The sequence below is a fragment of the Lipophrys pholis genome, assembly GCF_963383615.2.
Source record: "Lipophrys pholis genome assembly, chromosome: 8".
Classification (NCBI taxonomy): Eukaryota; Metazoa; Chordata; class Actinopteri; order Blenniiformes; family Blenniidae; genus Lipophrys; species Lipophrys pholis.
Window position 1 is genome coordinate 8,228,863 of NC_137630.1, and position 60,948 is coordinate 8,289,810.

The 60,948-nt window shown below is 43.3% G+C and overlaps 1 protein-coding gene across 1 annotated transcript; it reads right to left on the reverse strand.

Annotated features, from left to right (window-relative positions):
- Positions 1–27,501: 27,501 nt before the first annotated feature.
- On the reverse strand, positions 27,502–60,445 carry LOC308113470 (plexin-A1-like). The gene is made up of 2 exons (XM_080469788.1): positions 59,055–60,445; positions 27,502–29,409 (listed from the first exon to the last, which is right to left on the reverse strand). Exons 1-2 carry the CDS (start codon positions 60,234–60,236, stop codon positions 29,137–29,139), a joined length of 1,455 nt encoding a protein of 484 aa, XP_080325914.1. The 5' UTR covers positions 60,237–60,445; the 3' UTR covers positions 27,502–29,136.
- Between the last annotated feature and the right edge of the window lie 503 nt (positions 60,446–60,948).

The window sequence follows — 60,948 nt, forward strand, 5'->3', positions numbered from 1 at the left end:
TAATCCGATAAGCTGTCATCACTTCACTCTGCAGCGATGGCTTCAGAAATGGAGAGAGGGAGGAAGCGGAGAGATAAAAAGACAGAGCTCCATCCCTCATTCTCTCTCCCGAGCCCAGACAAATCTGGATTTAGCACCGTTATTGTGTCTGCCGAGTTGTGGGTAATTAAATGCAGCTGATAATTTGATCTTTTTGTCTTCTGTCGTTTTGTTCCTTTCTCACAGCCACTGTGGGAGATTACACTGTGTAGTGTGTGTGTGTGTGTGCGTGTGCGTGTGTGTGTGATCAGACTCGTGATGCCTTAAAAGGCCCTGTGCTCCTGCTAGACGTCTTCCAATTAAAAGGTTAAACAAAGGAATGTGCCCAATGGCCGCTTCACCCCGGAGGGTAAGCAAAAACAAAATGACCCAACACACACACACACACACACACACACACACACACACACACACACACACACACACACACACACACACACACACACACACACACACACACACAAATCACAAAAAACTGATAACTGAATCGTCTGTTTTGCCCTTTCTGTGTTTGTTTGGGTGAGTTTATTGCTGCTTATTCAGAGTTTTACAACATTGCTATAGATGTATGGCGGGGCGGAGGCTGTTATTTACTGCTGTGGAGCTAATGCTTTAAAGCCAAATAATTTATCAGGCAAATAACTTCTCAGTCTCTCCCTGTTTCTTTTACACACTGCTATGGCAACGGTCCTCCTAATAAACAAGCGTCTGAGGAGCGGACAGCAGCAGCCTGGGTAGAAAGGGACGAGCGAAGGGAGAGAGCAGACTGGGACGCAGACAGGAAACAATCAATCAACCCCCCCCCCACCCACCACCACCACCCAACCATCTCGCCCTCCCTCTCTTTCTTTATTAAACTTCCTCTGTGTTGACCTGTGACCTCTCCGTTCCCAGCTCTGTGCGAGCTCCAAAACTGAAGCTTTTTGCTTTCTGCACCCCGTCTGCAGGCATTTGGCCCGAGGCTGACTGACGATTTAAAAACATTTGACAGCTTTCTCCTTTTCTTTTGGTCTTCATTTGAGGTAAGCAAGTTGCAAAGGCCGACCTGGGAGCCACATGGAAGATTGTTGGGTTAAATCCAAATAACAATCAAAGGGTAGGAAATAAATATAAGCATCCTGGTCTCCCACTGCAGGTTCTCATGTGATAAACACCATATCTGGTATTCTTGTGCTGCATTTGGATTGATAATGTTAAAGTAGAAGTTGATGTTTGTGAACCATTTTGTTTGTCTTCAATGAGACTTTATGCACAAAACAAAAATTTTAATCCATTTTCAAATGAACTAATCTCACCACAAACAAACAACTCTCCATATGCACACGCGTCATTTTGCTACTATATGAACTCGGGCTGCATGATCGAACGCAAATATATCGTCATCACAGGATGAGTATGTTTCGAAATCAAGTAAAAATGACTAAATGTAACATGACAAAAACGCATTTGTTTATCATAAGCAGCCCAATCTGTTTAAAATTGGATCCAAAAAGAGAAAGAGCACTGTTATTTGGCAGGATAATAATTCAGAATTTGTAAAAATACTGGAAGTTATGTGATCGTGAGTTAAAATAACATGGTTTGTCCTAATACTAACCCCATACTCGCAAACATTGTCTTGCACAAAAACAGAAGAAATATAAACCTTTAGCTTTTATTGCATCATGAAGTTCATGACTTCAGAGTAGGACCTCCATATTAATATAGACACAAGAGATATAATCCTCTGTACCTCTTGGAGGCCTCCACAGGACAATGGCTTTCTTAGTTTGGAGCGAAACTATACAAGATGTTAGAAAAAAATAAAGTTTTAATATTCCCAATAAAATACTGACCTAAGCGTAACTGACTGTTATTGTCTTATAAATAACCTTATAAAGACTAAACATCACTACAAAACAACAAAAAAAAAGGAACGAGCTGCAGCTTAAAGTTAGCAATACTTTGAAAACCCTGGCAGGAAATATTATCAGCTCGCTGTGATGCTCTGAACTTTCACACTCACTCACACAAGGAACCACCACGCAGCTACCTGGACTCGTTTGTAATTGTCTTTCCATGTGTTGTATGTTGTTACATGTTGACCTTTCGGCACCTGTCCTGTGGGGATCCACTGACCCCTGACATAACCCAGCAGAGAAAGTATTTCTTACTGGCACCTTGTTGTGTTGACTTGCCTGAAGAGGACCATGTGTACTCCACATACACGTGTTTATGCCAATATATCTTTAGCATTATTTGGAAAGCATATATATATTTCAATGCATACCTCATTGTTTTGCTCGTTTAGTGTTTGGATAGTAGTTGCCATACTGCTGAGTATAAAGGTGACAGAGGAGCGATGGAACAATGGAGTTAACTGAACTATCACAAAGAACTCCACAGCTCCCGACTCTCCACTTCACTTTCTTCATGGATTATGGATTTCATGACCAACAAACTCAAGAATGACAAGGTGGGGAACTTGAATGAATCTGATACCATAATCATAAACACAGGAACCAACCAGGCTGCCTGATCAGTCCAAACCTCTTGCCCAAACAATCGAGTTCGCAGATGACACTAAAGTCAGCAGGAGATCTAGTACAGGCAGGAGGTCCAGCATCTGGCAAGGTGATGTGCAGACAATGACCTGGTCCTCAACACCACCAAGCCCAAAGAGGTCATCATAGACTCCAGGAGGACTGAGAGAGTCACACATCCCCCATCTTTCTCAGAGGTGAGGGGATAGAGACAGATTCCTTGGATCCCAAATCACCAAGCATCAACGTATTAAACAGGGCCCTGTAGAGGATGTCCTTCCTGACAAAGCTGAAGCGGGCTGGTCCAGCTCCACAGCTGTTTGAAAACATCTACCGGAGTACTTTAGGGACCATCGTCTGCCAGGGCTGCACAGTGTGCTCCAGCAGCTGCACAGCCAAGGACAAAAAGCATCTGTCCTGGATGGTGAAGGCTACACAGAGGATATTGGGAGCTGAGCTCCAGGACTTGGACTCTGTGTATGCCAAGCATATACAGAGGGGAGTGAAGTCCATCCGCAACACCCAGGACATCCGGTTGGACTCCGAGCTTTCAGGGAAGATGCACTGAACTTGGACTAACAGCCTGAGCAACAACATTTTTCCACTCATAGTCCACATTTCCAATTATCTAATTGGCTTCAACGTTGGACACAAGCATTCTAATACAACTCTCTTTGTGAACAGTGTGGTGTGGAGATACACTTTTAGCAACACTCGGAAACCAAAGGAATGGCTCCTTGAGTGAGGTGTTCACATAAATAGCAGAAGAGCAACGAATAGTGAAAAATCTGTGAGCGTTGGACATGAGATGAACCTGAGGGCTCATGCAGACAAGTTAGTCCATAAAGTAGCCACGCCGACAGTGTTTCCTCCGTCTCCATGCATTTCCACCCTCACTAATCCCTCCCTCCACATTCTCTTATCGGCCTGGCAGAGAGAGAGAGAGAGAGAGAGAGAGAGAGAGAGAGAGAGAGAGAGAGAGAGAGAGAGAGAGAGAGAGAGAGAGAGAGAGAGAGAGAGAGAGAGAGAGAGAGAGGGAGAGAGAGAGAGAGAGAGAGAGAGAGCGAGAGAGAGAGAGAGAGGAGGACAGACAAAGAAAGAGCAGGATAGAGAGAGAGCGGGAAAGAGTATGGGAGACTCTTGGCTGGTGTGTAGGCTGTTTGGACAGATAGAGGGGGGCGTGGAGAGCCCTCTTATCGCTAATCTCTCCCTTTTCTCTCGACGCTCTCAGCTTCCCTCTCCTACCTCATTGTGTCGGTTTGCACCTCTCAGCTCCGTCTTCCAGAGACATGCCATGGTTTGTTCACTGAAAACTACAAAACTTGTTATCAAAGTAATAGATGATGCTAATATTGCATCATTCAATCTTAAACAAGAACATCATCGAAACATTACCAACGACCATCTAGAACAGTTGAAGAAACTGAAATTCAGCCTGTTAAAGTTATGCAATACTATCAAATGCTTCCCAAACGGGCTTTGGAGTTGCCAAGGGGGTCCTTTCAGTGCACCAATGGACTCCGAGAGGAAGATGTTAAACAATGAGAAAAATTATTTGCTTAAATGACCACAAACTGTCCAAATATTGATCCCCAAGTGTAATCGCTGATGGAACCCCTCAAAGAGAATCACAAGGCTCACAATGATATGCCCGTATGGAAAATACCAGCTTGCATGCCCTATGTCACGCTCTTGTCATCTTTTATCTTTGAAATAACAGGATCTCTTCTTGTTTTATTTCCATATCATCCAGTGGCACTGCTGTAGCTCCGAGTTCAGTGCCGAGGCCGTTTGGTTTCTTTCAATGGGATGAAGTCATATGTCGCGGTGGTTGCATGCGGGCAGCTGTAAGGTCGCCTGACGTCGTCAGAAGTCTCAGTGGCTTCATGGTTCCATTTACCGCTGGCGTGACGGGCTCATGGATTAAATGTCATGACACAGGGGTCACGGTGAAAAATGTCAGCACTCACTTGTTGTATCAATCAGGAAAGCCTCTCAAAGAAACATTTACTTGAGGCATCAGAAAAACTGAAACTCATCAATTGTGGTACTGTTTTCTAATGAGTTTGACCAGTTCTCACCTTCTAATCTCAAACGAAAGTGGAATTTCTGGACGACTCCCTGTAAAGCGACCATGCGGACACTGAAAATATGTTGGCTCAATTCAAGAGATACAGACTTTATGAATTGAACTGCTGTTCTTTTTACTGTTTTTTGAGGACTTGTATTGACCTGACATTGTTTTTTTTTTAGATTTGTAGTTACGTGTTAAGAAATATTCAAATAACGTAACCATTGTGTGTCTTTGTGAAACTGGTAAATACATCCCCAAAGGACCAAGGACCTTGTTTTCAAGCTGTTTTATCAAACTTGAAGAAGATTGAAGAACTCTCATAGGACTTTTCATGAGTGACTCATGTCAGAAACATGAGATGATCCAAACTGAAGTTCACATTTTCACATAAAACATAGAAAAATCCACCATTGCAGAAAGTCTAGCAATTCATGCAATGTCCTGAACCAATGTTTTTCTCATCTAAGCTCTATGATTGCACAAAATTGAAGATGTGAGCATCAGTCAGTGCAAACATGACTAACATTATACTGCCATGCATCCAATAATGGGAATGAGGGTTTGACATTTAATCCACCAGACGGTGCTGCTCTAAGTCAACATGTTGGCCAAATATCAAGATGAGGAGTAGAGGAAGAAGAAGGAAGTCAGAGATACCTATGGCAGAAGGAGTTGGTCATTATCACTTGGTCTGTATCCAGAAGCTTCCAGGAGCCGGCTACAAAATGAATCCAGAGGGCAGACAGAATGCCTAGTGCTTTTCTGTGTCTGTCTTGAAGCATGAGTGAGCCGAGAAAGTTCATTTTACCGGTCCAAATTATGGTCATTACTGCTGTCAGGCTGTGTTTAGCCACGTAGCTGGTACTATGGTGGATATAAAAACACAAGAGATAACAGACAGCGTTCTGCAATCCTGTAAACTATGTCCTTCAAACATCCAACACTCACGCTGAATATCCAACAGACTAAAGAAAGTAACCTGATGGTTAAGTGGGATCATTGGCTGATACATTCCTTCTCGAGAAAAAGTCAAGCTAAGCTTGCTAGCTCTCGTATTTAGCACATCTGGCTAGCAAGCGATTGGAGGCTCAAAAAGCAACAAACTGCAGAGGAATCCAGTTCCTAATCAAAAATGTATACAGTGTTTTGGGGAATCCGTGAACTACTGGCAATCAGTCTTTAGGAGAATTCATGTTTTTGTTGCTGTATCAACGGGGCTTAACAAGCTCTTGTGCGTGTCATCATTACATTAGTGCTACTTGTGCAGCTGCAATGCAGTTGTATTTAATCTGTCTTTTCCTGCTACGCTTTAAAAAAAAAAAAAAAAAAAAAAAGGAAGTGTATTATAGAGGTAATGCCTATTAATATTTCAGCGAGGTCACATTTTGCCCCCCGCGCTATATATTAGCATCATTCTATCTGACGGGAGAGAAAGTACGCACTGTTTTAGTACTTAATATGTAACCGGTGACCTGAGTTATGGCGTGGGCAGAATCGAAGTGGTCAGACGACACAACAAGTGCCAACAGCCATCGCTTTATCACTCCTTGATCCGTCTATCTCTCTCCCCCATCCATCCATCCCATTATTCCAGCCCTCATCTCTCTACTATAATCTCCCATTCAGTCCTCCCCGGTGCATTGTAATCTGCTGTAATCTCACGGATTAACCTCGCCGCTTTGGCTCTTCGGCTCGTGGTTCTGGTTCTGTGCCGCGACTTTAGCTGCGACCGCTTATTTTCTGCCCTTTCATTGCAGTACGCCGTGGAACAGAGAAGGACAGAAAGAGGAGGCAGGTATCAGAAGAGTGAGCGCTGCAGAGAGACGATCAAACACAACGGCATCAAACACAGGAAGAGAAACTGTGTTGCGTTTGAGGCAGATATTACGGGAAAAAAAAGAGCACTAACATCCCAGGTTGTAAATGTTATTTTTTTGTGTGCCTATGTTGTGTCTGAATATGAAATCCGACACCTTTAACAAACTGATTCGAGAGGGGTTTTTTTTCTTTTTATCTTGTTTTGGCGTGTGGTGTTAACAAAGGAAAAGAAGAGGGGAAAATCAGAGGCTCACTTTTAAACACACACACACACACACGTCACAGCGCAGATTAACCGCCTGACGATTTCAAAGTGGCGGCGGCGGGGACTAATTCGCTCGGCTCGGCAGGTGACCGCGACCACGAGACCGAATCCCGCACGCACACACCCACATGAGCGCACATCACAGAGCGACAACGCCGTGTGGATTAAGTCCCCTCTCTCATTTTGGAGATGGAATGTTAATAACGTGTGTGTGTGTGAGCATGCGGCGAACACCTGAGATGCCACATGAAAGCATGACTGACGCACCCAGGCACCAAAGTTGCTTGGAGGAGAAGGAGAAGGAGAAGGAGAAGGAGAAGGAGAAGGAGAAGAAGAAGAAGAAGAAGAAGAAGAAGAAGAAGAAGAAGAAGAAGAAGAAGAAGAAGAAGAAGAAGAAATTGATTTCGTGATTCTCAGCAGGTATAATTGTTTATCGTACATATAATTGTTTATTTACCAGACATAGAAAGAGTCATGATAATACCTCAACAAAGAAAACAGTTGCGGCTTTAATGCAGATATTTCTATGAATCTGACGTGACAATCAGACATTTATTAATTCATTCATAACCAACTGAAGCACACACACTGAAATATTTCCTGTTGCTCAACATCTTTCCAAACTCTATACTGAATAGGAAATAGAACAATTTAAATTGTCATTATTTGGACAAGCAGTGGCTCCGAGCACCGGCAAACGGAAAGTGCAACAAAAGGCTTCAATCATGTCTTTGCGAAGCTTTTCTGTATTTCTTTAATTTCTTAGTAAAGCACTGTGAATTGTACTGTGTTTGAAGGGTGCTCTATAAATAACTTTCCCTCGCCTTGCTTGAAAACGTTGTTGTGTAAATGGGATGTTTTCAAAAGCATGTTTGGATTTGTCAGCACCTAAAAATAAGCTTTGAGTCCAGAAAATGGGTAGGGAATTAATATGAAAAATGGAGGGCTAAAAAAACAAACAACCATTTTGAAGCCTTTTATCGAGATTCTTGGAAATAACTATAGAATTGTGTTCGGTTAAATACTTTATTTAGGTTTGATAACAGAAAAACAGAATAGAATATATATAAATATAACCTTTGAAGTTCATCCCAGCCTCCCAAATGATGTTCTGAAAAACAATAATTTAATCACTAAACTATTCTGTATATTTCGGGTGATGATTTATTTTTTTTCATTTCGGGAGATTCAAACACATTTTCACAAATCTACTTTTCTAAGCTGTCTTAAATGCCTCGGTGCGCAGAGCACAGCTCGATCACGGTTGAAGCGTCTTTCAGCCATCTTTCTTTATGGTGTTGGCCCAGTATCTGGTGTGTTTCACACACGGTTCTCCATAGACACACATGACGATGTAGAAAATGTTCAGACGTTATCACTGCTGTCACTATACAATCAAAACCACTGACTGCAAGTTTCAGTGACGTTTTTGCCTGCCGCAATAGATTCCAAGATATTAAAGGACCTCCCTCACATGGTCGTAGTTTTACTGATCTCTGCTGGTGTGTTTTTCTTGTTTGAAAATGCGGCCTCGACCTCGTTCAGGAAAATGACTCCAAACACATGAATTAGTACATGATAGTAATATGGTGCATTACCATCCACCGGGGACGTGCTAACTGCATTAGCTGTGCTGTTAGCGTCTAATTCCCTTTATCATGAGCTCATCTCCGTTCTCCTCCGTCCTCCTCCTTTCTCGATTCTGCTTTTTTCCCCCGTCTCATCATTGGTTCAAGCGACTCATCTGCCTCTTCCCTTTTTACCCCTCGTCTTTTTTTCTATCTCCTCGCCGTCATTTTCTTCTATTGTCCCTCCATATGACTCGGTAACACCAGGCAGCCTGCCAAGTCACTGTACACTTCAATTAGAGGAGAGGAGAGGAGAGTCTCTCTCTCTCGCTCTCTCACACACACACACACACACACACACACACACACACACACACACACACACACACACACACACAATGGTAACGGCTGCCTGTCTTTCAGTGGAGAGCTTTGAACGCTTCCCAAGGAAAAGGCTGCACGCAGCGAGTGTGTTCTATGTGTGTGTGTGTGTGTGTGTGTGTGTGTGTGTGTGTGTGTGTGTGTGTGTGTGTGTGTGTGTGTGTGTGTGTGTGTGTGTGTGTGTGTGTGTGTGTGTGTGTGTGTGTGTGACTTTGATATCAGTCTTAGTAATCTAAGACATTCTCTCCACCGCATCTCAACACAATAAAAGGAAGCGTGCACACCGATACATTCGCACACACACACACACACAAACACACATACACATACACCAGCTGGCCAACTACACCAGGTTCTTTGTCCTCTTCTCTCTCTCCATGCCTGGATCTGTTCATCTTCACGTTCAAGAAATCCACTTCACTTCACAAAGATCTGTGAATTTTAGCCTTTTTACATGGAAAACAATACAAATGGTGGAAGACAAACTTGGACCCCGTTCACAAGCTGTTTCAAATGAAAATGCATCATTTTAGTGTTTGCACGTCAACGTTTTGAAAACGATGTCTGTAAACACTAAAACAGAAACGATGTAATTGTCATGTCGGGCCACTGGTGGGTGCTGTTGTTTGCTTTTGTAATGGAACCACAAACTTGCACGCACGGAACAATACACTATAATAACAATGGTGAGTACACGGACATTATCTTATGAAAAGAAGAAGAAGCTCAATGTTATTCCAGGCGACTCCCAAACACAAGTCCCAGGAGAATATGGGCTGGGAGTCATGATATTCTGGAGGCCACCATTGTTGTTATTGGCCATCCACTCATGCATGTGAAGAAGAACTACGTACTACGACCGTGGTGAGCATGCGCAGTAGCAGCGTTTCAGAAAAGTAGTTTTTTTCACCTGTTCACATGGAGACAGAGTCAGAATGTTTTCAAAAAATGTTTTCAGTGGCTCCAGGAACCGTTGTGTCAACGAACCCACAAACATTTTCCAGTTTCACGTGAAAACAATGTCATGTGTTAGAACAAAGTCCATAAAAAGATGAAAAATGTGCAGAAATGGTTTCCTAAATTTAGACAAAGGGTCAAGACTTCTGTTGCCATCAAGACAAGACATATATTCACAAAGGAACGGAAAATCAGATATTAAACCAGAGAAAAACGGGAGCAATTCTCAACCACATTCATCAAAACGGCTTTGAACTCATCGATGGATATAATTGTCTTTGGCTTTATATCTCTTTGATGACCAAGAACAGAAGATCAAAAGGTTGCTAGAATTTTGCAGTTTACCAATGCACCAACACATCAGTTGTTCATACAAGCAGCAATGTTAATTACAAAGCCTTTACAATGGCAAGCTGCATTATTAAGCACTCTCATGGAGAAAGAATCTATTGGGCGAGTTAAAATTAACTGTATATTTGCAGAGTTTTTGTGGGGGGGGGGGGACTTTGTCCGAGAAATTCTCAACTGTTTTAAACCCGGTCGTTTGAAAGTAAAAGATAGAAGAAAAATCTGTGGGGACTGTAAAAAGTGTCAGATGTCTGATATCTGGTTTGTTCTTGGGTATGCAAGAGAGAGAGTGCGAGGGGGTGAGGGCCGGGGTGGGGTGGGGTGGAGAGTCTGCTCGAAGCTAAGGGTCATTGTCCTTGATTGCAGAGGCCACTCCAGACATTAGATGTTCTCGGTGCAATCACAATGCTCCCAAGTGTCCAAATCAGAAATCAGGAAGCTTCTGGAGTGCAGGCAATCAATATCATAAACATCATCAAGGACAATGCTCCCACTCCCTGATAAGACACCCAGTCTCTCCATCTCAACCTCCTTATTCTCCATTTCGTTACGTCTCCTTGACCTCGGCCAGCTCTCGGGATCAGTGTCGCTCTCCATCCGTCTTGCGACGCACTGGAGTCGCCGTCGAGTTGCTGCGGAGCAGCCAAGGTTGGGACGATGATTGGGTGAAAAAAAAAAACACATTAACGACTTGCTAACAATTTCACCTCGGAATATAAGAGGTACCTTTCGTCAAGAGCTGGTTTGTCCTCGTGGGGTTGTCAGACGTCGGCACAAAGGTACCGGTGTCATTGGATCCTAGGTACCTTCACAAGTATGAAATCTGCATCGTTCTTGCTCAGATGATATTTAAATTGTTAAGAAATGCAACTAGAATTCTAAATTACCAGCAGATTTTCCTTTTCCCCAAGTCAGATGTCTGTAAACACATTAAACTGTAATGATCCACTTACACAGTTACACAATGGTGGTTACAGAGTTTCCATGTTGATAGTTCAACCAGTATTGGCAGCTGCTTGGGGTTCAGTCTTCAGTCTAGGATTGGGATTAGACCTTGCATTTAGTGATCAGACGCCTTCCCTACAATCTGCTCCCCAGGTTCCAGGGTTCATATGAAGATCACCACTTCTACTTAAATCTATTTTAAGAGTTCATCCTGGAATTTGTGAGCAATGCAAAGTCTTTTAGAACTAAACTATTTTTCAAGGTTTAGATTGAAGATCTAAGTTCATTTTTTTAGTCCTTTACATATGGATCAGGAGAGAAAATATGTGCTCAGAAGCTGTACTATAATAGAGTCAGTTTTCTACACATCATCTGTTGGTGGAATATTACATGTTACAAAAGTGTAGACTTAATCCAATTGTCCGAAGTGTTTTTTTTTTATAATTTTATTTTTTACAACTTTTAGTAGGCGACTGTGAATTTCTTCTCACAGTGTAACTTTGATGCTAATGCTACTTTGTTAGCAGTGAGGTACCGCTCACTTCTTTATCTCTGTTTAATAGTTCAGGTTTCTGTGTTGTGCTAATGTCAGCTACTCTTACTGAAACAATTTTTTAAAGACTTTTTGAGGTCATCTTCTGATGCTTGGCCACCAAAAGCTGCCAGTCAGGTCATCTTTCAGGAAAACTGAAGGTTCCGTATGAATAAAGTAAATGAAAACACAAATATACACAGTGCAGATGGTGTCACCATACAGATGTATGGCAATAGAGTTGTTCTAGAAAATACTGTTGCATCCCCCCAGTTGCCTTCGGGAGACTCTGGCTTTCTCATTTTCTTTAATTTGATTCCATCTCCAGTGTTCACCTCACGGATGAATGGCTGAACATTTGATAAAGCGCACAATACTTGTAACTTATCAAGAAAAAGGAAGGAAAAAAAACCCAAACATGGTGCTTCACGGTGTCGGACACACATATTTTCCCTCCACAAGACGTCAGAGAATACACATCATTGTCCTGACAGACCCCATTGAGTGTGAAGTATGCCATGTGTGACTGATAAGACAACAGAAGGACCGTGTGTTTGTATTAGTGTGTGTGTGTGTGTGTGTGTGTGTGTGTGTGTGTGTGTGTGTGTGTGTGTGTGTGTGTGTGTGTGTGTGTGTGTGTGTGTGTGTGTGTGTGTGTGTGTGTGTGTGTGTGTGTATTGATGGATAGACAGATGGAGCAGTCTAGAGGAACAGTTGAAGAAGGCTTTATACTGCAGCTGCCCCTTTCTCCTCCTCTCTACAGCGAATACACACACTCAAGGGACACATACAGAACAATTCTCTACTGGCACCCATTCGTGTGTGTGTGTGTGTGTGTGTGTGTGTGTGTGTGTGTGTGTGTGTGTGTGTGTGTGTGTGTGTGTGTGTGTGTGTGTGTGTGTGTGTGTGTGTGTGTGTGTGTGTGTGTGTGTGTGTGTGTGTGTGTGAGTGTGTGTAGTTGGCTGTTTGTGTGGCAGCTGCCCTGGCATCAGGTGGGCAGCTTCCCCAGTCTGCATGAAGAAAGCTCAGCTGCTGTAGCATGTAAACGCACATTACTTCCTACACTAAACATGACGTCTCCTGTGCGCACGGGGGAGTGTGAGGGTCCCTGTAATCTAAGGATCAGTATCTTTCCCTCCCACACACACACACACACACACACAAACACACACACCCACGCGTGCATACAAACAAATGCAAAATTGACCCTTGACAATCCCGCCTCACACACGCAGTCTGTATCCTTTCCTGCGTGTTGCCCTCTAATCAGCGGCACACCGACACAGGCTGCGTCTTCCCTCCGAGATGTAAAGCAGATTAACACAACAGACGCACACAAACACACACACGAACTGCGCCACTTCTAAACATGCATAAGCCCGACACCTGACAGCGTCTTCCCCTTGACGCTATCCAAACAAAACACTCCGTCTCCCGTGTGTCGAGCTGAACCCACACGGAGGACAAACCGCCCGTCAACACAGCCGCCCCCGACATGCCAGTTGTTCTCCAGATGCACGCCAGACTCCGAGACACATGTCCGCCCATCACCTCCTGTATCTGTGCAGACACATGTTGTGATGCGAGGAGGTTAGCCAGCTTGAATCAGGCCACTGGCACCTGACACCGGTCATCAGCGCAGCAGCTGTCTGCCTCCGTCGCTTGGCTGTTGCTGAGCATCCACATATGTGTGTGTGTGTGTGTGTGTGTCTGTGTGTGTCTGTGTGTCTATCTGGACCAGTGGCCGCCCATGCCCCAGTGGCGGGGCATCGATGGGGCCTCAGCGATGGATATGTGACTTGTAGGGTCTGAATTTCTGGTGTCGACTGATTCAAAACTGTTTCTTTCCTGTTGAACGTTTTTCCTTTTCTTAACACTGGTATTGACACTTGAAATCTGTGTCACCAAAAGCACAGTCGCCAGGCGATGGCGTGCAGTTCTCGTGTGTTTACTTGTAGCTCTGACTTACCAGATTTCGATCTATTACATACACTTAACAAGCACCAAAACAGAATGAACAGAGAGTGTGATTTTTGTGGGATTTAATCTGGGTTTGGCAGAGCAGCAATATCGGCGTGTGAGTACAGGATGCACAGGATGTGTTGCGGAGATCGCCAACGTTCGCCCGACTGTTCAAACCCTTTCACCGAAGACGAGCTCAAAACCTGCTGAACGTTTCCAATGAGCGATCGGATATGATGCGAGCAGCACGTTCAGCAGAGCAGCAAAGGTAACAAGGCCTGCGTTTACATGGCTGTAGGCATTCCAAACCCTATCACAATAAATCTTGGTTGAATGCACAAGAAAAGTCCTCTGCTTCTACTTTTTACAATGTGTTTTAGTAGAGAGGTGCGATACTGGAGTTTAGATATAGTTGTTTATTTGGTTGCATGCATTTCCTACCACCATTCTGAAGTGAGTTTTTATTGCCAGAGTACTAAGCTGAAAGAACGTAAAAAATACAGCAAAAATTCTCTACTATGCATTTCACTTTAAATTGAATAGCAGATTTAGCAGAGTAACAACTGCAGCAAGGTTTAACTTTTGCATGGCCTTTTGCAGGAAGGGGTTCAGGTGCAGGTTTTTCTCACGTTCCACTTCCACCAAAATAAAATCTGGGTTGAATGCACATCAAAATAATCCTCCGCTAACAGTTTTCGCCATGTGTTTTTGTATCGATCAGCACACTGGCGGTGTTCAGGCACAGCGGTTTGCATGTATTTACTATTACAATTCGGAAGCCTTACAAGCTGAATTAATAGAGAAAGAGAATCTGTTGAAAGCCTCGACTTGACGTTTTGGTATGAGAAGCATGAAATAGAATCTGCAGGAAGGATTGCTTCTGCGTGGCAACACAGGAGGCGTTCAGGTACCGCATTTACATCGGACGAACAAGATGAAATCATCTGCTCATAGTTCCTCCGCCACACAGGAGGCGTGCACGTGTCACTCACTTTTTACCTTCAGTATTATTCAAAACTCTTTTCCGGCAAAGTGCAAAGGGGTCCCAACAAAGGAGGTGTTCGGGTTAAATATTAAAAGTGTCTCAATCATGTTTCTAAAACTTGGGACCTGATTTTAGGCCACGGCTTACGTTTCCAACAAACACTGAATAATTCAACATTTTAATTAAAGTCGGAGCAGAGCAACATCGCAACGATTTACTGAAAGTTTCAGAGATATTCATTAAAGTCTAAGCCGTTCCTTGCTGAATAGTTTAAAATCTAATCATCCGTGACATGATTTTGATGATAGCGTTTGCAAACCGAGCGCTTGGAAAGACAAAAAAAAGAAAAACAATCAGAATCCAAGCAGGGAAGGAATGTATTCACTCAGCCCTATTAGTGGGGAAAGCATGACAAATCCACGCCGAGATTCACGAGGAAAATCACAGAAATTTATCCGCAAAAAGTTTAATTCCCGAGCCAGTAGTGGTCTAAATACGGTAAGTGTGACGGATTCAAGAGCGGCAAGATGAGCTGGAGCGGCCCGTAAACTGTGTTGCTCTCAACCACAACAACATAATGCTTCTATGATGACCTATAAACACAACAATTTAAACAGTAGACCCTCAAAAACAAGAGCTATTTCCCGGGTTTTTTTCCTCGCCTCTATGTAGCATTCAGCCAAACAGCACTCCGCTCCACGACGCCAATGTCAGACCCCGCCAGGGTTTATGTGAATTAAAGCCGTCCCACGGCTGATCGCTTCGGCTGCGATCTTTCCTTTTGTCTCCTGACACGCACAGAGCCTGCCCACTTATCAAAGATTCATTAGCTCGCTAATACATCCATCTAGCTCTCCGCGCACATCGCCTGTCCATTAACACCGAGCCATATTCCTCCACGGGGACTGCAGAGATAATGCCCTGCTCAAGGACACGGGGGGTAATACATATGAAGTGATAGCCCACCGGGGAATTGAACCGGCAACCACAATGGCACATTAGCAGCGGCTGCGTCTAATAAGAGAGGCTGAGCAGTATCATGTCGGCTCCTCCGTCCCGGGAGGTGGCGGAGAGCCTGCTGTTGTAAGCACTAAAGGAGGCTACTTACGTATCGCTCCGTCTTTATCTGACACCGCGCTCGCTTTAAAGAGGAGAGGGGTTCACCCCTTTTTCTTTCCAATCTCATGTCTATTTATCACCTGCAGGACTGTAAAGGAGAGACTCTTAGCATGTTATTTCACGACAAACTTTCAGAAACCTCTTCATTGCAAGACGCGACACAAAAGCGACGTGGAACGCCTCGTTGGGTTTTAGGCTAAAAATCGACTTGTACGTCTGTTATTTCAGGGGAAATGTGGAGTGTTGCAGGATTTCTGCTGAACCATGTCAATTACACAAAACCATGTCCATTAACTGCCCTTTGTTTTCACTTGGTAGGCCATAGACCAGCTGTCAGAAATGCTCCATTAAAACCCTGCTCTCCAAATGCACGTAATTCTGACCTAATCAAGCAGGAAAAAGTCAGATGAAGCTTTTTAAAGCTCCGGCGGGAGCTGGGCAACGTCTGAAAGATTTGGCCGGGCCTAACGCGAGAGACTGCCATGGCCACAACGAACACCAACACCCCAATATCTGCCAACGAGCTGGTGAGAGAGGGAAAGGTCCCATGACCCACTTTCCAGAGTTCACATGACAATAACCAAACAAGCAACATGGCCACCGCTAGAATGAAGCTCAGCCGCTATAACTTATACTTGAAATCTATTTATACACATTGCCGTCATTGTTGCTTCATATTTAACATTGACACGTGTTTCACGTGAGACCGTCTCCAACTCACAGTTCCTCACGGAATCACCATTAATCAATCTCAAATTAATTAACTACGTACAGTAATTAGACGTGTGTAGCGGCGACACCATTAACAAAACAATTACTGTATGCCGTATTGTACAAAGTTTGTTGTTATGCTGTTATACTCTGTATTTTGCAAGCATTTTCTTTATAATGTGGTAATATTGTCAGGTGAAAATATAAAACTTGGCTTTATGAAACATGAATAAATAAAATGACCATGATTTTAGATCGTAGTAATGCTTTAGCAACACCACCAATACTGAGGATGTGAAGCAGACCCTACGTCTAATTATTATTTTATACCATGAAATTTTAGATCAACGTCAAACATGACGTCACTCATCTGTGAGAATTTGTTGGGAACATTTGTTACAACGATAATGATGAAGTTATAATGTTGTAATAATCTGACGCAGATCCTTAGCAATGCCTAATGTAATATTTCTACCTTGATCGCCCCCTCATGGCGGGTATTTGCATTGAACACGCGACAAGCTTCTTCTTCACAGGATCGTTTCTTTCCATTCAGGTAGTTTTGTTCAGTAAATATTCCGTTTTCTGGTTACTATAATTCAAATGTTTGGAACTGTAAAAAAAAAAATCAGGGCCCATTTTTGCTTTCATGTCATGCTGAAATGTGACAGCAACTAACTTCCTCCTCGAAGGATAGCGGTAACACAGATATTTCTTGTTATACAGCTGGTGGAGGCAAAGATGTGACATCCATCCTTACAGATAGTCTTGAAATAGTCTGCTGCAATACCGCAGCATAAGGAGACAGATCTAAATTTGTAGGCGCGCTTTTTGAAAAGATAGCAAATATGAAGCGCAGTTCATTTTAACCCCTTTGTCTCATCTAAAACACCGCAGTGAAGCAGATACACAGCGAGATCATACACAGGCAGACGACTACAGCACTATTTTATCTGCCTTGCACGTCTCTGTATCCATCTTTATGTGCCTCTCGCTCATGAAAAGCCTCGGCGACTGAGCCGGGGTTTTTCTTTTTTTTTTTTTTGCAGGGTGACGTATACTAATGTACTAATGGATGGAGGAGATAGGGGAGATAGAGGGAAAGCAGGAGTTCGAGGAGAGAAGGACAGTTCACCACACGCACACACACACACACACACACACACACACACACACACACACACACACACACACACACAGAATCAGGGAGGCGAAATCCTCCAGAGAGGCAGATTTGCGGGCAGCGAGCCCACCTTAGTAGGAGGAAAGAGAACTGAAGGTGACATATAAGAGAGAGAGAGCGAGAGAGAGCGAGAGGTATAAGGCTTTATGACAAGGGGGAGCAGGGTACCGCCGGTGGACAGAATAGGACGATAATGTACTCAAACTCTTACAGCAGTAATATTATCTCAGCCTGGCTTACACAGCATTCCTCTCTTACAACAGCGACACACACCTTCAGAGAGGATGGTACACACCAGCACAAAACACCCACACACTCACTCTTGACAAACAGTATATGTTAGGGTGGCACTGATACTGATACCAGGTACAGTTTGCTGGGTTTTATACTTGTTAAAGTGCTATATTGCAGCCAAAACCAGAAGCATCAACTGACATCAAAGTTTCAGCAGAGCTTTAACCAGGAAAAACGCGAGTGGATCTATTAAGATCTTAAAAGTAGAAATACACCAATACCACCAGTACAAGTATGAGTACTAAGCTTTCACTACTTGCTGATACCGAGTACTTATGAAATGCCCTAATGTCCGATTCATACTTCATACGCAATCGATATGCAAAGGTTATCGTGCTGTGAACCACTTCCGTAGAGCCTCTCAATGCCACAAACATCTCCAGCATCAAAAGTTGCCAGTATACTACTGTGTCTACAGTACTTCATAGCGTAGTGAGTAGTGTTTAGAGTAGTATTGTTAGTTGTTTGTTTTTTTTCCCCGTCAGGAGATACTAAGTCCACTCTACATGATGCTTAGTGGGATATTTGCCACCAAAAGAAAGTCGTAGCAAAAAGGAGGTGTGACAAATGTTCAGTGTACCCTTTGCAATAAATGCGTGTCCATTATACCCAATGTTTCCACAGGAAGCGGTTCTGTGCGACATGTATGTCTTTCATGGTGTCAAGTTGCACAGGCGAAGTAAGAAGCAACTCTCACAAAAGGCATAATAAAGGTAATTATTCAACAGTTTGCATATGACTTGTTGTTTTATGCATGATATCACACTGGAAATGCACAACATATCATAGATTTATCATTATTGCAATGTAGATGTGCACATGACACACATTGCAAAAGACTGAATTATTTATTTCCATGCACTGGGATTGAGTTTTGGGATTAATACAAATATTACAATCAACTGTCAAACAGCACTATTATTTATGAGATCAATCGAATGGCAGAAAGGCATTAACATATTGTATTTATCGGAAATCATATTATTGCAATACTGAACAACATTATCGCATATCAAACGTCTGTTGGATTATGTAGGTCTGAAGAATATTAGCCAAAGCTAAAGTGGATGTAATAAAAATGTTGTTAGTCAATATATTAACTGCTTTTATTAGGAGTAAATCCTTTTTTTCAAGTAATCGTAGGAAGAAATGACATACTTGTGCCAACAAACAGATGTATAGAAAATTGTACTGAAAAGCGTATCTTATCTTATTTTTGAAAAAACAATTCGTCAAGAAACTTCTATCTTACACTTTTTACTGTTTAGGCCTCGTGGGACTGCGAGAAGAAACTCCTGGTGTGAATGAACTCCTCTTCACATACTCAAAGATTCACAGACGCCTGTTGTGTACTGCGGAAAACTAATAGGATATTATTCCACTAACTACTAGTTAATGGGATAAAGATGGAATTAGAGTGTTCAGGTGTTGTGCTCATCTGCTCATTATGAGTTTGCATCGGAGGGAAGGAAAGCTGCAACCCTGCACACACACACACACACACACACACACACACACACACACCGGGGGGGGGGGGGGGGGGGGACAGACAGCCACCCCACCCCAAGAATATCAATCATCGCTACCAGCCCGGTGTTTTTGCCATTTAACCAGCCTGAGCGGCCGATACGCCGCTTCAATCATCGTCTGCCAGTCTAAATGCTAGCGCTAATTAGCATTCACATGCTAAATTACCTCCTATCCCATGTTTCCTGATTAGGCTTAATCATCCTGACAGCTAGTTTTACTGCTAAGCTCGCCGAGCCAGTACATCCACGGCCGTCTCCAAACTCCAGGAAGCCATCCAAAGCACTGGCGTCCACCGGATTCTGGGACGCGAGGAGCCGCTAATGACATCCTGCTCGGCACGCCGCTCAGACGAGTGGTTCACGACGTGGGAGTCGATCTGGAGCGCGTTTATTTGGTTGTAATATTGATTTGTGTGGTTGCAAAATGATTCATGGACCTTAATCCTCCTTTGCCGAAGCATGTCCGTCAGTAAAAGTACAATCACCAATTAACAAGTGAATGTTCTGTATTTACAAGATCCCAGACAAAGAACACCAGACAGGAGGTCCTGATTTCTTCCTGACCCTGTACAGTGAGGTAACACTTTCAATGTGATTGCCTATTAAGTGATCGTTCGTAGGGCCTGTTTATGAAGCGTTTACATGTGCTACTTGTGTCTGCCATTTAAATTCAAAAGTCTGCTAACAGATTTGTAAACACAGCTACTATATGTTAGCACTACAATCACAGCAGCATGTCCAGGGATTTCTATAACTTTTCATCTGAAAGACTTCTTGACACATATGAAAAATCATTGTACCTATCGCATAACTATTATGTCAAAAAAATAAAAAAATAAATAGTACCTCTTAAAATAGGCGAAGTGCATGAGTAGAAGCACTTGCAAAGGCATTCATGAACTTGATTACATCTGGTTACAAAAGTTACAGTAACTAATTGAAACCACGTTAAAATAATTCTGCAGGTTTAGTTTCAAGTGCCGATGCTGAATTTACATAAAAGATCCAGAGCAGAGAGCTTTAACTGTGTTCTGTTGCTCTTTGGTGTAGCATGAGCAGCAGTTAGTAGCGCAGTGGTAGCAAACATAGAATCCATCTGGAAGAGAGACTTTTGCTAAAACATGTATCAAACTGAGGTTTTATTTTGCTATTACATGGGTTTTTACCGTAGAGCCGAGGTAAATAGGCCCTGCTGAGAGTTTTATGTCTGTTAGCATAGCCGGAGCTACAGATTTTGCAATGTAAAGCGGATGCTAACGTGCCCCAACCACTTAGTTTCCTCGGACCAAAGTTAAATGAACAGAAAACTTGCGTACCAAAAATCTCCTGCACATTTAACAGGAAGAGAGCTGCCTAAACCCTACAATAATGTTTCACAAGAGATTTAGGAAGTGCTTGTTCCACATTGTATGAGCCATATCAGGTAGCATAGCATGAGCAGTCGTCACAAATGTTATATTGTGTTCTGGTACAGAGCTAAGCCAACGTTACCTGCCTTTTGGAATTACGGAAAATGGCTACACCAAAACCAGAACAGCAATTCTATGACTTCAAGACGAAATGATGCAATTTCTTCATGACTTTGTTTAAATGAACCTTCTCCAGATTAAACACTGTTTACGAAAATATTTCTATTTCAACTGTTATAAAGAGAAACAAGTATCTGTTACCTCATTTAAAGTCATAATCCACTTAGACAATGTGGTATCCATTTAAATTCCTCCTGGGAAGTGGTGTTTTGTTAGATTTGCTGCTTAAGAGATGGTGGGCAGATCATGACTCATTTCAAACAATGTACAGCTTACTGGTTATCTTGCTAAAGGGTTGACAGCATTAAGGAAGTGGGACGTTGTTAGCCAGTAGGATGGGGATAACGTGCGGTAAGTATGGTAATGTAGCAGGGGAGAACACGTGGAGCATCTGGCCCGAGAGTGAATTAGATCATCTCTGAGTGGGAGGGAAGTGCGATTGGAGGAGCGGGGCAGGTGAACTTGTGGTCCGCCTCAGCAGCTCCGAGATGTCCCGGAGTCTAACGGGCCTCCCTCGTCTCCCTGTCTGGAGGCAGCCAAGTGCCAGTGTTATGTCAATCAACCGGTTGGCACAGTTACCTCGGTAGCGCTATACTCCAATCAGCCCTGTCACTCAGGCTATCTTCCAAGATAGAGAGGAAAAGGAAAAGTAATTGGATTTGCTGCTAGCAGGGAAATGATGAAATGACATGAAACCATACCTCCTTTTCACCCGCCGCACACGTAGACGCAACCACACACCTGTACACTGCTGTGAGTAAATCTCCCTCTTTCTCCACCGCCCCCCTGCTCTCACTCTGCCTCTCTTGCCTCTTTTTGTTTCTGAAATCTGGAAATACTTCAGGCTGTTGAGAGTTTCTTTTCATCTCGCCTGATGTGGCGAGAGCACCTTGTTCTCCCAGGTAGACAAAAGAGGAGACGAAATGAGGGGAATGAAAGGATTTCCAGGTTTTTACTGAGATCTGAAGAGGATTTTTTTATTCTTTTTTTTTTTTAAGGACGTTTCTGGCAATCGGCGCAGAAGGCGGCCTGTGGTGCAATTTGTTGTTTAAAACTCAGTACCCAACCTACACCTTGTCTCCTAACAAAGTAATGCACTGTGGCGCTTCCAAGAGAAATGTAATCATGTGTGACTTTGAAGTACTGAGCAATGAACAGCAGTATAGGCTGCGTACACACAGCGCTCTCCTGCAAACTGGCAAGCATGACACTTGAATAGAGGAGAGGCGGCCAGCTCTGTCATCAAACCCAGAGAGAAAGCGAGAGGCCTTATAGCTTTCGTCTTGCAAACCTGAGCACTGACTACTATAAATTCCAGCGTGTCCTTCAGCACACGGCCGAATGTCTGTATATAGGTGCTCGCATCGCTCATTGGGCGCCACTCAATAATTATATCAAGACATTATAGGAGTTTGTTGGATCGAGCTGCAAGTTCATGACTTGATGGAACATTTGCAGGAGAGGACATTAGAAGGAACATTGTAACCGAATGGTTACTTGGCAAATAGGATCGCACAATATATTGCGTATTTTTGAACTCACAGCATCAACATAAATAACGAAACATCTGCAATATATTAACTAACTAACTAACTCAAAAGTCATGAACCTTCAACTTACATGTGGCATGGCCTATTTCTATTTTTCTTGTTAACCTGCAATCGCAACTATATTCGAATTCGTATCAAGTCTGATGCGAAAGCTGTGTTCAGCCCCCAATAAAGGCCCCTGCAGACTCCCATAAGAACCCATAAGAATTATAGAAAAGTTTGGTTGTGACATCAGCCAGCTGCTGAAAAAAAATGCTAGTTCGGTAGGAGAGTTCATACCCGGTGAAGAAGCTGTCGAACTCACAGGCCACGCCTCCTGACAGCAGCCACACATCTGTGAAGCAGCATTTTAACTTTTCAACTTCACAGCCTATTTCTTGCTTCAAATGTTTTCAGAAATACATCTCGCTGAACTTGTTTCAGTTATAAAAGAAAAGGTTTGTGTCCGAGCCGCGATGTTAATCCAGTTTTAACCGCAGGAGCTGACAGCTTTAAGTGATGCGTTCAGGTGCATCACGTAACTCCGCCCACCCACATATTGACCAGCTGCGGGGCTCATACAGTAGCGAGGCTACATGCTAAATATGATTAAAATATGACTGATACAGTCATTAGAGGGCTGGAATACGCATGCGCAGGACAAGGCAGTGCCGAAGGTTTGGCAGTGCGACACCGACTTCGGCCCGGACGATTGACACAGCAGAACCAAATTTCTTTGGCCAGAGGGAGCGAGTCTAAGAAAATGACATCATTTTGTCCCTGGAGTGCCAAACTTTCTTCTTGTTCTTATGCAGTATGAATCAGCCTTAAAGCAGCGTTGGTTCTTAAATGCACCGTCAAAACTCAATGTAGCTCAAGCTTAGCGTCACTGAAATATCTACTTCTGTAATATACATATACGCAGGACAGAAAACAATGCCGCCCATCGACATATATGGCCAATCAATCATACAAACGAGCAACAGGCAATTGCGTCTGGAACCAAGTACAAGAAAAGAAAGAAAGAGCACTGTTATTTGGGGGGAAAAAACACAGGAGCTAATATGATGCATGAACAGTCAAATCCCACAAAGACAGACAGCAAACAAAGACATCCGTTGCACATACGTCAAATGCTGAGTCAGCCACAGCATTGTGATTAGTCATGCCAACATGATTTACCCTTGGTTATGTCACACATGCAGACAAAGACACCAACGCTTCTCCAATGGACCGTCTCCTTTTAGGACCTACACGGGTGATTATATATTCATAGATCAATCAATAGCAAGAGTCTGGCAGCTGAGACAGGGCCATGCAGATAAATACACCCTGAGCAACAGTCACACTGTAGGAATGCCAAAGACTACGAGTGTGTCTACACCTGTGTGTGTGTGTGTGTGTGTGTGTGTGTGTGTGTGTGTGTGTGTGTGTGTGTGTGTGTGTGTGTGTGTGTGTGTGTGTGTGTGTGTGTGTGTGTGTGTGTGTGTGTGTGTGTGTGTTGACATCAATACACTGCAGCTACATTTCATTAGGCCAAGGAGCACAGTTTAACTTCCAATGAATGGCAATAAAAGCCCACAGCCAGTAAGCATCTCTCTCCATCTGCTTCCTTTCCCTTTCTCTCTTTCTTTCCCAACTTCTTTCTAATCCCGGCTGCCTTCACTTCTTTACTCCCTCCAAATTTGGTTTTTGCAGAAATCAAGCTCGGCCGGTTAACAGTTGTTCTCCAATCTATTCGAAAAGGCCTCCACTTAAAGGGAAAACTAATCGCCTCCTGCGTCAGAGGAAAGGCTTTAGCGGGCACCGGCAGGAACGGAAAAGCTTAATAAACCGGCAATGGCTCGAATCGCTGTTGATTTATAGTGATTGTCATCCCGTCTTGCCGTTTCCCTCCTCGTATGGACGACTGCATTTCACCGCAGCATCTGCATTGATCTGCGAGAGGACGGTATGCAGCCTCCACCTCCGCGTTTCACCTTCCTGCCACGGATGCTGGGAGCACAGGAAGACATGCCGGCTGAGGGGCGGAAATGGGATTCCGATCAGCGGGCTATCATCCAGGATCTTGCTGACCCCGGCACTCTCCACGAGCACTCGCACAGACACACAAATCATCGGCCCGCACACGCAGCCACAGACAGTCCAGGGGTCAGTCGCAAGGACTAGTGGGCTCGGTTTCAGTCGACTTAGCGAAGCTCCAGTGACAGGAAGCTGTGTGAGGAGACGTGTGCGTGTGCACGTTATCATCGCCTATAGAAATGCGGCACGACTTCAATAGCTTTCCCAGAGTTTAGACAAGACACACACACATGTACAATAAATACCCTAAAATGAGCATTTTCACGTTGATGTGGGGAAAAAAGTGTAGAAGGGAAGAACGAAGGACGTTGATTCTGTGGATGTCTTTGTAGATCTGAAATCAGGCCCCAATTACACGACAACGTTTCAAGTGAAAAGACATAGTTTTTGCATTTTCGTTTCAGAAATGTTTCACGTTTACAGGACAAAGTTTTGAAAACGATCCCGTTGGCTTGCCAGGCCACTTCTTGGTGCAATTAGTTGTTGGGTCCAGAAAACAATACGCTGTAAACATCAACGATGTGGAGTACACAGACATTCTGGTGGACAGACGACAAAGTTTGATTGTTATCACGGAGAATATGGACTGGGAGTCATGACACTCTGGAGGTCGCCATTGTTGCTATTGTTCATCTACTGAGCATGTGCAGAACAAAAATCTACCATGGCCGGGTGCGCATGCACAGGAGAAGCGCTTCAGAAAAGTGGCGTTTTCCTCCGTTTCCATGGAGACGTGTTTTCTGAGGCTCCGAGCACCGTTGCTATGGAAACACTCAAAACTTGTTCGTTTTCACTTTGAAACTGGGCATTAGTCCAACAACCAGACTGTCACTTGCAACAAGATTGACATGATAATAACATCAGGTCACATCAGAGGGTGCAAGGTAGAATTGCAAAAGTTTCAAAATACCAAAGAAAAGGATATATTAAAAAAAAAAAAAAAGTCCCTGTTGTTAATTTATTCATTGTGGATCACGCTGTGTAGAACAAAGAGAGAAAAACACAACACTGTCGATAACTGCACAAGAACGTCACAGTCACTGCGTGGATGATTTACACATCCTCAGCCGCGATATTTTGCACTGCGCACGTTCATGGGTGTCAATTTTTTTGTTGTGCTTCTTGTACATAAAATTGTAGATATTTGTCGGGTTTTTTTGTGTCGTTTGTGTTTAGCTTTCATATTTATGACCTACTTTGTTAATTTTTGTTTGTAGCGTCTGGAGGACAGTCACTGTATTTCCCTTCCATACTTGCATCCGTCTGCGACAAATAAAACATCTAATCTAGGTGAGTTTATGTATTGCTGGTGAAGTAGCATTAGTGTCAAAGCTATATTGTGAAATATGTGTATGAAAATCACAGATGAAACAAAAGACTCTTCCCAAGATTAGCGTGAGCAGAATCAGAGGGTTTCAGATCAAATAGCAGGTTTGCAGTTTGTTGCTTTTCTGGCAAAAATGACAAATTCATTTATAAATGAAAGCTTTTTTTTTTTCTAAATGTAAACTTTCCCAATAATCGTACAGCTGAGGTACGCTCAATCAAAGTCGAATGCGTCAATTATCATTGTTTTCTAGCATGAGAGATACTAAACTGGTAAGGAGTCTTAACTCCCAAAAAACATAGTAAATAATGGCGTCGAGTTGTACTGCAGCTTCTCTCTGAGACCTCTTAACTCTCTCAAAGCATATTGCTGCCACAGAAAAATGAAAAATTAACATCATCCACCCATCCAACTTCCAATGGTGAGAATCTGAAGGCAGACTGCAGTTCTAAGTTAATGTAACAAAGGCCAATTAGTGACTAACAGCAAAGCTGCTGGAACTCAGCGGGAAGAAAAAAAAAAGAAGAAGCCCTGCTTCACTTTTCCTCAGACACCGCATGGTAAGCTGTCAAACTGGTATCTAAAACTGCAACTACTGAATATTTTACGGCACTTTTGCAGGGTTTAATAGAACGTGACAGAGAGGAAGATGTAAACAAAAGACATCATCATTTGGAATGAAAGACATTGTCACTTACAAGACGATCGCTCACATGAAAGTGCAGTTAAAAAAAAAAAAAAAAAGAGAAATAAATAAAGAACTGGGGGAATATTCAAACTTTGTAAAGGTTGAGATGTAAATGTAACTTTTTTTGATTTGTGTTGTATTATATATGTATTTATTCAATTATTTTTTATCCTCAGGTCTCCGTCTGGAGAGCATTAGCGGTGGCGGAGCTGTCGTGAGGAGGCGTCCTGCTGGGGGGAGAAGAAAGGTAGGGGGGGGGTATTTCAGAGATGGCTCAGTCGGATTTCAGATGAAGGAGCAGCTGATTGGCACGCACGCCGTGCGGTCTACTCAAACAGGGGCCGCTTGAGGAGAACACACACCTATCATAAAGCCACAGGCAAAAACACACACATTTCTACGGCATTACAAGTGAAGCCGTCTCGCAGACACAATGCATTGTTCAGACCTTTTTGCTTTTTTTTTTTTTTTTTAATGTAGAACAAGATTTTGAGCTGGATCCACATTGTACTGCCCAACTTCAACACCTACAATTCATTATGGCTTATATTAACTATAATAAGTAATGAGAGTTTTATGCATTAAAAGAGATTATTGTTATGAGTTGCTGTTTGCTTTTCATGTAAACATCTGGAAAGTCTTTATATATGATCTGCAGATGTTATAGCTTTACGGTAATAAATAATTTGACGTTAAAACCATAAACTTTACAGTTTTAACTTCAAATTATTAATGTTTTATAATCAAGATCTCGAATCAAGATCTCTAAAACTAATTTAGATAGTAGTTCACATGTAAATAAATGCAAGGTAGCGTAACACCCAGAGACTCAGACTTTTTGGATCGTTGGATGACTCAAAACACCATCGTGTGGAGTAAACTTGAATTGCAAGGCTAAAGCAGCAGTACAGGACAAGATGGTTTTTCAACCACAGTTTTGACTATTGTGATTTTTTTCATTTGCCCTGATTGCAGTTTAAATATTTCTGAAATGTGTGGATTATTGTTCCCAGTAGGTGAGTGGGCTCTCGTTGTTGGAAATTACAGCTTGCCTGTGATTGAAGACAAATAAACAGACTTTCACGTTTTTTTTTTTTGTTGTTTTTTTTGATTTCCCATCAGAAATACTCGAGAGCCACATCAGAAAATCCTCTGCGCCCACCTTATAGCCACTCGAGACACACTGGATGCCTTTTGACAATCCTGTGACTCGACCACAAAGGAACACTCAACATGATAAAACCCACACAAGCTCCAGTTTGTCTCACAGCTCCCCTCCACACATCAACCAAACACACACACACACACACACACACACACACACACACACACACACACACACACACACACACACACACACACACACACTCTTTCTGTATAAGAAACGTTCACCTTCCCACCTGCAGCCCAACCTTCATCACTCTCATGTGTTATCTTCGCTATGCCTCACAAGCATTCAACGACAACAGGAAAACAGCTATGTCAATATGAAACCATCATGGAATCTTATTACGCTCACACAGACTATACAGTACACACATTTAAAGCCGAAGTCAATGAGTTCTGATGACAAAACCAATGACCATCGAGAATACATCACGAAATGACATAAAATTACCGCAAAGTGGAAACAATTTCCTCCTGAGCTCGGACACATTCACATGCAGCGCACACACACACATCCAGCTGTAGACTCACACGACGGAAATGAATTCTCATCTCAGCCACATGTTTTCACTTTCCCGTCCTTACACTCATCAAATTGTGTGTTTTGTTTCTCTGCAAAGCGGCCCCGTTCTGGGATACCTATTGTCAAAACGTCTCATATACGCTGATGATCAGGGTCCTTTAATAAACGTGACAAACAAAAGATACACAACGCTGGCGATTTGCACCTTTGCTGGACAAAACCTGAATCAGAGGCTCTACATTTATGTGTGACTGGTCAAAACCTGAACAAGTAAGAGATGAACACTGTCGTGTTTTAAACTCTGACATTTAGGTTCTTCTCTGCGGTTGCGTCGTCTCAACAGGCCGAGACCTTCTGAGTACTCCGAGGCCTTTACAGGAAAGGTCGTCTGACAGGGGAATCCGAAAGGTCCAAATTTATGCTGAACATGATTTCTGCTCCTGGAATCTTCCCCCTTATCAAGTTGTGTGGTGTCACCAGGCCACGACCTTATAAGCACTCCAAGACCTCACAAAGAGAGGCTCGGCAAAGGATTAGAAAAGGTTCCAAAATAGTTTTCCCTCAAATGAAAACACTGAGAGGAAGAGCTTGTAATGTTGATTTCAAAGCAAATCTATCCAGCAAAGCAATATCAAGTGCAACACAAAGTGTCCATTAACAACGATTAAAGTGATTGTGCAAGACCGTCACGAAAGCCCTCCCCGAGATTCCCAGGTTGTCCTGGTTCACACAAGCATCTCAGCTTTGTCTTTGCAAACGCATATTAAGCTCATATAAGGATATGTGTGTGTGAATGAAAAAGCAGTTTTGGGTGACCAACAAACCAAAGGAGAACCTCATTGATTGAGGGAGAACTCAGAAAAAAGTCTTGAAGGCTCAAGAAGAACAAGAAACCAATGGTCCCCAAGGTTCTGACCCGGAAATGAGGGTCATTTACATTAAACTCTGTGATAGTGCACGTCATTGTAAACCTCTGATTCATAGTTTCTAAAGGTGTGGTAATGACCAGGTTACACTACACAAGGCATTGATAAATCAATTTGTCTGACAACGTCACCTTCATTGTACTTCGGATGGACGTGGTGGGATGAGAGTTCCAGAGCCAAACATCACAATGCGAACGCAAACACCAAACATTTGCTCGCCTACCTTCTTTATGCGTCCGCCGCGAGTGCCCGTGAACGCCACGGTGTGCCCGCGGTAGTCGTAGGCGGCCACAGAGGTCATCCCGTCGTCCTTGTCCACGTAAAGCGGGATGCCCTCGATGGCCGAGGTGCCCCCTAGAGGCTGGTTGAAGTCCTGCCCGCAGAAGTTATCGTCTATCTGCAGGGGCTGTCGGGAGAGGAGAAGACGGAGAGAAAGCCATTAATTCAACCATTAACACTTACTAAATCCCTTTTCTCATTAAACTAACATTAATTCTTAAAGAAGGTGGAGGCTTTCAATCTCCCCGGCACTTAGTAGGCATTTTATGGTGCTGGAGTGACGGCAAGTCGTTGCAGCTTTTGTGAGAAATGGTGTAAATTATTAGACATAACAGAAAAAAAAAGAAAAGAAAAAAACAATTTCCCCCCCCAAAACAGATACACAGGAGTCGAGAGTTACGCTTGTAGTTCATTATAATAATATAAAAAAAAAGTACTCAAGGCCTGTGCCATCGGTGTGTTCCCCTCCACTACAGCCTTTGATTATTTCATACAACACGATGTCAAGCCACGCAATTAAGTATCACAGCACGGTCTCAATGGATGAACAGTTGTTTGCTAATGTTTGAAATATTGATTCCTCTCCGCTTTGGCAGTGCAGACTCTAACAAGAGACGAGCCAATACACAGTGCAAATCAACTGGAGCCGGAATGAACTTGGAAGAGGAGGGAAAGGAGGACGGACACCGAGGCAGGACAGCGGAGGAGAGACGCCACAGGAAGTGAATTATAGGTCAGATTAGCATATCATAATCAAAGTGTCTGGGGCGGGCTCGTCGCCACACTCATACGCTGATGCGTCGCGGGCGATCATCACAAGCACGCCAAAGCTGCACACTCGTGCAGAAGTGGCAGGGGTGATCTGCAGCGTCTGCATTACCGTGGTAACCACGAACACGTCGCACTGCGTCCACAACTAATCTGACAACACACGCAGCGCGCTCACATTTAGTGAAATGTGTAATGTGGTGCAAAATTTTATCCAGTATACCATCATCAGAGCTTTCATTGTTTAGATTAAAATTTAAACCGAGTCATAATTCATCATATTCAAGTCATCAGGAACAACTGGTGGCTCCAAATTCAACAAATCAAACAATAAATTACTGAAATCACAGGAGACGAGGTCATTTTGAACTTGTTGGAATGTAATTACTCTATTACTCCTGTATTAGTGGGATTCATGTACAATGTACATTACCCGGCAGTTGGGCGTATCTGTATTACCCAGCTTGTCTTCAGTTTGCTCTTTTGAATGAGATGACAGATTATACGCTGGGATTTAGTGTTGTAATACTCCAGAGTGGTCTTGGTCTTGATTTGCGGTCCCGGGTGAGACGGTCTTCACGACAACACAATTACAAAACATGCTGAGGCTAGCTAATTAGCTCGCTAACCTTACTGAGGGCACAGAAAATCATTTTCAGAGCATCATGCCTGTAGTTTTTTTTTTTATGAGCTCATTTCCAGTTGCTATATATTCCAACTACCCACTTTCTACAGGGGTCCCCAGAGCAAGACGCTGCAGCTTGTGTGGGATTCGAACCCGGATGGTCCACACTTCGGAAAAATTATGTATTGTACGATCAAGTAGCCATAGTAGTAGCAAAGTGTTGGGGCTCTGTTACAGATTTAGCATGTCGGTCTAAGACAAATTCAATTAGATTTCATCTTGAGTGGGCCGGCCCGCTAAAGTAGTGTCATTTAAATGAAAACTTTTCTTTGGTGTGGCGCAGAGTATACAGGATAAAAATGTCTATATTTTCCCGAAACCAAAAAATTACCAAAATCTCTACATGAAGCCAATTTTAATGAAACCCTCTGGTGCAAAATACAATGAAATGTCCCATTAAGCTTCACCTATAACTAGTGTTGTGCCGATACCGATACCAGTATCGGGAGGGGGGGCCGATACCACACTAAAAGCTGGTATCGGTATGGGCAGGTACGAATGATTAACTCGCCGATACGCAGCACCGTGTGTTTTTCTTTCTCCCGACTCTCACTCACTGCTGCCATGGAAAGCCTCATATCTATAGTATTGATATTTTAATTTAAATTTAAGTGCGGTTGCACTACTATTTTACATGTATTTACCAGTACATGGATATTGCACTATTTTTGGGCATTTGTGAGCTAAAACTCAGGTTTTAGAAAAGTTTGTTCTTTTTTCAGTTTCACCCATATCAGGTAGGAAATAAAAAGTTATCCTACATTTACTGTGTTGGTGTTTTTTCCTGTTTCACAAAGGTTTAAACAGTGCCAAATGAAGAAATAATAGCAATGATTCATACAACCAAGTGAGTATGCAGTTCTTAAGAATTGGATGAAAAAAAGGCCATATCTTTTTTAAACACTGCGGTATTGGCAAGTATCGGTATCGGCCGATACTATGCAACCCGGTATCGGTATCGGGACACAAAATTGGTATTGGAACAACACTACCTATAACTGCTGCATTATGGGTGTTTTTAGAAACTCAAACAGAGAACATGACTCTGAGACTAATGCTAGCTTGGTAGCATTCATGGCTGTCATGATATCTGAGCTCGGGTCTCGGGTGTCGTGTTATGTCCACTTCTAATATGAGCTTTAAGTCAGTGGTTTCTTTTAAGTTTTTATTATTTGTTTGTGGTTTCGTGGTTTGGATTGGAGCCTCTTGTGGGCCAGTTATGGCTCAAGGGCCTTATGATCGAGGTCAGAATGCTTTTCTCATTTGCTGGATAATGTCTAACTCTGTAAAAGTACTCAGAAATGTTCATTTCTGAAAAAAATTATAATAATTCAGTAGTCTGCTGTGTAAATGGGCGAAACATCCAAATCTTGAAGACTCTTCAGTATTCCTTTACTGTGATCTATCAGTGTTTGTTACGAACGCACACAGATCACATGGGAATGCATCAGCATGACACACACCTCAAGGACATGTAAACTCCTGCTCGGCTTGAATTCCCATGAAATAAAAAGAGGGAAAAAAAATCAAACCCCTTCACAGTTAGGCTGCATGTATAAATACATGCAAAAGGAACAACAAAGCACACGCATGATTGAACACGATTAAAGCCTCCCACATGTCACAAATTAACACGCCAGCTTTCTCCCGTTCATTACAAGACATATCGTCCCCAAAGAGGCTAATCAATCACCCCCAGCAAAGCGTGTGTGTGTGTGTGTGTGTGTGTGTGTGTGTGTGTGTGTGTGTGTGTGTTTAGTTTAGGTTAAAAAGGGGTTGGGAAAATGCCTGTGGCAGACATTGTCTGCCTTCTACCACACTTTCAAAGACATCCAGAGAGAGAGAGAGAGAAAAACAAAGTTGGGTTTTTGGTTTATTTACATAAATATGGTAAGGACTCTTTGATAAATTGTGAAGCGAAGTGGTGTGTGCAGATGTTTTTTTTGTTAGTTTTTTTAAAAGGCTAAAGAAAAGAAGAAGAAGGTGAAGATGGTCATGGAATCAAGAATAAAGTAAGGCAGAATTATCGAAATAGCACCATTCAGACAAAAGGCAACCCACAGTTATTTAAACGGAAACACAATAAAACAAGACTAAGAATCTAAAGCAGTGAAGATTATGAAATACATGACAACAAAGGGATTGAAAACAGCATATAAAGGAGAATAAATATAGCAAAAACTTTATTAAGAAAAAGATAACAAAATAAGTAAAAATCGATTGTTTAATTCAAAGCCTGAACGATCAAAAGTGTTTAAAAGTCCCGATTTAAAGCAAATGTAAATGTCAGAAAGTTTGTTCCACAGGTGAGGCGTGCGAGAATTGAGGCCTGGTTTATACGACAACGTGAGAAAAAAGAAATAAAGGGTCACAAACTATTTACAAAGATATTTACAAAAACGTCAGTGTTTTTTGGCGGGGTTTTTTGTCAAGACAGTTGGGATGTGCCACGCCTTCAAACAGAAAGAGAAGAAAGTGTTATGTGAGCTGGATCATCAGCCCTGATAGGCTGTTCTTCTCCTGACATCGTATCTGGTCATAATACATGTAAAAATGAAATAATGCTTTTATATCCGGAAGAATTATCCATGTGGACAATTTGGAACATAACCCCGATGTGCATAGGTAAATATATGTTTTTTTTTTATTATATTCCTGTAAGATGACAGAGAAAATAGCAGATAAACTGCATCCGGGTGACAACAAATTGGCAGCTATTGGATTTTTAGTTTTAGAGCCAGAAATCGGATAAAGCAACTCCAGAAGACCTCACTTTTGGATTTATCATGATGGATTTCTTTTACGAAATCTCCAAACAGACACCGGCGTTCCAGGAGTGACCTGTCAGCCAGTGAAAGAGCTACGATCACACGACAGGGCTCATTGGAACGGCACAGTTATTATCTTTCGATTACAATATTTACTTCGTGGGTACGATAAACGGTTCAAAAGTTATCCAATATCTCATAAATTATGTCTTTTTCACTCTTTTTCTTTCTCTTTCCGACACTCTGTCCTCCTTTTGTTCCTGTTCATCCAAATGAGGAGGCAGGATTCGGAGTATTTTACAAGTTAGATCCAAACATTTTGCACCCGAACGGAGGAAACGATTTCCTCAAATCCCTTCAAACCAAATCCACGAGCTCTCCGCTCCCGCCACACCCGGGCCGGCGCTCGCCACTTTTCCGATACGAAACCAGAAGGAACTCCAGGAAGTGTGTAGGACAGCAGCGCGCCGCGGCATCGTTCAGCCCGGGTTTATTTAGCGCACTCGCGTGAGCTAATCTGCATTCCCAGTGTCTGGCGGGGCTCGCCCGCGCGCACGCGGGCCAGATCGCCATCTTTATTTTTTCCCGGCGCGCCGCGGACGCTAATGGTTTGTTATGTTTAGCCCGACTTGCATCATTACCGTAGAGTCAACAGCTCAGATTGAGGCACAGCGGAGCGTTCAGTCGACGCGTTCCCGATGCAGACAAATGTGGCCTCACACAGGCCTGACATCTGCTAGCTGTTGTGCGCCTTGTCGACACGTAATTCCCACTGTCTGCGTGCTCCATCATCCCTCCGCGGCTACACAATGACGAGACGACGCGGGTTTCCCCAGCCGCACGCAACTCAGAAGGACAATATTAATTAAACGATGCATGTTGTGATGCACTATCACAAATACAAACCTTTAGTACAATCAGAACCACTGTGTTCGTCTTAGATTTTGAAATTATTTTATGTGTTCGGTTTGGTCTGATGGTGCCACGGCTTTAACGTTGATACGGGGGACGTTTATCTTTCTTTCCCAACTCGAGGCGCAGGACAATGTTCCCATACATATGCCCACCTGGACTTCCCTCCTGTGTTCGGAGTGAATCAGCGCATTAATCCTTCACTACGTGGCCGACATAAGGTGACCCGCTGCAGTCTTTTATGAGTGCTTTTACAGGCCCTGTGGAGCTTGTCCCTGTTGGCTTCCTGGACCTCTGACCATGCTATTATTACTATGAGCTATAGTTCATAGTCAGGACACTGTACATACCATTATGATACATACACACTTTTACACACACACACACACACACCTTTGTTCTATTTCCAGGGGGTCAAACAAGGACAGAGTCCCCCGTGTTGTCCTTACCAAAGACCTCTGCCGTACACAGGCACAGAAGGGCCTCTGGCAAAACACACACACACACACACACACACACACACACACACACACACACACACACACACACACACACACACACACACACACACACACACACACACACACACACACACCTAGACCCTGTCCAAAGCCATGCTGGGTGAATGATGATGGGGTGACGAGGGAAAGAGTGGGGCAAGTGAGATGAGGAGAAAAGGAAGATATTGGACAGAGAGAGAGAGAGAGAGAGAGACAGAGACAGAGAGAGAGAGAGAGAGAGAGAGAGAGAGAGAGAGACAGAGACAGAGAGAGAGAGAGAGAGAGAGAGAGAGAGAGAGACCCATGCATTGCCCATTAACCACAGAGGCATGAGACCCGAGAGCGACTGTACTGTGGTTTCAAACTATGCAGCGCTGGGAAGAGGCCGTTACCATCATTACCACAGCTGCAGTGCACCCACCCACCCCTCAACCACACACACACACACACACACACACACACACACACACACACACACACACACACACACACACACACACACAAAGCCAGCATTTCCCTCCACTTCTGTTTGTGTTTGTAGTTTTTCTTTGCGAGTTGTCAGATTTCAGGCTGGAATATTTGCATTTCTTTCATGTGTTTCAAGTTAATCTTTCCATTTAAAAACGAGACTTTATAAGACAGTTGTTGTTTCACTTCCTGCGTCCTGAAGGCAACTCTCACAGTTCCTTTTCCTATCTTTCTTTCTCTCCGTTGCTCTGATGCTTCACTATTACTTTCTCTTCTATAAGTGTCTTCATTCCTTCCTTTCACCTTCCCTTTCTTCCTTCCTTTGTTTCTGTCTATGTGCCACTTAATTTAGTTCAATTAAGTTATTATTACCTTCAGTTTGTTCAGGTATTTCCTCACGTATTGTTTCTTTCTACGGACTCTTTTAAAAAGCGCTTGAAGGCATTTGTATTTAGGACACTTTTTGGTTAATGGACGTTCCACCTTTATTCATTTCATGAAAATATACTTATGTTGTTTGAATTTTTTTTTATCTGTGAAAAGCGCTTTAGAAATAAACTTTACTTAATTACTTTCAACATATGGTTCTTCAGTCTTCGTCTGAAACATCATATGACCTTTCTTCTTTTCAGAAGTAGGTTTTTACAACATGCCTTTGACATGTTTTGACGATATTCTTCCGCCTTTGACGGAAGAACACCGTCAAAACTTGATTTGTTCCTTCCTTCCATGCCTCCTTCTGTATCATTCACCATCCATCCTTCCCTACTTCCTTCCAGTTTTCCTCTGGTCTCTTTTCCGGTTTTCCTTTATTGATTTCCTTCCATTTCTGTATCTTCCCTTGATTTTCTTCTTTGGTTTCCCGGCTTTATTTCCAATTCTGCTTCCTTCCTATTTCTGGCCTTTTGTCTTCGCAACATTGAGAAGTTCCTTCCATCTCCACACCTTACGTCACGTCGCCTTTTTCATATTGGGAATTGTGTTATCTCTTTTCAAAGCCACCGCTGTCCATTAGGGCCGCGGTAACTTCCCCAGCAAGGACACTGAGATTACTAGTCTGCGTACCGATGGTTGGTTTGTTTGTCTTACATCCACCCCGGCCCTCACCTGGGGCCAAATCTGCTAACACTATTATTAGGTGCCTCCTGCAACTTCACTTCTAACAATCCAGACCGAGCCTCCGAGCAGTGAAGCATCGCCCCGCTGCCAGACTCAGAGGTCTTTCTTCTCTTGTGTCTGTGTGGGTGGACCACAATCTGAATCGGGTTTAACGATGTGAAAATCAATTTCCAGACTGGTTCTGACATCTTCGCTTCAGTTTCAAATCAGGCCTGTGGGAAAGGGTTTTTCTTTTCTTTTTCTTTTTTTTCCTCCTGCACTGACGGTCGAATTATAATGTGTGCCACTCTCCGTCCGTGACTCTCAGGCTCAATGGGAATAAAAGCATCAACCTAATCAACTTCCATTGAGAACAAATTTCTTTAAATATGGATTTTTCTTTTTTTTTTTTAAGGATGGAGAGGAAATAAGTGAGTGAGAGATAGTGATTCAGGTAAACCGAGAGAAAGAGAGAGAGGGGGGGGTGAGAGAGAGAGAGAGAGAGAGAGAGAGAGAGCTCTCCAGAGAGCCAAAATGCCTCAAGCATCTCCTCATCCAACACTGGCATAAACACATCGCTCCGATCCCGTGGAGAGCCAGCAAGAGCGTGCTGCTGCATGAGTGTGTGTGTGAGTGTGTGTTAAACATAGCCTCCTTCCCATGTGAGACAGATAATGTCGGAGTGAGAGTCGCACTACTGAGACACGGCCGGCTGATGCAACGAACAACAAGGCTTGCAGGAGAGAGAAAATACACTTAATTATGTGAGGTTGCAGTGTGTCTTTTTGTCTCCAATGAAGAAAAGGAATGAGACCAAGACTGCCAAACTCGGGAACTAGAAGTCACTCAGACACAGACACACACACACACACACACACACACACACACACACACACACACACACACACACACACACACACACACACACACACACACACACACACACACACACACACACACACACTACCCTGGCCTGCATCCAGGTATTTGTTGTGACTTGGCATTGGAAGCGGGGGACAGCGATGGCTGGCCTTTATATTCCCCCACAGAGCCAATATCTGCTCTCTAATTGGTTGTTAATGAGTGTGTGTGTGTGTGTGTGTGTGTGTGTGTGTGTGTGTGTGTGTGTGTGTGTGTGTGTGTGTGTGTGTGTGTGTGTGTGTGTGTGTGTGTGTGTGTGTGTGTGTGTGTGTGTGTGTGTGTGTGTGTGACAAACAAACATGGAGGAGTGCAGCATCTGTCAAACAGGCTGGAAGACTTCAAGGTCTGACCTGCTTCTACACACAAACACACACTCAAAGAACTCCACACAAACACACTGTTGGTTGCCTACCGCCTGTGAGGAAGTGTGTGGTGAAGAGTTCAGTAAGATATCCACACACACGCGGACTCTGTTCAAACATCTGGCAAAGCAGCCTGTACTAATGGCAACAGAACGACGAGCATCTGCATGTCACACACACACACACCCACACACACACACACATAAAAACATCCACACAGATGCATGTCTGTAGTCACATCCACACACGACCACCCATTGGTACACTTGGTATACCAATGAATCTAATTGGATCAGCACGAGACGGAACAAAAAACATCCTTATTAGCGAAAGAAACTAAAAATAGAGCCACGTGGACGCTGATGATTCATCTTCAGCGTCTATCTCCATTGAAGACGTGGTCAATTACAGACATTAAAGCAAAAATGAACCACTGGGGGCAATTATAAAAGAGCGTGTGCACCATTTGTAGAGATTTCCTCCATTTCTGTCACAGTTGATGCCCTGGAGGAATGTTTTCATCAAGCCATCAACATATTGTTTGTGTTTATGCATTCAAACACTCTAATGTGCACATACGCACGTGTTTTAATTAGCGACCAGTGAATGAAGAGACGGCGGCTTTTCAGCATTAAAACATGTCTTGCATCAAATTATTAAAAACTTGTAAAATAGTAAAAAAAACAAAAAAAAACCGATTTAATGGAAAGAGTAAAGCACATATAAAGTACAACCAATATCATTTCTATACAATAGAATGTGTTGAGAAATGTATAACTTACTCAAAATAGGAAAATAAAAATAAAAATTCCCTGATTCATTCCAATATGTTACTGAGGGCCTGTTTACATAATGTTGTCAAGTGAAAACGGAAAACTTTGGTTGCGTTTTTAGGGTCTGTTTACTCGACAACAGTATTCAGAACCAATGAAAAAGGTAACTTTTCGAAAACACGAGGACTCCGTCTCCATGGAAACAAGGAAAAACACAACTTTTCTGAAATGCTGCTGCTCCACACGGCCACAGTAAATAGTTCTTCTGCACAGTGTGTATCAGTGTACTCGCCATTGTTCATGTTTATAACGTATCATTCTCTGCACGCATGTGCATGTGGTTTCATCGCATAAACAACCAACAGCGTCCACTTGTGGCCTGGCATGTGAACTACATCGTTTCTGCCGTTTCCTTGTGAAACTTTTCTGAAAGAAAAACGCAAACATGAAGCATTTTCACTTGAACTGTGTGAACAAGGCCATTAATCACATTAAGTGCGTAGTTCATGATGACTATATCAAACTGCACAGATTTTGAGTCCGACGGGATTTTGCTTGACGAAAGACATTGTGAATGCATTCAAATAAAGAGCAATGGTAGTTTGAAAAAAACTAACACAATCTAAATGCACAAAGACATTACTGCTAGTATTTATCGCATATTAAGCCTCACGTTACTATGTATTGACATATGTTAACAAATCACAGCTTAAGATTTAGATGTCAAAGCTGCCACTAAAAGCCCAAGGAGAACAAAAGACACTATTTGGCTTATGAATCGGTCACCCAACGGTTGTGGTATTTACCACGCAGCATCACTGGACTGGTGCCTTTCAGTCAAATAATTTATTTATTTGTTGATTCCCTGTGAGTTTCCGAGTGGAGGGAAGACACTTCGACATTTCGGCATCTGTTGTGCTGGCTTGGTGGAAATGAGAAGTATTAGTTGGAGGGAGAGCCTGGCAGGAAGAGATGTGCTCTGGTGGAACGAAAGCTGCAGGCGAAAAGACTGAGAGAGAGAGAGAGAGAGAGAGAGAGGAGGAGAGAGAGAGAGAGAGAGAGAGAGAGAGAGAGAGAGAGAGAGAGAGAGAGAAGAGAGAGAGAGAGAGAGAGAGAGAGAGAGAGAGAGAGAGAGAGAGAGAGAGAGAGAGAGAGAGAGACTCTTCAAGCCCATAGGTCAGAGTCGGAGGAATAGCTGGGATGCCAGGAGATCAACATTTCTTTTGCAGCTCGTTTTATTCCACAGGGTTCCTCTCTGCTCCACCGGTTTACTTCTTCTCTCTCCCCATACTGGCAGACTTGTGCGCTGCCAGTGTTGTTTTGGCTGTTTTGATTTAATTCTTTCCTCTTTTTATAAGTTTTTTTGTTTTTTTTTGCTTTCTTCCCTCCCCGTCTCCCACCGCTGACTGGAAACAGATGTGCCAGCATGGGGAGGTGAATCGCAACTCTTATAAAAACACACACAACTTGCCTGACCTTGCAGCCCTGAAGTGTGTGTGAGTTTCTTCACCGGCTGACATTTCGACTGCTGTGTGCAAAAAAAAAAAGTAAAAAAAGTCCACTCACACAAATGTATCCGCTCTATTAGTGTACCAATGCACTTCTGCTTTAACGGCAGTTTTAAATACATTGCAATTCACTCATTGTGGTTAATTTAATTAAACAAAAGTGCTAAAGCTGTTTATTTCTGCTTGATTACATCAACAAACCTCATAATAGCTTAAGTAATACAGTAATGAACAGTGATGCAGTAATCACGTGGTAATTACCACTTTTATTTCATTCAAGTGAGATTAAAAAGCCGCTATTGCAAAATCAATAACCTATTAATGATCACAAACTGCACATTTTTACCCTGCATGAAGTCTTACAGGAAGAATTCAAAGAGAATTTGTAAATTTTCTACAAAAAAAATTTGTTTTGAAACATTCTAAATTTGCGTTATATACATCTGGATGCATTCTTTTCAGCTTGTAGTGCTTTTAAACTTCTCACAATAACACGTTTTAGGGTTTAGAATCACTCATTTAGATCTTGAGCCATTATAATCTGTTATATTTCCTACATAATGCATGGAAGAGACGCAACGGTTATCCCAAGCAGAAGCCTGTGCATCTCACAATGAAAAACATTTTGTAAATGAACTTAGAAGAGACTTTTGTCCACTCATTAAGTCACAGGAATCACTGTACCTGAATTTCTTTCGTCAAAATTTCATTTTCCTACATTTTACAGTATAAAAATTGAATGGGTTGACAAAAAAAAGTTGACATTTTGTCCCCATCTGGATGTAATCAGCTGTTAAACTGCCTCGATGAAGTCGCCCGCTCTTGTTTTTTTTTGTTCTGTCGCCTCCTCAATGCAGAGATCCGTGCATGCAGGACGCCTCATCACCTCCAATTATCTGTCACAGTCAATATACTGTAAAACAGCCTGGAAACGCTCTTCGGGGATAATTGGTTTAATTGCAGAGTTTAAAAGCGGAGGTTGACTCCTGGATGTGAGCTTTCCAAACAACGGCGGGGAGCTCGAAGATGTGTAAACGCGGCCGGCTGGTATCTGCAGGGATTGAACCTCAAAATTGAAAACGAGGAAAAAAAAAGAAAAAAGAAAAAAGTGTGTGAATCCTGCAGAGAAGGAGGCAGCAGGCTGTTGGGAAGAGAGGATTTGGCTCAGCACACGAGTGTCAGTTGGCCATATAGGTTAATGTGCCACAGTGGGACAGCGGCTCGCTTTACCCCAGATAGCCTCAACCCGGCTGATTCCACACGGAAAAGCTCCAGTCGGCCACGTTTTTCTTTTTTCTTCTCCTGGCACAGTAGACGTTTGTTGACGCGCAAAATCGGCTGTAAATGTGTATCTTCATTTTTCTATTCCTGACGATTGCAGAGTAAGTCAGAATGATGACTTCCATCCACATCTCAACTCGGGATTCTCCATATTCACGACACCTCAGTGCTCGAGGGATTTTATTTTGTTGGTCTGTGGTTCAACTATGGTGACCCAGAAGGGTCAACGCAACAGTAAAAGCCACAACACAAATTCAACAACGGCCATAACGGGCATTACCCTCCACTCTGATCAGTTGTAGACCCCGTTGACACAACAATACACGGTAAACATTACCAATGGCGACGACACAGATATTCATATGAACAGACAATGAAGTTGGATTGTGATTCCGAGTGACTCTGCGATAAAACCACCAAGTTCCAGGAGACTTTCGACTGGGACTCATGACACAATGGAGGAAAACACTGTCATTGTCCATCGACCCACACAAATGCAGAAGAGCTAATTAATATGTTGTGCAGTGGCGATTCAGAAAAGTTGAATTTTTCCCTCGTTTCAGTGGAGGCGGAGTCTGAAAATTAACCAAAAGTTTCACCTTGGAAGCCGTTTTCAAAAAGTTCCGTTGTCATGTAAACTGACCCCACGAACGAAAGGAAAACTTTTCAGTTTTCACTTATAAACATTGTCGCGTAAACAAGGCCTAATGTGGCCAAATTCCTGGAGGAATTCTTGGCAAAATCCCATCCGATCAGACTTTAGACGCCTTTGGTGACCCAAAAAATATCTCTAGATCCAGTTGTTTAGTTTGCTGTGTTAAGCTACACCAGCTGAGCTGCACTGTGTGAGCATTTAATTGCATATGAGGAGATTATTTAGGAGAACCTTCAGTGTGATGCTAATGAGATACTTACAGCAGTTAAGATTACAAACCTGATTGTAGACAGGTTATATTAAGCACTGCTAATTAAATTTAATTCTGTGGCTGACAAGAGTGACGGGACGAAATTAAACCTGCCTGTTGTTGAGTTTCAGTGCGCCAACGTAAATGAATAATTTGGCTATTTTTAACAATGAACAAGTTTTTGCTGCAATGTAAACTGAAGAAAACTAAATCTTGGAGTTTGCAGGCGGAAACTTTGATCACAGTGTGGCCTGGAAGAAACGTCATCCTCATTTACAAAGGGAAAACAATTTGGATAAACCACATGGATTGATGTGAAATATTTGAAGTAGTTTAATAGAAATAACTGCTTGTATGTCTTTGAACTGCATAAATACGCATGCATTCGAACATAAACAGGAACACGATACAGGTTACAAAGAGGACATGATCGTCAATAAACACTTACACAGATGACATAACGCTTTCTCTTCCAAATAACAGTACTCTTTCTCTTGCCGCTAATGTACTTTTTAACATTTCCTCTGTGTTTCCAGAGTCACTTTTTGAATGACACCCCCCCGCTTCCGGCATCTGTGACAATTCAATTGATTTGAAATGAGAAACTAGCACAAGAAGCGTGAGTCCATTTTTAATTTGCAGAGTTCGAATGCAAGACTCATGGAAACATATTTGCAGTTAAGTGTTTTGAGATATTTAATACATGCGCGTTAATATTGTGAGAAAAATGTGATTTATTGCGCTCCTACTTTTTATAAGCGCCATTTGGAAAGTAACTAACTCAATTTCAAGCTGTTTTATGTTCCGGGCAGCTGTTTAATGCCGCTAAATACTGTTTTTACTTTTCTGGCAAAAAAAATTAATATTCCAGGAGTTTGGGGTCCAACAAACTTCCCTGGGACACCACAGATGTCCAAACAGACTCGGATAGATAAATGTTCTAACACTTTAGGTTGGGGGAAGCACATCTGCTCCCACTGGCCTACATTTACCAAATGCAGGCAAACGTCACATCTGCCAGCTCGCCAAAACGCACGTTCTATGCAAGCGCAGGCCAGATGATGCTCTTTAAGCCACTCTCTCTCCAATCCAAGCACGACGGACTATAATCTGCGTAATCTGAACCAAAGCCTTCCCTGACAGCTGTAATCCAATTATTACAGACCCCTGCAGAAGTCCAGAGAAACACCAGGGCCTGGTTTAAACGCAGCGTTTGTGTCGGGTGAAAGGCGGAGGGAGTGTGACACGGACCGACGTGGGGCGAAAAAGTAGAGACATGCAGCTTTGTTTATGCTGGGATGGCTCGCTCCGCATAATTTGACCAAATTACAAAGGACCGAAATGCTTCCGTTGTTTGTGCAACCTTACTATCAGCCAAATCTTGAAGACACACAGTGGAGAAAGACCAAATATTGAAGACATTTTTTTTTATAAAACCTAACGTCAATAGATTTGATGAATTGTTTTAAAAGAAATATCAATCATTTCCTTGCATACTTTGAATACTATTACACCGAGTTATTCCAATGTAATATTTCTGGTTTTTGAACAGCGTTAATAGAAGCATATATCTTTTATTAGGAACTTAATGCGGGTACAGATATGAGGAGCAGAAAACGGTACGTTACAAGAGGAACTGCTCGTGGCTTCCATTCTCTCCTTCTAAACCCCTCACCCCAACCAGAGCAGCAGAAAGTCTCCACCTCTGGGTCGGGCTCTGCAGGGTTCTTTCTGTTAAAACTGAGTTTTTCCTTCCCGCCATCTTCCCTGCTGGCTTTATATCGATAAAATAGAATTGAATTATTTGACTTAAATGTGTTCGGGTGAGAAAGGTTAGGTAAAGAAAGTTGTGAAAATGCAGGTTAAGTGATGCGAATCAGTGAACTGTTTAAGAAGCAGGTGACACTGAAATGTGAAGGGCGAAAGCGGCGTTGTTTATTGACCGAAGCAATTTGGATTAAGTCGGCTGCTCCTCATTTATCGACATCTCGCAGGTCGGCGACACATTTGTCACAATCCCTCACCCCCGGGGAACACAATCATAAGAAAAACAAGCAAGGTTCTCCTTAAGATACAGGGGGTGCTGCTGAAACTACGAGGAACCCCGTGAGTGTTACGAATTCAAATGTTGGATATTTACAGTAATATCCGTCTTCAAATGCACATAAAAGTGACGACAAGAAACGTATCGGAGCTTTATCCGAGCCGAGCGGCTATGACGGAAACGCAGACAGAGCACTGGTGGAAACCTGCATTTTCACACAAATACATGCCGCAGCACCGCTGCGCACACAAACACACGCTTTAATTATTAAAGAAACAAATATGCGGTAACGATTGCCCGTGTTTGCACAAACGCACACGCACACATTCGTAAATGTTGGTCATAAACCCAACGCAAACACAGCACGGCATAAAAAAGCTCTATCAATAAATAATTACGCTCTTCATTAGATGCTGCGGGTCAGCGTTTTGAGCGCGTGCAGCACAGATTTGTGTCCTGGGTGACCAGAGCGCGCCGGCGAAGAGGGAGCGAGAACGTCGGCTTTTGATTAGGTCAGGAAGACGTGATTGCAATCTGCGATGTGTGAGAGCGCTCGATATTTCCATGTTAATACTCGCGATGAATAAATATTGAAGTTTGCATATCCGCTATGTGGCGCATAGTTTTTCCATCAGCGACTGAATTTATTCGAACAATGATGAAAATAATTGGAAGGTTGTCCATGATTGAGGATTTGCAGGGCAGATCTGATCAGGGGTCTGATGAGAGACTGACGGGAAGGCGTGGCGGCGCATCCGTGATGGGAGAGAACTGCTGCAGACGATCTGTGTGAGAATTGAAAAGGTGAATTGTGCTGAAACGTTTTGAATCTTCGACTCCGACGCTGCTGTCGACTCCCGTCTCCAGTGATCCAACACAAACAACGCGGACCAGAAACAAAGCTCCAGCTCAGGCTTCTTGTAGCCTTCAATATCAGTGTGAGAATAAACATACATCAATACCACCTAATTATCATTATGGAGGTTATCATCTGGTTTTTCGAAAAACCAAGCAAGTCAACTCGACATCTGAGGGTGTCACATGGTATGAGACACCAAAGTACCAGCAGTAAATCCCTCTAAGCCATATGAAAGCTCGTTAAGGCTCCACATACATGCAAAAACATACATGTGCTTCAAACGTCACTGCTTTTATACTTCCACCCATTTCATTGAAATGGGCTTTTTGTGTCCAATCCAGCTCCAAGTTCTCATTCGGGCCAAATACTAAGAAGGATTATGCAGAAGAAAAAACTCAAAGATAACCAGGAGGAGGTGACACTGATATTGATAATGAGAAGGAGACATGATTGGAAGCAGTGGTGGCCGGTGAAGCTGTTCAACACATTGAAGCATCACACCGGTGGCATTGCTCCATTGGTCTGTACCAGTGAGTCCACAATGAAGCCAGAGAAAGACAAAGCTTTTATGTATTCATAAAGTAGCCTTGAGCTGTGGCGTGGCACTGAATAGGATTATTCACGAGCCTTGACCACACATGACGGTTCAGTACTTACTGTATATCTTGGACCATTCTTGGTATTGACCACCGCAGACACCGCTGCAAACACTGTAGTTTCAGAGAAACTCTGACCCAGCCGCAGAGTTATCACAAATTGGCTTTTGTCAAACTCCATGAAATCCTTCTACTGCTCATAGTGTTTTCTGCTAACTCTAAATACATAAATAAATGTAGGCCAACAGGCGTCTAGAAAAACTTCTCAAAGTTCCCTGCTCAAATTATCTCTCCATACCTTCATTTCATATTCTGCTGAAGTTCATTATCAAAGAAATAATTGCATATATACCAAGTGCTATGTATAATGTTTGAAGGGAAACTGAAGTCATCACTCAGAATGAAACTTACATCAAACATAGAAGCAGCTTTCTTTCTCAGACCACAAGGTCTTCATCCATTCCTCACCGTTCTCTCAGCCACGTTTGCTGTCTCCATGAAAATGGCAGCAACTAATCTGACCATTTCTGATAGGTGGAGCCTCATGCCAATCATTCACACACACACACATCAAGGCCTCCCTGCAGGAGGCGATTTGTGCGAAAAGGTTTACAAAATAATGCCTCTACGTTTAGTCATGTCTGACAGTTTTGATTTGGAAAGTGTGGTATTCAGCCAGCATTTACTAACTGGCAGGAGCAGAAAGGGTCCAGCCTCTTCATACAGTCTGTGTATGGTGCATGCAAAGGAAGTTGATTGCAGTGTTTTTTTAAGATCCATATGAATAACTGATGATATTGACCTTTGGCGAAGCCCCCAGTTGTGTCTGTGGTCTGCCACACAGGTTCCTCCACGGGAGACATTTGTTCATGTTTTGTTTGGGTTCTGGAAAAGGGATAATGTAAACCCTGTTGTTTATCCTTTCAGGATAGCTTGTATCGCTGTTGCGTGCGCGCCATTGTTGCATCTTTAATGACTTAAATAGCCCAGAAAACAACAAAAGTGTCTCCAGCTCTAATGCTTCAGCAGATTCATTCGACTAAATCAAACCCTGGTGCACTTTCTCCAGCAGTGTTTCTCATCTGTGGGATTATAAATGAAGGTGCTCCGGTGTTTAACGACCAAGCAGCTCAAGATCCACTTTTAAAGAGTCTGATTGTAAAAGTCAATTTAAGTCACAACACAGCACTGATCAGCAGACCTGGACGAGACAACATGATGTCACCTTCTCCATGCTACTCATACTGCACTCTGGGTAATTATCAACACAGTAATCTCATATATGCAAAGCATATATAATGTCTTTGTGCCTTGAGACTTGTTCTTCCAAACCAAAGTGCTGTTTTTCTTGCTCCTAATTTACCTTTTTTTGTTGGTTTTTTTTGGTATAGTTTTTTTTTCCATTTCATTTGTTGTTGTTGTTTTTCCATTCACCCTTGACATTTGTGCTTCTAACTCCATCCCTTCGGACAGTGGACAGTTAGTTCTGCCAATCCATTAATAGCTTTTATGAATCAATGTCACATCTCGACTCTGCAGAGCATGAATGCACTTGGCATGGGAAAACATTTCCTGCAATTCGGTCTTTTGCAATATGTACGAGGCGACGTCGCATCAACAATAAATTGCGAAGGCATAATTGTCATCAATGCACAGATATTAGTTTGAATAAAACGGAAGATTGGCGAAGTATAAAAAATATTGTAGCCTGCCCAACAACTGGTTAAAGAAAAGGAAAAGTACTTGTTTTTCATTGAATTGTGATTGTGAATTCTTAATAAACAAATATGGATTCTTGCCAATACTGAGTTGCAGTGCGCAAAGTCTGAAACAACAAAGCATTAGGTCTCCAGGACCAGAACTAAAAAAGACTTTTCAGACTTTTCAGACCATGCTGATGAATAATAATAAATCCAATTTGACACGCTGACAAATAAAAAGATGAGGCTTTAGGAACAGTTTCTCTACTTAGGGCCTTTTTGTTTTTTTTAAACCACTCCAGTTCTTGAACTGCACAATCGCTGTCAATAAATCTATCCAGTGTCAACAACCAAAATCTCCTTCGAACTGCTCATGTGGTTCTGGGAGAACGGTCACTTCACATCCAACTCAAACAGCTTTGAGGCTAAGCAGCCACAAGCTCCACAACTCTCCAAATCCATAACAAGCTGACACCCTCATGAGCCCTATAGCCGCCATTAATCTACTTTGTCATGTGCTCGCGCTAACAATGAGCACCACTGTGCATTAAATCTCATTCTCACGCACCGTTCGCATCGTTTTTGGATTGGAGGAAAACGCTCCGAACGCACAGTAAATTTAGACGGCTTTCGCAGCGGGGTGGGCACCTCGCGACTCAGCCCCAGGCGGGAAAAATATCACAAGACAAAAACATATGGGGGAAGTGTTAGCGCCGAAGTCATTAAAACGCCCGCAGGTATGTAACAATCTGCTGTGTCATGCATCAAAATGTCTGGGAAGGTGCGGGTGAGAAAAGCGCGCCTCATCAGAAAGCGTCCCCCCCCCCCCATGGACTGGATTCTCTAAGGCGTTTGACAGCATTTCACCTCTGTGCTGTGTGACTTGGGGGAAAAGAAAAGAAAATAAAAAAATCCGTCTTTATAAGTCACTTAATCTCCCACTGAGACGTTTAAAAACTTGGGGGTTTTTTTGTCTGAAATCCGTGAGGGAATCCACCGGTGGCCTGAAATAGCACCATCTGTTTGCGGAGTCGTTTCTCACCTGCTCCTCGTGAAACAATCGGGAGCTGCAAAAACAAATCCAACTAACTCGGGGACTGACGGTGTTCTGGGAGGCGTGTTACTCTAATTAGGGGTAGAGGTACATATTGACAATCAAATCCCATGTAGAAACCACGATACACATGGAGCATTACTTTGCATGTGTCCCCGGAAAAAAAACCCTTCTCCTATAGCTGCTGCATTATGCATGCTTTTACAAACTCACCCTGACAGCACGGCTTGAGGCCGGTTTTGGAGAAAGAAGGTAGCTAACATTCATGGCAGCGTCACCGATATCTCAGCTCACGTCTCAGTGTCGTGTTGTGTCTGCTGCTCTTAGGAAATTTGTTGTAAAAAAAAATCTATGTTTTCTTTAAAAAAAAAAAATTTCAATTTGGCGGGTTGGATTGGAGCAGGGCGGTTTTGACACTGCTTCTCAACTACAATGACTGATTTCAAGTTGATAATATTACCAAAGCCATTCACTTCCGGATGTAACAGTGAACCTGTTGTGTAGTATCTCCTGTCTGGAAAAATCTGTGGCCGTTTAAAAAGCAAAAGAAGTTTGTTTGCCCAGGAGATGTTCAGACTTCCTGATGAATGTCTCATTTAAGAAAACATTAACAGCTAAATAGGATAGAAATGCAGTGACAGAGGCTTACTAGTAGAAAGAAAGATGAAGGGAGGTAGGTACTTCGACATGCGTGCCCACAAATGTCATGTCTGACTAATGGTTTCTGACTGTATGTTGATTTACTCAGATCCTGCAAATAGATTGCAGCTTCGTTTGCATGCATTTTGCAGATGATATACTCCATTTGCACCATCGCACGAGTATTCTAAATCTGCGTGCTTTAAGCTCTCTTCACATGATAACTGTCTGCCGGAAACATGCCGGCGGCAGAAGTTTATCAGAGATGGGAGATGATCTGGTACAGAGACAAAGTGAGAGGTTTAATAGAGAAAACCTCTTAAAGTGCACAAATAAAGTTCATGGGGAAGCTGAGGGAATATGCAACTCGTGCGATAACAAAGCACAAACAATCCGCACATTGTCAAAGGTAGTAAATCCTTTCTATACGTGCCACTCTTTAGTAGATCAGGCCCAAGGGTTTGGAAAGTGAGGAGACCCTGTGGTGGATTCTGTTGTTGTCTTCTCGTCTGATGCAGGATTCCACCTCCTTAATAGTGCTGACCTTTTGTTTCAGGACTTTTTCTTTCGCGATGCATCAAACGTTTTCCATCTATGAACGAGCTGAAATGTTGCTGTTATGATAAATAATGTCGGCTTGTCACAGGAAGTCACATTGAAAGTTGCCCATAAGCCACAGTGGCTCGCGGCGAGGCATTAATCCCAAATTAATATAAAAAGCCTGAAAGCTGCACTCTGTTGGCTTTTGCATCAAAAGCAACTCAATATAGTAGAAGGTTGTTCCAAAGCACACGCTCTGCTCAACTTAAATCACTGTTAATAGTGTAAATAAAACTTTAGCGGGTATGAATTTTATTACCGAAATGATACTTGGCAGGCAAATATTTCTCCTCCAAATTTAAACGCAAAGACTGCATCTTTGAAGATTCATTTAAAAAAAAATTGAAAGAAAAAAAAAAAAAGAAAAAAATCCAATTGACTGCACTGATGACTCTACCAGGACCGCGACACACATGGAAGCCAGCTGGAGGGGCTCCAACTGCAAGTCACAAAACATTGTTTTCACTGGGAATGAATGGGACTTTAACTCCTGCAGTCGCATGTGCCCGAAATAGCTTCTCCCTCTACGCTGCTACACAAAACCACATAATTCAAGAGAAAACGGTCAACCAGACACAGCCATTTCTTAATGCTTCACGGGCACATCATTAAATATTAAAGAAATATTATCGTGTGCGGTGCAAGCGCAGCCGTTGGAGTCCCGATATTCCCCACCCAGCGGGCCCCGAGGCATGATGCAACATGGGTGATCCATCCAGCGGGACCTTGCGGTAATGAGACTAAAGATACAACGGAGAGATAGTGGAGTGAGGCGGCGAAAGGACACGCACGCACTCAGTCACCCGCCGCCTGGAAGACGGAATACAAAACGCCACAGAAATAGACTGTAATCCTGGCCAGCAGTGATCAACGCTGATAAATATTAATAAACACCATTATGCTACGAGAAAAATAGAGAGAGAGAGAGAGAGAGAGAGAGAGTCGCGCGGCGAGGAAGGGCAATAACAAAAGACACACCAGACAGTCTTCTTTGCTCTCTTGTTATTGCAGGCAATTTTCCTCTGTGACGTCCACCTTGTGTTTTGGCAGGCAGTGCGGACTCACGTGCACGCTCGCTCACACACTCTCATTATCAGGCCCATTTTCCTCGGTTTGTTTGCACTGTTGTGTTTTTGTCCTGCTGCTTTGGAGGCCCGGGATAAGAGATGGGCGTACACACTCAGGGATGCTCAGAAGAGATGCAGGAGGGGGGGGGGGGGGGGGGGGGGGGGGGGTGGAGATAAAGTGAGTCCTAAACATGCATGCATAGATACATCAAGGATGATCTCTCTCTCTCTCTCTCTCTCTCTCTCTATCTGTCTCTCTCTCTCTCTCTCTCTCTCCTGTCTGAATCAGACTCATTAGTCATGCTAGGACCGTAAGCGCTGCCGGGTCGGCCGGCTCGCGGAGCTGTGGAGCTGGAAGGCGGCCCGCAGCTGGAGAAGGTCACCCACAGCTCAGTTTGACTCCCAGAGGACTCGACGGCGGCCTTCTCCCGATATCCAGCCGACAGAAAAGATGCACAGGGAGAGCCCTCGCACGTTTGACAGCCGTCAGTCGTGACCTCAAGCTGTGGGAAGAAATGACCACGCAGATTGGAAGGCTCCTTAGATGACCTGTGGAGTTCCACACGCGTTTGTGTGAATAAAAATAAACTCCGGTGTCCAGTCGCGGTCCTGGAGGGCCAGAATCCTGCATTTTTTTTTCAGTTCTCTCTCAGTTACCACACTCCTGATGAAGTCAGGGGCTTCTTATTGGGCTTCGTTTACAAGCTTGATGATGATCATTGGATTAAAGTATGCAGAAGCAGGGAGCTTCCTAAGGTCCTGCTTACATGACCATGTTTTCGTGGCCATAGTGAATAGTTCGTCTGCACATGCGCAGGTAGATGGACAATAATAACAACGTTTGCCTCCAGAGTGTCATGACTCCCAGTCGATATTCCCTGGGACTTGGTAGTTTTATATTTGAGAGCAATCCAACTTGGTCGTCTGTCCAGATCTTATCTCGATGTGGAAGAATAACAAGAACTCAGTCTCAAACAAGCATATGGGTGAGGGAAAAATGCAATACTGCACGTACAGGCACACGAAACATAATCAATACGTCAATACAGGACAAATCGTTCAGTCTGATCCTTATCTGCATATATATATATATATATTTCCCCCCAAATTACAGAGAATTAGCAACCCTCCTAAATTATACTTCATCTTACAGATAAGTGCTTTAGAAAATGCAAACCTTTCTGAACAAATATGGATAACAAAACTACACGAGCTTCCGTTCTGCTGCTTTTGTTAGTTTTATTGTGCAAAAAGTCCCGACAGCAGCCTGTACGAGTGGCACATTAAAGCAAATATTGGCCAGAAGCAAAAGCATGCCAATAATCTCATGCATAGCAACAATACCATGCATTTGTGGGGCAGACTGTCCCGGAGTGTCCACCGCCAGCCTGCCAAGCGCTGGCGGTGCGTCAAAGAAGTCTGTAATTAGTTTGGTCATCCGTCCTCAAAGTAAATCTTTGACTTCACTATGCTATCTAAACTGTTTCACTGAAGCACTGATCAACTTTTTATAAGAGTCTGCATCCTCACCTGGGTCACAGTACCTGAGGCAAACCTGAGATTCCTGGAGCAACATTTGATTTATTTATCTAGTTTTGTTGGTTGTTATGGTCTCTGCATATGCTGGATATGCAACAGATAAACAAACATCAGACCATTGAATTAACTAGATTGCTCTCAATACAACGTTTCAAGTGACCTTGGGAGACCTTTTCAAAAAGTTGTGTTTTCAGTGTCTCTGAGCACCGTTGTCTCGCGAACGGACACCTAAACCCAAATGAAAGTGTTCTGTTTTCACTTGAAAATGTTGTGGCGTAAATGGGGCTCAGATGAAGATTATTAGCACATACAGATTATTTTTGGAGCGTTTAAAAAAAGAGCTTATGTAAGCGAGGTATCTTGGTAAACTATGCTGTTGGTTGACTTTTTTGAAAGCTTGTTTTTACCCTCGGACAGAATAAAACTAAGAAATCTGACCCTGGTTTTTGATCACATCTTCACAAAACCCACGACACAGAATCAGCAAAACCCAATGCTATACGGAAACTTTGAACCTTGAAGACCAAATCTATCACTTGTGCTATTACTTCTAATACCCCCCCCCCCCCCCCCCCCCCCCCCCCCCTCTGTGTGAAGTATCTGTTCATATTCTGTCCTTCACTGACCACCACACAAACAAACCAAGCAAACACTGAACACATTGAACACCGTACCAAAGCCCAGTATAGTCGACAATATACTTTGAGCTGAAGTTAGAATCTTGTTATAAAAGGCTTTGAGACCCTCTAGAGCTGAAACATTGCACAAAGCTGTAACAGCAAAGTATCTTGTTTTTCCCTCACTGTAATTCAGAAAGTCTTTTGTCACAAGAAGGTACAGCTTCGTAATAATCGGCATATCAGTGAGCCTCATCCGGTGCTGTTGGAAAACAATTTTCTCCGGCGGTGTAGACTATGATTAATTTTGATGGCTCGCAGGTAGCGAGGGCTTCCTCAGCTTTGACTGACTGACCCGACTTGTCGCTCGAAATGAGCCGCTACGAAAGTTTTCACACGACAACGGAACGGCAGCAATGAGCCGTCACCGCCTCTCATCAGGAAGTGGCGAGCGCGCACTGTACGGGGAGATGATAAATTCATCACCGCAACATCCCGGAGCGAGCTCCTCTGACACAACCTTGATCGATCGCAGGCAGAGCGACAGATGGCCGTAAAGGACAATCATGTAACTGTATGCTCATTAGCATAATCACATGCGTATACGGTAGTCTTTACAGTACAAGGCCAGATTGTGCTTGCTCAGCACCGTGGGCGTTGAGACTGAAATGATATTGTCTTCTGAGACCTGCAACATTTTGAGCAATCGCAGCAATGACTTTACTTGAAAATACACGTTGAGGATAGCTGAAGTTTGCGCAATAAAAACATCTAACAACACCTCATAAGAGGCCTGGATCAAAAGTCAATAGAATTTATGGTGAATAATGCAAACAGAGCATTTCATTGTCGATATCGTGCAGGTCATTTCAATGTGTGATTTGCTGATTGGGTCATTGAGCTGGAAGGAAGATGCCCTATAACCTGGATGTTAGTGTTAGTGACTCCAGCTGAATAAGATGCAAATAGATAAAGCTTATATTGTTTTAATCTTCCTGAAGCATCACAGGTAATGTAGCTAAAGCCAAGTGTGACTGGCAGGTGTACATCTACTATGCTCCTGTTGACGACTTGTGGTGGTCGTTGAACAGGAGTTTAGTGAAAAAGCAACTGAGCAGCTCTTCACAGAAGACGTGTCAGATGAACAGGACTGTCGAAGACGGCGATTCTTCTCATTTACAAAATATTTAACATTCACACAGAAAGTACAGTAACTTTATGAGCTACAACAAAGATTGACAATTAGTTACTTCCAAGTTGAAGTCAGTATAGTCGCACATTATTTGAAAACATTTTAATTATGATCTTAGCGATCATTAATAACACCATTCAGTCTGTAAATATAGACCCTAACTATCTATTTGAACAGTTTTTGTTTTTTTTCTAATCAACATACTTCAAGGTGAAAATGAGAGTTGGGACATCGAGTGCATAAATAATGATAAAGCTCATAAATAATGTAAATAAAATCTAAATTATCACCTCAGAGTTCACAACTGCCTCTACCAACAAGTGAATTCCCAATTTATATTCAAGTCTGGCCAGACTTATATAACAGTTGCAGTCAAGGCTGCATGTCCAGGAATATAGGATGTCTTAAGTCTTGGCTTTCCTGAGATAGTGCATTCAGAAAATGGGCACAGCGTGAGGTCACGGTGACCTTAAACTTGGAGGATCTGGATTCTACCGATTCGTCTGTGAGATTGCAGGAACATGTGTATGAAATAGAAAGAAACCCCCTAGAGAACACCTGCATGTCCACAAAACCTCGAACTGAAGGCAGATGCTGAACTGAGATATATAGTATACCAGTGTTTCTTTGTCAAGATCCCAGAGTACAAATTTTAGATGTGTGCCGGCCCAAAAGCACCTGATTCAAATGTGAGGCTTGTTATCGAGCTCTGCAGAGGCCCGATAACAAGTCATCAGAAGTGTTGGTGCAACAAAAGAGGAAGTGTTTGTGGCGAATACAATCTGGAGCAACAAAGTGCAGTGCAGCCCCAGGGCTTCATGGGTAATGGACCTATATATACACCAAATTACCAGGCATATTTGTCTGGAGCTACTCACAGGAAAAATATAGTAAGGTTACACACAGGACCAAAATGCAGGTTGGAAATCATTTTTAAAAATAACCACCCAAACCACTACACGGTACTCTGGCTATGCCTCATTGGGGTCCAGGTAAGCCTGAGTGTTTTTCCTAAGCTTGGTCCTGTGTTGATTTACATATCCACAGTTTAACGTAGACATTTCTTTGCTCATATTTCATAAATTTAAGGTGCTTCTTACATCTCCAGTTTCTATTAAGATCCAGGTGAGTTTTTGGATCGAGTACAATGGGCTAAGTGTTAACTCAGTGCACAACGGATTTCACTTACATCACGATTAACAGCTTCTTTACATTGTTAATCACATTCACCCATTCACACACACACCAGTGAAGGCGGCTGCAATGCAAGGCGCTCTGTCCATCCACTGGGTGAAGTTTGGGGTTCAGTTTCTTGTTCAAAGACATGGGATGAGGGATCAAACCTGCAACCTTCCATTGAGCCAGCCAAAAGAGTTATAGTCCAATGAGATATGCATTCTGGTTTATTGCGTGAGCTTCACACATACAATCAAACACAGAGAAGGAAAATGCCAAAAAACTGCAGCCAAACTCCGATTCAGTGCCTCGTTATATTTTCTTTGATGACTATATAAATGCGTAACTGTAAACAGGAACAGTGAAATGTACGCTGCGTCTACTGAATGCCTCATAGAAAGGAGGGAGAAGCCAAATGGTGCAGAGAAGGGATAAACAATATGTTTGTTGGAGGAGCTGCACAAAATACTGCAACCACAGTGGTCCTGTTTACATGGCAACATTTTAAAGAGTAAACAGAAATCTGGGGGACCGTTAACACAACAACGGTGCTCAGAGCCATGGAATCGAGTCCACCTCTGGTTCGGGGAGGAGGTATTGATTCTCGATTCAATTCTGAAAAACGCAAAAAATGATGCCTGAGCCACGTGATGGTCCTCATGTCATCATGCGAACACTTGATGCAGTCTTAAAATCAGAGTACTTGAACGAGATGTGAACATGAATCACATCAGATATTGATTTTGGTGTGGATCCCTACCAAATGTGAGCCTTGGTCAAGACTTACATTAAAAATCCCGTCTCCTTGCTTGACGCATTCTGTTAAGTGAGCACACTTTTGACTCGTCGGTTACTTTTAATAAATATCATTAAATCCATTGAAATCAATCAGCTCTGTCCACTTGTCCATCGGATCTATATGTAATCATGAATCCTGTGATCCTGCAGTGCCTCAACTTGTTTGAAATAATGAGCCTCCCTGCGCCAACACAGCTGACAGAATGTATGTCAGATGAATCTATTGGCTTCTGTAGATCTTAATGATGACTCAATCATATGGAGCGACATCTAAAACAGGCAGGGGTCCCTCATGGTCAGAAATGAAGGGACTCGGACGGGTCCTTGCAATTACAACATGTCAATCTCACTTTGTGTCAAGCTTAGTGATATTTTCCATGTTATGTATGCATTTTCATGGTATGCATGAAACGTATTGATCTCAAAGAAAAAAAAAATCAAGATACTTAACAGTTGTATCACAGGACATGATATCGTCACCATTAGCTTGTCTTCTGTGGTTAATGAGATGGCTGCATGAAGCCACATTTACCATCTGCCACTGTCAACAACTATCGATCACGTACAACTCTACGTCTGCAGTTTCTGCAAGGCGATATTTATGGACAGCTGTGTGGAGCTGGATGTTAGCATGAGCATGCTTCACTATGACAAAGCTGGGTGTGCATAAAGTTGCCATGAGACAGCTTCAGAGACACAGTGTGTGGTGGGATGACCAACGCTTTTGAGCGCGAAACCCGATGATAACTAAAAACGTCTTCTCCCAGGTGCCCCTTCTCTTCCTTCTCTTTGGTCTCACCTTCCTTTGGTTCTCTCTTCCTCTCGTATGTTTCCCCAATCCCACATTCCCCTTTCTTCTTCCCCACTGCGTCTTCAATCCTGCCCCTCTCTTCACACCCTTCCAAACCTTCGCCCCCCCCCCCCCCCCCCCCCCCATAAAACCCACACGACTCCTTCCTTCTGTCATCCCCCCATCACTCCGCTCCCCTTTATCACTGCATCGTCTGTTCCCTCCGCATTGTATTTTCAGATCACATCCCGGCTCTGGCTTTACACACTAAGTCACTCTATAGCTCATCACTCAGTGGAAAGTCAAGGAGAGGGCAGAGAGGAACGGTGAAAGCGTAAAGCCTTGAGAAAGACACAAATCCTTTGAGAGAGGAAGAGAAAGCAAGTAGTAGGGGGGGGGGGGAAACTAACCGAGGAAGACCAAGAGGAGGGAGAGAGGGAGACGTCAAAGGTCAAATATCATAGTCAAATAAATAAGGTCACGGAATAGAGTCAAAGAAGAAGGGCGAAAAGGAGAGACAATAAAGAGTGGTGGGAGAATAGGTAAATGAAACGACAAAAACGTAACTGAAATGACACGACATGAGTGAAGGGGGGGGGGGCATAGAGCGAGAGCAAGATGGAGACAGTGAGGTGACGAGGGGGCCAGAGATTTATAGCAGGTTGTTATGGAACAGCCACTGAATAACAGAAGGTGAGACCGGGGGAATTATTCATGAGAATATAAGGCTGCAAGTGTGTGTGTAATGTGGTTGACAGCAGTTACCACACACACATAAACACACACACACACACACACACACACACACACACACACACACACACACACACAGACACAGAGTGTTTGGCCGGCTCACCTGTGAGTCAAAGCACATCATGCAGTCCACAACCTGTGGATGCAATTATTCTAAAGAAAACCTCCAAGAGACAGCAGCCCCGTCCTCCCAGTCAATAAATGAGGAGACATTTCAACAATATTAAAATGAATTCATGATGGGAAAGATGGCTTCACCGCTGGAGGCTTCCGCCAGAGTCGGTGATGAAAGATTCCTTCAGGTAGTACATGACAACCAGAAGTCAATATATTATAATTTAGTTATTTTGGTTCCGCATCTGCTGGCTTCACGGGGATCATTAGACACTATATATAGCCTGCGCTACTGTATTGCAGGTACACTACAGATGCTTCACTTCAGAGGAAATACGGCTTCTGTTTTTCGGGTAATCATGGGAAATGTGTTGCATTCACTGCCCACACTTTCCCACAGCTCGAACAGAAAGGCCATTGAGAAATGATGTATCCAAGGTGGCATTAGAAATGTAGTCACACCTGATCTCTGACTGTTTTGGCCTAAACCAGTGGAAAATATGATTTTACTGCTTTGAAGAGATTTTACTGCTTTGAAGATGTTGGGGTTTTTTTCTTCCCCCCAAATGAAAGTTAAACAAAAAATAGACGTTGACTGAAGGGGTTTCCTAAAGATGTTTGGTGTTTCCCTTCTTGAAATGAAACACCGAATGAACAAGTAACAAAGAACAAAGTGACTTTTGGCAGTCAAAAAGCCACTCAGCTAAACTAAAGCCAACGGTGCATTCATGAGCAGCTGGGAAGTAGGAAAGTTTTGAATTCAGAGTGGAAGGGATACACAGGGATGCCTGATGAAATCTCAAACATCTGAGAGAGTGGGAGGTTTTGTAGCGCTCCAAGAAGCAAGTCAGACGTCACTCGACATGGCAGCTTTTGGGATTTTCAACGTGTGGGCAGGTGAGCACTCATGCCGCACATATTTTGTCTTACACTAAATCGATCAGTTCAATAGTCTCACTGAACTCAAAGACAATACAATGAAAACAAAAGCCAAGTTCCCTTCAGGCCACAGGTGATGATAAGAGTGCCTGTAACTTCTGAGCCAAATTTCGAAGTGCTTATGGTTATGGTGTTATTTGTTGCTGTGATGTCAACGCTCCAAACTTGGAAGTGCCAGCTGCCAGATTCAAAACTCTCTCAACTCCCACACAAAATTGTCCAAAACACTCCACTTGAAACTTATCAATTAAAAAGCTAATGTGTGTTGTTGATTTAAAAGACTGTCGGCAAAAAACAACCGGCACAAATGATCAGGAAAACAGTCGAGACTGTGCAAAACACTCACCGAGTTGATGCAGGCCAGCTCTTTGTTGAGAAGCCATGGTAGAGAGAGTTTTCCTTCTCCTCTGTAGCAAGACTGAATCCTCTCTTTAATCTTCTCCTTTATCTGCCTCATGGTGAACAGACACAAAGCCGACTCCTTGGGCGGCTTGGCTCTGTTCTTCTGACCCTGGGCAAACACGGTAAACAGAACCTCCTCGCGCTCTTGAATTCCAAGTGAGCGGGCTAAGCGCGCGCCGGGCCGGGCCAAGTAAGCATCCTGAACCAATCGGTACTCCACTCCATCCTTGGTGCAGCCGATGGGGAACTCAACGTAGGAGTAGAACTTGGGGTCGTCGACGCACAGGCGGACGATCTTCGAGGTGAAGAACTGCTCACTGCTCGCGTCCGGCGAGGTGAGTTGGGTGTCGAGCTGCAAGGTGAGGTAGTACACAAACTGCTCGCTGTTGAAGCCGTAGATGTAGTAGATGTCGAATGCAGGGAACTTGGAGAGCGTGTCCGAGGGAATCTTGAGCTGGGACGAGACAAACTCATCCTGATAGACGAAGCTGAACATGTCGGCGTTCTCCTCGTTGGACATCAGCTTGCGGCTGGACAGCGTGGGGAAATACTCGGACTTCCCGTCGATGGGGGTGCCGACAAAAAGCTTCCCGCCGCCGCCAAAAATATCTGGGGAGATCACAACACCCGACATGGTGCCCGCCTCTGCCACGCTGGATAGGTAATGTTCTTTGCGGTGATGCGGCTCGCCGAGCTTGAATAAATCATCCAGACGTAGGAACTGGCATATTCCCTGGGACGTGCTCCCACATGCAATCAAACGGTTGTGGGCGGCATCAAGTAGCAGGAGTTTATTGACGTTCGAAGTCTGCACCAGTTCGTGGGGGCAAGATTGGACGCCAGGCGGGGGGTAACAGCGGGGGTTGTCTGTGACCGGGCCAGTCACGTGGCTCCGGAGCTTGGTTAGGTTGCTCGACAGCTTGTAGATCCAGTTGACGGCGCCCAGGTAGACCTCGCCGGTTTTATTGTGGACCACCAAGTGTGTGAGACCTCCTTCCGGAGGCGAGAAGTAGAGGAGCGGGGAGGAGGAGGAGGAGGGTGGAGGAGAGGTGGAAGTCATGGACAGGGAGAGGAAGAGGAAGAGGATAAGGACGATGAGGAGGGGCGGGTTGAGGTGGGAGGACATGGCGGTGAGGGGAGGGGATGTGCGAGCAGGAGGGTGTTTTTGAAGTGTGTAATCCTTCACGGGGTCAGTCAGTGCCGTACAGGATCGCAGGGTAAAACGGAACAAAAGAAGGGTTTCCGAGCAATCGACTTTTTTTTCTCTCTCCTCCTTTCTCTGCTGGTGTTTTTATAACCTCATCCCCTCATCCTCAGCATGGTCTGCCACCAGCCCTGAGAAGAAAACAGAAACAAAGAAGAATCTTAGCAAACACATGCCAATATACACTCTCTTGCCTCCTTCTGCACTCCCAGAGAGCTGGCAAAAAGCATTCATGTGTTACTATCGATATGACGAGGCACAACATATTTGCTCACAGTCTGAGGCCTCACTGTTGGAATGCAAAGGAACCCCCCCCCCCCCCCCAAAAAAAAAAACACAACAAAAAAACAATAAGGGCATTGTCGGCTTTGTTTTATTGACTCCCCGACTCTTGGCTCGCGCCACTCTGTCGAGTACATCTTTTAAAAAGAAGACAGGACCAAACATCGCTCCTCTGCATATTGATTGTCTGGAGGTATTAAAGGATTCAGGAGACAAAGTGCACATGATCACACTAAAATACGTACACACACACCTAAAGCGTGTCAATGTACTAATAAATGAGATTTGCAGAAAACACACATTTGCTTCATCATCATAGCCTTACAGATACAACACAAGGTGAGCTGCTGAC

Excerpts from the sequence above, each read along its gene's own strand:
- LOC308113470 (XM_080469788.1), bottom strand. The coding sequence starts at position 60,236 with ATGTCCTCCCACCTCAACCCGCCCCTCCTCATCGTCCTTATCCTCTTC. Across the intron at positions 29,410-59,054 it reads AGCTGGCCTGCATCAACTCG|CCCCTGCAGATAGACGATAA; the intron begins GTGAGTGTTTTG and ends CTCTCCCGACAG.